General features: G+C 46.0%; 1 protein-coding gene across 2 annotated transcripts; it reads right to left on the bottom strand.

The window, feature by feature from the left end:
* Positions 1-5,713: 5,713 nt before the first annotated feature.
* Positions 5,714-50,153, bottom strand: epha4l (eph receptor A4, like). 2 transcript variants are annotated; one of them, XM_068745192.1, is made up of 17 exons: positions 50,051-50,153; positions 48,601-48,668; positions 45,737-46,400; positions 29,003-29,158; positions 23,028-23,363; positions 17,783-17,907; positions 17,320-17,479; positions 16,680-16,791; positions 14,136-14,194; positions 13,567-13,680; positions 12,823-13,008; positions 9,823-9,884; positions 8,759-8,968; positions 8,503-8,652; positions 7,930-8,126; positions 6,285-6,443; positions 5,714-5,853 (listed from the first exon to the last, which is right to left on the bottom strand). In XM_068745192.1, the coding sequence occupies exons 1-17, from the start codon at positions 50,136-50,138 to the stop codon at positions 5,739-5,741; spliced, it is 2,961 nt and encodes a 986-aa protein (XP_068601293.1). In that variant the 5' UTR covers positions 50,139-50,153; the 3' UTR covers positions 5,714-5,738. The 2 variants fall into 2 exon arrangements, with proteins under 2 accessions (XP_068601293.1, XP_068601292.1); XM_068745191.1 differs by having other exon boundaries at positions 8,503-8,666; positions 8,755-8,968; positions 50,051-50,138.
* Between the last annotated feature and the right edge of the window lie 21,936 nt (positions 50,154-72,089).

A 72,089-nucleotide genomic window follows, 5' to 3' on the forward strand; every position in this document is an offset into this window, starting at 1 on the left:
ACTTCGGTTTTCGGTTTCCAGCTTGTTCTTTTCCCAGGGATTTGTTTTTGTCTTTTTCTGTCCTTTTTTTGTTTTACTTAAACTCGGACCGATGACCTGATAGATGACATGCAGGCGTGGTGACCTCCTGGGTTCCTGGAATCAGGAAGCCCATCATATTATGCTAGCTCTTTTAACACAAAGAAGATGGAACAGCACTGTTAACGAGGATTCTCTTTACTACAAAAACTGTTCATTCATAGTGAGCAAAACAGCAGCAGCGTGTGACTTTAAAGCATGTCGGCATTCTGTAATCAGAGGAGGCGTGGCTTATTACGCAGCAGCAATTACCTTTTTCCATGGCAACATACTTGGCCGCACTAATTTGTTAACTGCTGCAAGCTGCTTTGTAAATCTTGTGGCTGCGGACCGCAGGCACAACACGCCATCAAAACGCCACGCCCTCATCCTGCCCTACCGCCTCAACAGCTCCCACGTTTACACAGATGTGGAATCCACACTGCGCTCTGATGCCGTGTCGGAGGCGGAACTGCAACAGCCCATACAGGTAGATTTGTACAGGACGGTGAGGTGCAATAAAGACACCAATCAAGGTTGCATTTAAAAAAAAGTGATGCGTGGAAAAAGACGGGCGAACACGGGGAGCTACTACCGCCGCCGTAACACAAAGAGGATCACGTTCGTGTCAAAGGAAGTATCTTTACTACTCTGGAATGGATTGTTTCATAATGTGCAGATATTCAAGGTCCACCGGGAATAAATTATGCTCTGATCCTTTGAATTGGCCTCTCACACGTTGAAATGTACAAGCTGCGACTGCATCAGCAAATGAACTTGCATGCTTACTGACAGAAGCCCTTTGACTCAGCATGTCACATGCATTGCTTCTAATTGAAGTTTTTGTATACGTTCAAATTCCACGTCAAGTCATCGTCAATGTCGTACGCGCTGAGTTTGGAGCGTATTTATGAAACTGCTCTAATCTTCTTTCATCACTTCCCTCAAGCCTTGCCAGCAATCTGAGAAGGAGATGCGCTTTCCCCTTTGAGGCTGATAAGCATCTCCCGCTCCCAAACTTCAGAGCTTCAATGCGTTCATGCCTCGCTCTGGTTAATTTCTCAGGAAATGTGCAAAACGCCATTTGGCTCAACGTTCGCCTCGGCTCGATTTCTTAAACTGTCCTTTCTTCCCCCCCCTCCTCTTCCTCTTTCTCCTGGGCCCCTTATCAAAGAATAAAGACAATCAGCAGTTTATCAATGTGGGAAATGAGTCCAGGAAGCAGATGTTGTTCTGATTAAACACACACACACACACACACACACACACACATCATGCCAAGTGGCACTCACTGCTGCTTCAAGGACTGAGAGGAACGAAGAAGCCAAGTCTTTGGCTTTCAGTCGTGGTATCTGCTCAACGTGTGCTGAAGAGGAAAATCACCACCAGGATGCTCATTTCTTCATTGTGTGTGTGTGTGCATGCGTTTATTGCATAGTGAGACTGTTAGAAATACTAAACAGAAGTGATGCCAGGGAAGAGATTGATGTGCTACCTCTTGTTTCTGCTGCTCAGCACTTACATTTTATGCAACTGCACAATGCAGTCATCAATGTCTGCTAATCAGCTCTCCTTTCGAGATGCAATGACATAAATGACTGCTGGCAACGCTGAAGGTCTTTCCATCAGACACTCTGCACGCGTGAATATGAATGAGAGGCAGGGAGATCTTTGTACGGTGTCTACTTTATTAAGAGTGCACTTTGGCACCCCTATATTTTCTTCACTTTAGGCTATTATTTTACAAACTAGATATAAAAGGACATAAATAAATGACATAAGTTACATGTACCTAGAGCTCCTTGAGAGAACGAAACAAAAGCCAATAAAAGATGATCATGTCCAACAACAACAACAAAAAAGCGATTGAGAGACTGTTAGATCTACATGGCTAGATCATATGGCATCAGAAGGCATACAATGACAAACATTAACTCTTGCATTTCTTTTTTTTTTTTGGTTGGTTTTTTTCTTCAGTTTTTTTTCAAATCTTCCAACATTTAAGTAAAAAGAAAAAAAAAAGAAAAATATTTTACAGTACATTCTGGTTTCCGTGTCCTTCCCAACATGTCTTGCATATTTCCAAACAGGTCCTTTTTCGCTAGATAAAACCCAAAAAGAGCGTCGACAAAAAAAAAAAAAAAAAGGAAAGCGCAGCCGAGCTGTATTAAGGACGGAGGTGTTTTTGTATTATATGAAGCATCGCTTTTGAGTTCAGAAACATTCACATAATTACAGTTTAACGAGATAAAGGAAGAAAAACAAGGTAGTCCGTTGGGAGTAAACCTGTAGCAGTGTGATGTGCTCCTGAATGAAGCATAAGAAAGCAACGGGTTTCCCTTCTTAAACATGTTTTCCCTCCTCCTTTCTCGTGATGTACAGGTGTGTCTTTTAAAACCGGTTCCATTTCCAAAGGGACTTAAATGGTTTCAGCTTTTCCTCCTTCTACTGCCGTGAGCTCAGAGAGTCCCGATCCCTCGTGTGTGTCTCAGGAGGCCTTTCGTCACACTTGTCCACGTCTCCGCGTGTCCATTTTGCAAGCCAGTCGTTGCTGCCAAAGCAGGAACGGGCTGCCAGGAATCTGTTTAATAAATGCAGCTGCAAGCAACACGCCTCACTTTGTTTTTGAGATGCCATGAAAGCAAAAAAAAAAAAGTCAAGGGTTCCTCTTTTAATGTCAAAAACTACACATCTCTGTTGTCGCCTTTTCCTCCATAGTGGCATGAAAACACACACAATTACTGATAGTACTTTAAAGACTTCACTCACACACGCCACACTCACACGCACACGCTGCTGCAATCACACGCTCAATTCAGACATTTGTTGTTTTTTTCTTTACATGCAAACAAAACCAAACAATAAAAAAAATATCAACAAAATGAAACTTTCTAAATAAAAGTACATTATCCACTGGAGCAGGGCTTCTGGATTATATTACATTCGTCTTAATGTCTCTTTGTTATGCTGTTAAATCATTCGTAATAATTTCAGTACATTACTGGGGGGGGCCACAAGCCTGTGGTGGCCAGTTTGTCAAGTTGAAGCGTCCAGCTGGCGGACGTCCCAGATGTTTGGGAATGATTGTTTTTGTTTTTTTTAATCTCACAGTCGCAGGACACTCCAAGAAGAGGAGGGGAAGAAGAGGAAGGAAGACATTGGGGGAAGAGGATGAAGAGTTGCCGCTGTGGCCAGGGATCCCGTTTGTGACGGGCAGCAGCAGCAGCTGTGGAGAGGAGGAGAAGAGAGGCTGCTTCAGTCGTGGTGGTTTTTAATATAAACAGTTTCTACTTGGCATCCTCTCCCGATCAACAATACAGTTCTCCAGCTCCGGCCCGATGGAACATTTGAATCATCTGCTAAACAAAATGTCAAATCCCAAACATCCAGAGACTGCAAACGGCCGCCCCGCAGGAGAACAATACGGATGCCGTGGCAACGAGGTATTAACTTGTGTGTAGGATGTGAGATGCATGCTGGTACACATGAAAGGCAAGCAGACACTTAACTGGCCGGTGTGTGATGTGTACGGTATATACATTTGCACCAGTTTTTTTTTTTTGTGACATGCAAACTGAAACTAGTCCCTTGTAAATCTTTCCACATTCCTAGAGCAGAGATATTGATTTATGGTAGCACTTTAAAATCAATTATAGGCATAAATTCGTGCTTTAGAAGCCTGCTGCTGCATATGTGTGACACTGATTGATGACTTTTTGTTTAGTTTTTCAAAGGGGATGTAGATATAAAAATCTATATAGATATAGATTTCACAAAGAGAGAAACAAATTCAACAGAAATTTCAGCTCATGCCATTTTACGAGAGATTGATTTACTTTCTTCAGAATATTCCGTGTGTTTCTTCACAGCATAAATAACATTTAATGGATGCATTTTGGGTTGTGATTAGAAAACAGCACCAAAGCTCAATGAAATCAAGTATTTGTTTCTGTTTTCAGTCATTTTATAAATAAAGACACTACTAAATGAGGCTTAATCGCTAATTAATGAAACCATAAATACGGCTGATTAATTATTTAATTGTTCTTTGCAGGGCTGTTCGATGCCGCCACAAACTATGGTCTCCAAAATGAGAATAAAACTACCCACCCTTGTCTGAGGTAATAAAATTTAAACTTCTCTGAACAGCAAACACTGAAAACTACAGCTACATCAAAAATGAGTTTTATATCATTGAAATAGGTGGTCATGAATATGATTGTATCAATTAGTTTATGTTAATAAATTATAATATTTCACTCAATCAAGAGAAAAATATGGCATTTTCTTACTTTCCTAGAAAGAGCCTCTGCTCTCCGGCGAGCCCTGTGGGGTTGACTCCGAGTCAGTGGCTGATTCATTCTACTCATTAACATTCCAGCAGCATCAGGCCTGCAGACTGATCACAGATCAGTGGTTATTGATCTGCTCTTGCTATCTAAGGTGGCTTGACCCACATGTTAATTAACAGTTTCTTCAGATGAGGGGCCAATGATGGGGGAGCAGAGAGCGCTCTAATTCATCTTCTAAGCACTCGACAGAGTTTATATTCGTCTCTTGCTGCTATAATAAAATGTGTTTATTCCAATATTTGTTTTTTAATTTATAGGCTTTTTTTCTACTGAGTCTCAGGATGAAATAAAACACTATTGATCCTCACCTTGATGACAGATTGAGTAATCCCCTCTGTATTTTCTCATCTGTTTTCTTGGCGCTGAAGATGCTGATTCATTCTGCATCCAATTAGAATTTGTGGAATTCCCTTTTTTCTTCTTCTACAAAATAACTCCAGCCAATAAATCCTTCTTGCTTTTATCCAGTTTGTAAAGCCAGCACAAATGGTGCAGAGGACTGTCCATCAAACACGGTGAGGAATAGTTGATGTGTCCGGCAGTATCAGGAGATTCAGATGAGGACTTGAATGGAAGAATCCATAATGCATGTTTATCTGGGAGACAGGAGGACATTTTGGGAAGACAGGGGAGTGGGAAGACTCCTCTGGAAGATTAAATACATTCTCAGCAACGTCCTGAGGGCAACAGAATACAGCGAGAAAAACAAGTCCAGAATAGAGGGGGAAAAAAAATGGCATAAAAAGCGTGTCTTGATGCAAGCCGAGCCTCAACCTCTGAGAGATTCGCTGCATTTTGTTTGAGACGTATCAAACAGGTCCAGCGGAGACAGAACAACGGTGGCCAGTGCAGACTGCGAGTCCCACAGAAGCAGTTCATGTACAATAAACACAGTCTCAGGAAATAAAATGTAAAAAAAAAATCTGCTCAATGGATTATTCCAGAAACAATACTATGCCCAAAAAGAGGAAGAAAGGTAGGACACCCCCCCCCCCTTGGTTTTCCCTTGCAGACCATTAAAGGCACTCCAGATTGGCCTCTCGGAAGCAGTTTTCCAGCCGTCCCTCCATCTATCCATAAATGCTGCAGACGGGAGCGTTCCATTCTCAAAAAAAAAAAAAAAAACAGGGCAAGGTAAAGGTCTGATTTTGTAAAAAAAAAAAGTGCCATTTTCCACTTTTTTCTTCTTCATCTTCTTTTTTTTTACATCCAATTTAAAGTGCGTGGATGAGGTAAACTATTTCTTCATAGTTTGTCTGTCTGTTTATTTATATTTCATCTTTTTTTTTTTTTTTTATGTGGGTTTTTTTCTCCTTTTGTCTAAATCTCTCAGACGGGAACCATCCTGCCTTGCATCTGTTGCATTTGGGACAGCATTCCCTGGACGCTGGTCAGGATCTTGTTCTGGTGCGTTGCAGACGAGATGCCGATGCGAGCCATGTCCCTGAAGAGGATGGGGGTGAAAGGGGGGCCTTTTAGGAACGTGGACAACAATAACAAACGCACACAGACCTGAGCCTCGTGATTCATTTTACAGCCTTCTAGAGGAAATCGGCTCGTTTAACTGCTGGAGGAGGAATGTCTCATGCCAGCGCAGCTAGCGCTGTAATCCTAATTAGTGAATGTATGACAGAAACTAAGAAAGATTTTATATGTGCAGACCTGCAAAGTATATCACCGAGTGACTCTGGAATGGTTTGCCATCTTGAAGAAAAAAGACGAATGCTTTCTTGCTTAGCTTGTAAAAAAAAGTAATGGCCATTTTTATATTTCAAATGGTTTCTGAATTATGAAATTGAGATCCCTCTCAGTCCTTGAACAGAATTCTTCCCTTCATTTCTCAGATCCCCCCCCCCCCCCCCTCCCTCTACTCACTCTTGCGTCATGTGCACCACAGCCTCTGGAGTGGTGTAGCCGGCGGCAGTGAAGTTATCGCTGTATCTCTCCATGCCGATGGCCTGCAGCCAGTCCTCCACCGTGCCCACAGCCGAGGAGGCCTCCGGGCTCCCCGGCTCCAGCAGGGTGGTGTTCGGCCTGGGGGGGGGCAGGAGGAGGAGAAGGAAACTCGTCACCTTACATTTCTTGGGTTCACACCGATATCCTCCCAACAAATGTCGCCTTGGTTCTACATTTAAAGTCATTTGTTTGAAGCGCCTGAACTTCGGTCCAATGTATGATCCTGAAACTGTCTCTGCATAGACAATGAATTAGATCCCGTTTGAGTGTTTTAATTTGAAAGGTCATGAACTAAAGGAACGACAGGAATGAAGCGCTTCCCTCTCTCCCGACTGTAAAGCTGTACTTATCAGAAAGGCGTGACAGATACTCCCTGTGACAGAGACAGAGAGCTGCCCACAGACTGTGAAACGTTTCACACTACATTTCTCTCCAGCGTTTCCTCCCTGACGGACTCTGCCGGTCTGCAAGGTCCAGTTCTGGTTTGTGTCCAGTTCTGGTTTGTGTCCAGAATTTTATGTCCTTGCAGAAACCGATCCAAGTCAAACAAGACTTCCTCCGACAGTAAGTTAAACCTTATTCTAGAGAAAACACACATCCACACTCTGCTGAGTTTCACTGGCCACTGGAGCTCCCCCTCACATCCAGATATTTGATCGGCAAAATTAACTTTTTCACTTCTTACTCTCCCCCCCCCCCCCCCCCCCTCCCCCTATTCCTTTGTTTATGGACAGCATTGCAGCGGCGCCCTCAGCCATGAAACATTTACACGGGTCCGGTGCGTCGGAGTCAGAGCCGGAGTCAGAGCCGGAAAATCACTTTTCACGCACATGCACGCACCCCCCCACCCCCCCTCCTTCATTCTTGTAACAATTAAAGCTGCATTTATGGGATTCAGCTCTGCTAATTACCCCACCAGGACTTGCTTCTTGCCCATTAGGTAGGTACATGTGCGACCGTCTTGCATGCCCCCCCCCCCATCATTAAACTTAGACAGGCTTCCACCGGCCTGCATCGCGCGTGCGAGCACACGGAGGTCATTCCGAACACATTTAGCCACTCCAGAGTGATGGCGTTGGAGCTGCGGGGTCGTGTTTGTTTTTAACGTGGTGTCGCATCGTAACTCTTCCCTCCTGTTAGTGCGGCCGCATTCCTGAGCGTACAGCGTCATTAAAGCTAGTTTGCACAGAAATCCATTATAGGGGGGGGGGGGGGGGCGTTGCGCCGAAAGGAGCCCCGTGTTGCTGGTAGATAAAGTTTAATGGCAAGCGTTAACACCAGCGAGAGAAAAGGAGATTACGTGGGTGTGTGTTTGTTTGTGCTGAGGCAGGATTGCATTGTGCAGCAAATGGGATGCATGTGTTAGTTCACGCACAACATATTTGTGGGGTACCACAGTGAGCTCAGAGTGAGATTGCACCACTTTGCACTATTTTTTTTATATATATATTGCATATATAAAGCAGTTGGGTAATTCACTAGAATGATTTGCCATGCTATTAAGAGCCGTTACAGCAACTGTGTTGTGTGCGTAACCTTTTTATTCCACTTCCTGCGCTCTCACCTGACAGCAGTCTCTCCTCCAGTCCTCTTCAGGGTGTTTGGGTTGCGGATCAGCTTGTCCAGCATGTTGACGATCTGTCCGAACTTCGGCCGGTCGGCCCGCTCCCTTTGCCAGCAGTCCAGCATGAGCTGGTGGAGCGCCACGGGGCAGTCCATGGGCGGAGGCAGGCGATAGCCCTCATCAATAGCCTTGATCACCTAGACAAAAACAGCATTGCTCTTGTGAGCCACCTTTGAATTTCTTTTTTTTGGGGGGTAGTCGGACAGTCTTGTCCTTTTATTTCTCTCTAATTAAATTCCCACGGCGTATTGTTTAGGTACCCACGTAAAACATGATTGTACTCAAATTACACTTTCTAACCTTTAGTGGAAGCAGAACTGAGACTTTATTATCCAACTAGAAAAGGATAAATACTATGTCGGTTTTAAATCTACTGCAGGGAATATGCAGTATGATAGAGTACATTGAAAAATGTTTGACAGCCTACATGTGATAGGAAATATTCATTTGGCTCTAATATTCCAACCTACTCAAATATAAATCTATGAAATATAATTACATCTGATAACTTACGTCTTGATTGCTCATGTCCCAGTACGGTCTCTCTCCATATGACATCACCTCCCACATGACGATGCCGTAGCTCCACACATCACTGGCCGAGGTGAACTTCCTGTAAGCGATGGCCTCCGGGGCCGTCCAGCGGATTGGGATCTTCCCTCCCTGAAAACGCAATGCTGGTTAATTAAACCTGACAAAAATGACCAGTGACACACACATGCTAAGCTACGCCCTTTTTATTTTTATTTTTTTTTTTTTACACACTTACCCTCGTTGTGTATGCGGCCTCTGGGTCGTCCTCCAGGACTCGGGACATGCCGAAGTCGGACACCTTACAAACCAGGTTGCTGTTGACCAGGATGTTGCGGGCTGCCAGGTCACGGTGAACGTAGCTCATGTCCGACAGATACTTCATACCCGATGCAATACCCCGCAGGATTCCAACCAGCTGGATGACCGTGAAGCGGCCATCATTCTTCTACAGAACAAATGGAGCATTTAGAAACATTTTATATGAGGTTATCATCACGTTTTAAGTCTTGACCTTGAATTTACATCCGCTAACCCCCCCCCCCCAGCACATTGTTCATTATATTTAATGATGTGCTGTAATTTCAATAAATGGTTTGCAAAACACTTTGTTACCCATTTTAACACCTCTTAAGGTCACATCGTTGTTATACTATTAATCAAAGCATGAGTCAAATATTTAACAACACAACATCATCCCAGTGCTAAGACTTCCTTAATGTATGCATCAAAGCATTGACTAAATGTTTATAAATGCAGAGACACTGTTTTCCTTAACATAGGTGTAATAAATGCTTTATAACACAACACAACGCATTATAGTGCAGCTGGAAGTTATGGTATTTGAGACAATATTGGGCTGTAAATGATGCGTCTATAAGTCTGTATAATTCCCAGGAAGGTTTACAGCTATAAATGCAGTGGTGTCACAAAGTGTGTAATTATACACATTTCCTTTCATCTGATTTCCTTTTTATCTTCGATGTGTAACAACACATGACCTTAAGCTTTGTATACAACATTTTACAAATGTATTTCTCTTCATTCTGACTCCATCTGCGTCCGTTCACTGGATAAATGACTGAAAACCCAGTGAACCGTGGAAGCACAGATGTGAAACCTCCTTGTCAGAAACACATTAAGTCGATCGAGGAGAAGATCAAGATTAGGGCGAATGTTTGTGAACAAACGCTTGTGATATCAGGGGATGACTTTACAAAGATAAGATGGAATCAACAAGCTGCAATCGTTACACACACACACACGCACACACACACAGGCAGACAGGAAGGCATGACTGACCCTCAGGAATGCGTCCAGCGATCCGTTTTCCATGTACTCGGTGATAATCATTACTGGCTTACCTAGACAGAGAGAGAGAGAGAGAGCGAATGAGAGGCAGGTGATTATGGAGGTAAACGATGCGCATCACAGCCTGACACAGCAGGGAGGGGGCACACACGTGTGTGAGCGTGCGTTAGGCGATCCATCTCTGTCCTGCAGTGATTTAATTAGCTCAGTGTTACAGTTATCCTGACGCCCCCCCCCCCCCCCCCCCATCTTTCCCTGCACATGTAAAGACATCCCCACTGGAACAACACGTCACGACGCACACGGCGTTCGGTGTTTATGCAAATCCGCACCGACATCAGACGCATGATCCAGAGTGTCATCACGGTCACCCCCCCCCACCCCCCAGAATGCCCCTGATGCTCCATTCATGTCACTCACTGTCCCCTTGCCCTTTTTCTCCTCTGCCAACTTTTGACGCATCTGTCACTCCCCTGCTAGTCCCTCTGTGTTGCTCTTTATTTCTCTCCCTCTGTCATACTTTCTCTCGCTCATCCCTGCCGCTTCTCTCTGGCCTTTCTCGCCCCCCATCCCGCTGTCCTCCCCTCTCTGTCTCTCTTGGGAGAACGTCTGTGTCTTTATCCGAGCCGGGGGCCGGGGACAGGGACGGCGAACATTCGCCCTTTTGGGTCTCTGTCCGGCTTTGTCTCTTAGAAAATAAGGGGAATAGCGGAAGCGAGGAGAGGAAGATAGCGAAGGGGTGGGGGGGTGGGCAAGAAAGGGAGGGAGGGAGGGTGTCTTGTTTTTCTTTCAGAATCGCAAGCTGGCGCGTAAACCAGCCATGCCGACAACACATGCTCAAAAGTGATGCCGCAGATTCTCCCCGGAACGTCGCTGTTCCTTGCATTCCATTTGAAGTGGCACAGCGAAGGTGGACCCGTGTTAAGGGAAAGCGCTGACGTAGACCTAATGCCCTGAGGGGGGAGGTCGTGTAAAATATCTCGTGCACCCCAAAAGAATGCCAAAGGCAGCGAAGCACCAGCCGAGCGGTCGGCGGCTGCAGCCTTGAAGGTCCCTCCGCTCCACAGCAAACCTCTCACCGTGCCAAGCGGCCATCAGTCACCGTCTCACCCATCGCGTGATTGGCACGCCATTAATTACAGGCCGCCCGGGCGATGCCCGAAAAAGACGAAGTGGAGTTTTAGCTGGAGAGAGCTGGGGCTTTCTTTGTCAGCCATCTTTGTTCCCTTTGTTGTCTGCTTCTGCCCCCGGGGCCTTCGGTGATTGACAGCACCCCATTTGAGTCTGAGGAGCGTCTGACCTGCGACCTTAAACTCTCGCCTTCCCAGACCCGCCCTCTTCCTCCCTTCTCATTTGCATGCTAATGCCTTGTTTACTGAATACGCCCTGCTGCCTTTGGCAATGAACTCTGGGCAATGGCCCCACCAATGGGCCGATTATCACCTGCCAACTAAACAGGAACGAGGAAGGGGGGGGGGGGGTAATAACGGGGTAACGTTGGGCAAACGGACAAAGATCTGGCTTTTAAACTAAGATCTTTTTCCAATAATGGCTTTTCAAGAGATTCCACTGACTCGCTTGAGTGCTCAGGACTACTTTGCCCAGACCTCGTGTCAAGCCTTCAGAAGTAAGAGCGGAAGGAGGCGAGTGGGAGTTATCGAACTCGCTCTCTTTGGCTCGCCATCGTGTCACGTCGGCTTCTGCGACTGCAACACGGCTCATCTGCTTCTCCTCCTCGTCCTGTCCCTTCTTTATTTCCGCCTCCCCTACAGCAGATCCACCACCCTCTGCTTTCTCCCAGCATCTCGCCCATTGTTGTCCTCCATCTTTCCTCCAGTCCAATCAGCTCCTAACCGCCTCCCTGTCTCTTTCTCTCTCTGTCTTTTTTGCACCTTTCCCATCTGCCGCTTTTCTTCCCGACTTCGTTCTGTCGTTCTCGCTTCCCCCCTGCCCTCTGAAGTCTGAGAGGTCGTTCCCCTGTGGGGAGAGGTGTAACAGGCGATAAGCAATTCTCCCTGTGCTCCTGTTTGTCCATGTCTTCGATCTGGCTAAGCGTGTCGCGCGTCTATAGCTGTGTTTTGTTCACAGAAACAGCGTTATCTAGCACAGATAAAGCCAGGGCTGGCCACCAGCTACGGTAACACTCACGCGCACATGCATGCAATCAAAGGTGCACACAAACTGACAAAACAGTGGCGCAAGCACATCTAGCCTAATGCATATAGCATCGGGGAGGAAGGTGTAAAAGCTTGGGAGAAAAAGAAAGAGTGGGAGGTGTGAGTGCCAAGGGCAGAGGGGGCGATATTTGACCATGCAGCAGCAGATAGTGAAGGGATAGGGTAACACTCCCTAACCCCAAACACATTTACAGCTGACACCATGATTAATGAGCATGGTGCCACACTACAGAGTCTGCTCCTGGAGCCATTAGCCCCCCCCCCCACCCCTACACCAGCTTCTCCTCCCCACTAATGCTGGACCCCATCCATCTGGACAAAACCCACCTGGGGATAACCCGAATGGGGCATCCTGATAACGCATGTGCACAAACACAAGCAGATACGTGACCAAAAAACAGGTCTGCATGAACGTTGCGGGACACGGATGTCATATCTCTTCAGACACCCTACGTGTAACGTACACAAGTCACGCACATACGATATGCACTTCTGGCTTGTAAAGATTAGTTTGTCCCGATGCTCACCCTTTCCCAAAGTCACCCGTAAACCACAGGATGATTTATTGTTGCAAGGGAGAAAGGGGACACCAGAAATAAATGTCCTTCGTGTCCCTATTTTAATATAATCGTCATTTGCGTGTGTGTGTGTACGTTGAGTATTACTGCAATTTCCTGCAGCAATTATACCTCTAAAATAGTTTAAGCTTTCTCAAACAGATAAATAATCATGTTCAGTCCTTTGGAAATGAGAAGTACTTTTCTCCTCCACCTTTCTGCACACAGGAAGTTAACAAAATGGACGTTTGACCTACATTTGGTGACCACGCCCTCCAGGTGTATGATGTTGGGGTGATCAAACTGGCCCATGATGCTGGCCTCGGACAGGAAGTCCCGCCTCTGTTTGTCAGTGTAGCCGGCCTTCAGCGTCTTGATGGCGACACAGATCTCTCTCTTGCCCGGCATCTTCAGGCGGCCGCTGCAGACCTCGCCGAACTCCCCTGGAAGCGCAGGAGTCAGGTTTAAACGGTGGAACGATGACACTCAAGGGCAGTGGTGCCACACTGGACTATAAATCCAATCAAAGAAGGGAATAGGCTACGGTGTGAGCCGATGTTTGGGTGTGTGCCGGTTAGAAGGGGTGCACTTTAAACATTGATTAGGGTCTTTTTATCCCTTACTCCCCTCCTCCCCTAAGCCACTGGAGAGGCTAAGAGGGGAAATAGCTATTGATTCTTTCTCCTTATTATTTTGTCATTGGATGACTTTTCTCTGGCCAGACAACATATTTAGCCTCCACTGATTTTTTTTATTTTTATTTTTTTCGTCGCCATTGACCTCTACCTGAGGTAACAAACAGCAGTGCACATGAGTCACACACAAACACGGATCACCGAGATGTGCCAGCAGTGGAATATTTGCATGAAAGAAAATACACTTATCCTCGGCAGGTGCTTTTTTTTTACGTAGACGGCGCCCGACATCGCGGCGCTTTGAACATTTGATTTATTAAATGGCAGAATTGAACTTGTAGCTGCTGGAAAAACCCAACACCTCACCAATGCCAATAACTTTCTCAATCTTGATGCAGGAGGCGTCGATCTCTTTGGCAAACTCGCGGACGGCTTGGTTTGGGTCCTCGTAGGTAAAAGGGTCAACATATATCCTCACTCCTGAGAAAGGGAAGGTTGGAAAGAAGAAAGAAAAGTAAAGGGAGTGAACAGTGAAGGTTAATTCATTCCAGCAACTAGACTCCCATCTGTTCTTTGTTTCCATCAAGCTGCAGGCTACGCTGCCTTCCTCTATAGAACCTCTCCTCCTCCTCCTCCTCCTCCTTTCTCTGCCCCGCTCTCTGCCTCCATTGCTTTTCATGTAACTCTGGCGGACTCCAGTGAAGATGGAGCTCATTAGCTTGAGATTTTTTTGGGTCACAAATAACAATGCTGATGACTTGATAATGAGGCGTTTTGGAGCATGTTAGGATGCAAGTACGTTAACTTCCTCACAGTTTCTCCCCTCCCTGTCGATGGGCATCATTTGCGGTTTAGAGCATGCACACACACACACACACACACATGAGCACACCTGACATGTTTTTCAATTACCGAGTGTGTTCATCATGAGTTACCTTGGTGTAAGTGCTTTTCTTCATCAGAGTCCTGCTTGGCTTTGCTGTATTTACTCCTTCTGGGGGGGTAAAAACAGCAGGATGGTCAGCGACAAGTTTAAAAAGAGAAGGAAGAACTTTTCAGAATAAAAAAAAAAGCATAATGGTGATAATAGTGGCAATTTAGTGAACTCTAATGAAAACTAAAAAGCAGACTCTAAGCCTACTTATCATCAAATAGATTATATGAAGTGGCTTCGCAATCACTGATTACTGTTGAAACATTCATATTCTGTTTGAAATAATATTTTAATGGTAAAATAGCTCTTCCGCCACATTTGGCTCATTTTATCACACAAATACATCGGCTACTTTTTATGTCTGTAGAACCAAGAGTTTTAAAGGGAACCAACATAACTGCTCCCTTTCAAGCTGCTGTTGTTGCCCATGCACGTGTTCCAGTAAGATGAGGTGAAATTAAAACACCTGATTCTTCAATCACAGATCGACGTTTTGTTGTATTTAATGACCGTGTTCAAGAAAATAAATATGTAATACACGAGATGCGTATCTGTTGGTAAGGTAATTAGATTTTTATTTCAGACACAGATATGATTAGCAAAAAAAAGACATTTTAATAAGATATGAAAGAACATTTTAATTGAAATACAAGGTTTCACCTTTTCCTATCCCAAAATGCAGGATTGGAATTTTAGGGCTCGAACATTCAAACTCCAAACGGAAGGACTTTAGATTATTCCCTTTTCTATCGTCCGTCGTGTTTCCCTGCACTAATGTCTCCTGTCCCTCCAGATCCCTCTCCGCACCCGGCACGCAATCAGACTCATTCCCATCACCTGCGCTGTAGCAGCCACCTGTTGCTCATCCCTCAATCAACCCTCACTCTACTTATACTCTGTTCAGCGCTCCGCCCGGTTGATGCCATTTAATACTCATTCATACGCATACTTCCTGTTTCAATTTACGTGTATTGATTCTGCCTGTATTTTGGATTTTGTCTATTTGCCTGATTTTGAGTTCTTACCATCTGCAACTTGACAAAGAATCAAACCCATGACCTTGCTGTGCAGGAACAGTGGGATGAGTGGCGACAATGAGCCTCTGTGGGCCTGTTCCCCGTGTTCCACATGCACAGATGATATTCACCATCCAGCATTGATGCTTCATGTTTGCCACGCCTCAAGTTTTCTTCTTGATTTTTCTCCTCATTTTAATTCTGACAGAAATATTCTTAGTTTTAGCTGCTTTTGTTGCACTTTTCATGCAGTTCAGGAGGTTACATTTTTGATTATGTTTGTTGGCAGGATTAAGGAAAAAACAGCTGGATGGCTCTTGGTCTTTTGAGAGCGATTCGGAAACCTGTCTGGATACAGAAAAAGAATTGAGCTGCTTGGCGGAGGTCTGAGTGCTCAAGTATATTTGGCTGATTGCAGTCCGTAATTTAAATTTCTGATATTACGACTTTAAGGCAAACATATCTTTCAGCAGTTGAGGCTTCTGAAGGGCGCCGATAATCCATCAGAAAATCAATGCTAGACGAGATGCACTTAAATCTCCCTGAATCCCTCTGGCAGCCTGACACCTGGGTTTATATTGATGCGTTGGGTCAGTGGTGGAAGTGACCAGATGTGTGAGGCATTGTCCTCCTCTCTGGTTCTATAATGATGGTAAACGGCTGGTGATTACAGTCCCTCCCCACAATCACAGGATCGCTGCAGCAGCACAATGACGGTGGCTGTCATATGCATATATAAAAGACAGAGACAACCACCTGCTAGGCTGAGTGTGTGGGGGGGGGGACACACACACAATCAACAACCGTATTCACCCCCCTGTCATCCTCCACACCTACATACAAATGCAAATCATTGTTTGCATGAGTGGCAATCTCACACGTAAGTATCAACAAACACACAAATCAAGACACGTTAACATTCAACTTCCTCCACACACACACACACACACACACCGAGGTGAAGCAGCCCCATCTGCATGTAATCCCATCTCTGTGACGCGTTGTCCTGCTTGCTGGTTAACACCCTGAGATTGGGTCACCGCGAATCCACCTGATGCCACTCGGCCTCACGCGCTCTCTCTATTCTCTCCCCTGCTTATCTCATTGTACACCATCCTTCCTTTCCCTCTCCCCTTGGTTCCCTTTTCTTTTTTTCGCGCTCTCTCTCATTCTCGTCACGGTGGTCAGCAAGGCATAGCAGGAGAAAATAACCAGCTGCCGGGATTACAGCCACGAGCTGAGCGATAGCAGGAGAGGGATGCAGGGATGCAGGGAGGACAGGGAGCGAGGGGTCGCTGATTGCATCTCTTCAGCTGTCACAGCTGTCAATCACGGCTCCGGTGTGGCGAGTCGTCACTCATTCACCGCGAGCCAGTTGCAGAAGCTGCCAGGCTGAAGATGTGTGTGTCTGTGTGTGTGTTTCTAAGTGACATGCACCTCCTGACAGCCACAGATAAGCAAGGCATTCCTCGTTTGGCAGGTTAGCGGGGAGAGACGGGAAGCAGAAGCGACTGCGGGACGGTGCTAACCTTCGACTGATGACGAAAGCGCTGATGAGGATGAGGAGGAGGACCACGCTTCCCACCACTGAAACCAGTAACACTGTGGAATTGGCACCGTCACCAATAATGGGAGCTGGGACTGAAGAAAATGGAAGTGGGGGGGGGGGGGGGGGGGTGGCATGAAAAAAAGAACGGGTAGGAGAGAGAAAGAAAAATCTATCAATGAAATCAATCGTGTCACTTTACATAAGTCAATTGAACAGCCTCCCTCCTCCGGCGCGTCGCTCTTCCTGTAACACTGAGAGGAAGTGGTCGTCACCATTCACCGATTTCTCTGTCTGGGCTGCTCTTAAACCCTCTAAGCCATAAAGAGACACAATCTCACATCATTAAGTTCATCATTTTACGAGGAGGAATCAGCGAACTAGCTGCTACTCCATGCAACTTGAATAATGGAGGCTGTCCACATCGCCATTCAGGTGCTGTAGCACAATACCCTTAATTTGTTTTGATCCATGACTCCGTGATGAAAGTAAAAGATGCTATCATTGCGGGCTTTTTCCATTCATTGGTGTGGTGATAAAGCGGGTGGGGGAAGCGCTGCTCTCTGATGTGCGCTGAGTCGCTGACGCCGTCGAGGCAAGCTGGATGCAAAAGGAGAACTCACCGGAATTGGTCATGAACTCGAACGGGCCGCTGAATTCCCCGTAGCCGGCCGCCGTGCGAGCGCGCACGTGGAACACGTAGGAAGTGAGCGGGGTGAGACCCTTGATGTCGGTGTTCCTCGATGAGGTCTTTAGGATTCTGTAGCTTCGCTCGTTTTGGTCCTGAGTAGTAAACGTAGCGGTGAGATGATGTTACTCAGTGATAACGGCAGCGGCAACAGGCTCGTGTGGAACTTTAATACTTTCGTGTTTTCAAGAGAAGCCTAAGCTGAGTGTAGCGGGCACCTGATCTAAGTCCAGCAGAAAAGAAATCCGCTGTGGGATTGTTGGGTTTGTTCTGGGATGTAGAAATGTCTGTGATGATTATCTTTACCATAAACAAAAATGAGGCCACTGGAAAATGAAGGGTAAGGTTCAAGAGTTATGTGACTGGGCCTACGCCCCCCACCGATGGGACCCCCTTACCTTCTCATAGTACTTGACCTCATACTCCAGGATGACCCCATTGGCTCGGTCTGGCGGCTGCCAGGCCAGTGAGATGGTGTGTCTTGTGATATCCTTCGCCTGGATGGACGTCACTTGCGAAGGAGCTGCGGTGAGATGAAAAAAAATATATACGAAAAATAAGAAGGAAAACGTGCACAACTTTCACGCACTCCTCCCTGTTGTTGTCAGCCTGACGGGAACCAAATCTCTTTTGTGTTGCTCCCCTTTAGTCCGTCACCCATCGCCTCTGCTGGGAAAGTCAAGCACTGAGCCGGGCCAGAAGGCAATGGCTTCCATGTGTCTTTGAACTTGGCTCACATTCAAGGTTGGAGGTGTTGCAGAGCGGCTTGGCTCCGCAGCCGAACGGTCGACGCATGAGTGTACAACAATACTATTTATGAACTAATGGTTGGCATCAATAAACCTGATCCAATTTCTGTTTGGCTGAAGGCAAAAGTCTCAACTACTTTTCCTTCAAGATGGTAAAACAATGTCTAAATTCATTTCTACAGGTCACCCTGGGAAACCTCATGTTACAAAGCCCCCCCAAGTCACGTTTTCTTTCTTTTTTTGCTTTCAAGAGAGTAAATCAATCAGTTTTCATTAATGCTACAGTGAGCCATCGTATCGCAAACCCGGATAATGAGGCCGTATTTCAAACAGCCGTGCTATCTGCATTTAGCACGTGAAGGTTAAAGCACAGATAATGGCAAACACTCATTCTCTCCCCTCACGTATAACGCTGCTGCACAAATCAAACCCATATCTCCCGGGAGGGTGACGGCCCTAAAATTGGGTCATACATACGCACTAGCCTCGATGCTGCAAAGAGAAAACGTTAGACACGGGACAGATAGCGTTGTAAACAGAGAAACACACAAATGGAGTTTTGAACAGATGAGAAGATAGTTGCAGACCAAACAACAAGGGGGTCATAGAGAGAGAAACACAGCTTAGGTGTTAAAAAGACACCAAGATGTGCACACAGAACTAGCGGGTTCTAAGGAGATCCCTCATTTAGTACCAACCGAGCCGGAACAGAGAGACACGGCATTTCCACGATGCCCATGCAGGTAGCATCCCGTCGTGGCGCCAGCTCCTGCAAGGAGGGAATATTTGACCTTTGCTCCTCGGTGATATTGTAACCTTACTCATTCCAGACCATCTGCCTTTTAAAAAATTACAGTGGGATGATTAATGAGGGGTTCGTGGTCTACCGATTATGATTGGGTTATCTATGACACTATATACATTCTCATCACTTTGACCAGGGGCTCCAGGGAGCCTAGCCTTTAAGCTAACGCTAACAAAAACCCTGCTTTTAGTGGAGGATTGAATTCAAACGGTGCCTGGAACTCAAGCACTAGGCTCAGATTGAGTTTCAACATGGTAAAAAAAAAAGTGACAGGAGGGGAGGGCAGAGGGTTTGTGATTGGTGGGGGTGGAGATGGAGATGGAGAGGGATGGGATTGCAGACATCTCTTGATAAATAGATTAAACCCAAGGTTGTGTAATCTTGTTGGCCTAATGTGTTGCGTCTCCGTTAAACAATTAGATGGCGGCCATTTGTATCCCTCCGATCAATCTTACTCGGCAGGAAGAACCAATTTGAGGGCTCTCGTGGGGCTGGCCGAGGACAGTCTGGCTCAGAGAGAAAATCCCTGAGGGGTCCCAGGCCTTCGTTCACCCAAGGTAATCCACACATCCATCTTTCTTCCAAAGATGACAGATCTGGCAGTTTAATCGCGTTGCCTCCTCTTGTTGCACTTTTAGTTTTCCCTTGACTAATGTCCAGATAAAGATGAGTGATTTTTGGAGTAGTCCCATGTGAGGTTCCCCACATGAGAAGGTGCCGTAAAAACAGGATTTCGGGGTTGGGATTTATATTTTTGATGAAATAAAAACACAAATAGGCAACATAAAACCATGCATGGGCGTGTACAGATGAAACCTGACTAGTCTATACTGAGAAAAGTTTAACCCGAGGCTGCAACTTGTGCAAACTATTGACAAGCTGCCACCCCCGAAGAAGAATTAAAAACGTAGGGCGGGGTTGTTTGTTTTTAAACTGCCTGCTGAACGAGAGAATGATAAGCGTTGGATGTAATGAATATTAATATCTCACCATAATCGTACATCCAACAAATGCAAATGCACAAATAAACATGCACAAAGAATGAAACTACACAAAGAGAATGAGACAGCCAGTCACCTCGTCCCACTATCTCCCACTGAGAGCCAAAGACTCAATCACACCACCTATGCATAATAAATAATACATCAAAACCTGCTACAGGCTACTAATAGCGCTCTGGGTTCAAATTTGTTTAAAAAAAAATCACCCTCCCGGGACAATAGTGGAGGTTGTGTGTTATTTTTGCAGACATTTGTGAGGTTTTTATTTCAGCACGCAACACAGTTTGCAAAGTGTGCAAGTTTGTCTTTGCAAGCATGTTCATCACAAAGTATTTGTGCAGCGTGGAGCAGCTGTGGTCAGCTTTAGCAGTTGTGCAAATACGCGGTCGATTACAGTTTGACATTAAAAGAGACAGCGGCCGCTGTGCACATGTGGTTGCCAGATTGGAGTCACTCATTTCTTTTTTCTTTTTTTCGCTGCCGCCGAGGAAAAATAGCCGAGGAGGGAGCCGTTTTTCAACGTGTCAAAGAAATGGCTCATGCTTACAGCCCCCCCCCCCCCCTCCCAGCTTCACCAATAAATGCGACTCCACATGTACGTACGCCCCGGCCGAGATGGAAACTCGCACACGTGCAATGACAGCATGGCCACACACGCGCTCTCTCATGCACTAATTCACTTTTAGTCACCTAAGCCTGCCAAGTACTTTGTATGGAGACATAAACACCTCTCTCTCTCTGACTCTCTGTGTCTCTCTTTCTCACACATAGACACACACACACAAAGTGCTGTGCTCAAACGCATAAAAGGGGTAAAAAACATCCATTTACAGCCAGGGGTCAGTTCAAAGCATAGACACACCCCCTCTCTCCCCCCCCGCCTGTTCCTCATGCTGCCTGGGTGAAAGGGTTACGTCCTGACTGATTTACGACGGTGAAATTGTTCTTGGTGCGATGCAACCTGACCTCTTTGTGCGCACACAGACGAATGCCTGGTCGCAAAAGCATGCATATGTAATCACCGACACTCATGTCTTAATCTTTCTCTCTCGCTCTTTGTTCCTTCATTCGTTTACCACAAGCGCAAAAACTACATCTGCGCTCCTCCCTTCCAACCTCATGCCTTCCTCACTTTCTTCTCTTGCTGAAATTCTAACTATTATGGAAGGGCTGCCTTTTCCACAGCGCTTATAAATCCCAATAAATCTATCATAATACATGTGTAATCCATGGTGTCTGGATGAGGAGAGGCGATACAGAGAGAAGGACAGCCACAGATGACTGGCTGGATTACCAGCAACTGAAACCAGAGCTTCCAAAGCCCCTACCGAGCATTAGCAGGAAGAAATCCAATCAGTCTGGAGCTATTCTATTTAACACGCGCGCACACACACACACATGCACGCAATTTAGAGGAGACGTGCATGCCTGGGGATACATTGAGGACATTGTTCGTCTCCATCAACAAGTGTACAACCATTCCCCGTAATGCATTTTCTCACTTTCAGCCCAGCATGCAGGTGGCTCTGCACATGTGCAAACCCATATATGCATACCATAATACAGCGTCCAGCTGCAAGCTCCATGGAACTAATCCGGGGAACAGTTGTGAAACATGCATGGGTGACGAGCCAAATGCAACATCGCCTGTATCTTACACCCTAAAGTCAGCAGTTTAGCCTCGGGCAACCTTCGGGCGGCATCAATGTGTGTGTGTGTGTGTGTGTGTGTTCGCTTGTCTCTGTATGAATCTACTTGTGAGAGAGTGCGCTTTGGAGTTCCGGCACAAATGCACGACTGTATGACCGTGCTGACATTGTATTACGGCCTTGACTCCAGGGTGTGCTCCATTACGGTCCCGACATGCCTGTCTGGCAGGGCTCGCCGCTCTCCCACAGGCAGCATCCCCATTCATCTCTATCTTCCTGACCCCAGCTGATAAATCAAGTCACTCTGACCTTAAATTGCTCGACCGAGCCCTATTCAAGATATTCGCCTTTCCCAGGGATGGAAATTACTTGGAGAGAAAAAAAAGACCCACACAAAAAGGCACTTTAGTTTGCCACCCAAGAGCAGGGCAGTAAAGAAGACGCAGTAATGATCATCTGTAAGTGGAGAAGAACAAGGGAGGGATAAAGAGGAAGGGCCAGTGTTGTAAAATCCATTTGCACAGCAACCGGCTACAAAATGACTAAATGACAAAGCAACGGGAGGCTTTGAACGCACCCTCAGGCTGGAGGGCTCTTCTCCTGTGCAGGAGTAGAAGCTGTATCCTACCGAAAATAATTAAACACACTATGCACGCGCCATCCGGCAGCATTTGTAATGAAGCCTCCACAGATCAATACAGCTCATCTAATTCATTAGCTCGAGCGCTAAATATAGCACACCGGCTCCATCTGCAGCCCTCATGCCCAATTATGCAAAACTGAAGAGAAAAAGAGAACCCATCGTCGTGCTGAGGAATCGCCCAGCCTTCCCCGACGTTATCTGCAGCTTTAACAGACATGTTAAGCTAACATGCTAAAAAAAATGTTCAAGCGCTCCATCTAACTTTTGTTTTGAATTAACTCTTTCAGTGCCAACAGCGCCTAAAGACGTTTTTTTTTTTTTTATAACCCAAACATTCACTGCCAACCCTGACATTGAAATCTGCCTCTCTTCAACGGAACACACTTCTTTTTTTCCTGATGAAAGAAGATACTTTGATCTTTTCGTTTGATATGCTTGCTCAGTCATAATAAAGAATATTCTGTGGGGATTGAAAAATGGGGCAACATGGGGTGAAAACTGGGGCACTCAGCAAATAGCTGAGCTGAAAATGGCTGGCACTGAAGGGGTTAAGTATAAGAATCCACACACCACTAAGAGCTGAACTCAGTAAACCAGCCGTGTATTGACGTCATCAGAAGCTCCGAGACAGCATCTGTGTGTGTGTGTGTGTGTGTGTGTGTGTGTGCAACATGCATTAAAATGGTACTTCTTCCTAAATGAACTGCTTCACACATAACCTTTGACCTTTAGCCAGCCTATATGCTGTGAAACTAGGCTCTTTGTATTTCTTAACCTGCTACAACGATCGACCTACCAGCCTGGTTGGTGGTGACGGTCACGGACACGGCCTGCTCGGGCCCAGGGCTCTGAGGCGAAACGCCATTCACCGCCCACACCTCGAAGGTGTAGTTGGTGTGTGCCTGCAGCTCGTTGATGGAAACCCGCGTTCCCTTCAGGCTCAGCTGTTGGGGGCTGAAGTGGATGCCGTTACCGCAGGGCTGGCAGCGCCGGCCGTCGGGCCCGCAGCGCTTACACACCACATTGTACGTCAGGTCCTGACGGCCGCCGGAGCTCCGGGGCGGGCTCCATTCCAGGTTCACAGAGGTCTCGTTCACGTTGGAGATGAGGTGGATGGGTGCCGACGGAGGGCCTGTGGAGGAAGAGGAGGAAAGACTTTCAAAGGAAGTCTCCGATGTAATTAATGTACATGTGGAACTGACATGGCGGTCCCTTTATTGAGAGCTGAGGCTTCTTGAGTTCCCTTTTAATGTCCTGTCCATTACAGCAAGAGGGGATCCAGTTTCACCTCAGTTAATTCCGCACTGAAATCTAATATCCAGGCAGATTTCTTTCCTATTCATATGTCAAATCAGCTGGAGGTGGCAGAGCCCGCTGTGAACAGCGGCGCTTTACGACATCCTCGTCAGTAACTTTTAGCAAAACTTGCTTTTGACCCGAGAGGAGCCGATTCACAGACACGTGAGACAAAACGGCCCCGATCATCAATCCCAATTTCTACTTCGGCTCTATTGTAATTAATGTTTCTTCTGGGTTTTTTTGCATTGCTTTCAAACTGAACTGATGGTAATTGACTTAACTCCGTTTCTCTCTCTCTCGCTGACTAATGAAGCGCACACGAGTAGGCTGGAGGGATCGATGCCGGGTGAAATATGAACGCTAGTCAGTCCGCAGACGAATCATTTCACAACGGAAATTAATTATCAGTGTTATTTTTGGGAGGAGCAGCGTGGCTATGATGAATGGTTTCACCGAGACACGGGGAAGCGGCAGAGGGGACGCCGCGTGCGGTTGCCTGCAGAGAAATAAATGTGCTTTTGTGCACAAGCACCTCCGCAATAATGGAGACGTGGAAGAGCAATTTTACTCCATGATGCGTAGATGTGAAGGTGGTGGAGGATGTGGAGCAAATGTGGAGGATGGCGGGATGAAAGCAGATGGAGGAGAGAAGCGGCGACTGTGCTTTCAGGGAAGAGAGGAATCGGACGGGAAAGGATAGATGGATGAAAACGTCCCGATGGGTCGCCCACAGCACGAGACAAGCATGGAGCTGAGAATGTGTTACCGGCCACAGGCCTCAACGAAAGTCTGTTAATCCATTCAGATTAAACTATGATAACCCTCCGTCCCCCCTTTCCTCCGTCTTTAACCCCAGTCTTTGACTTTTGTCCCCGTAACGGTTCCGCTAACCTCCCGTCTCGCTTGAGACCCGATAATCTGCTGCTTCATGCTCTGACTATAAAGTCATTACCGGGCTGTCGTCTGGACTCATTGCATCATAAACCGAACGGGTCAAAAGCGACACCGATTGATCCGGTCCAGCCTTACGAGTTCTTCACAAGGTTAAACGGATGGAAATGGCCTCCCTTATTTATTTAGATCATCTTTTAATTTGACAGCGAACGCTCCCAAAACAAGATATTTGACGAAGCCCCGTCGGCAGCGTTCGGGAAGATCGTTCTGTTTGATTGTTATCGTGGCTTTACTTGTAATCATATACTATATAACCTTATGACTGTATAAAGTCTTAAACACATTCCAACACATGCCACACACACACACACGAACTACCTCAGGCTGTACCTGTCCTGTCGCTCTCCCAGAATGCACCAGTGGGAGCAAGGGAGCGTGGGAGAGCCGTCGGCTGTGACTGACACCCGGTAATTAATCCTCGGAGAGAGAATGACGGGAAGAGACGGGAGCTCAACGCTCACACAACCTTCGTACAACGTTGGCTCAACATGGCCTTAAAATTCACTTTCCTTACTGGTGGATTCCAGCGGGAGTCTTAGAAAGTATCTCATAAGAAACTTTGTCATTAATTTTCCCCGCCTCTCCGAGCAATTTACTCCGAGCCTTATCCCTTTCTTCCCGGCTGCTTCTTTTTCTCACTCTACTACTTCTTTAATCCATTTTTTCTTTTTCTTTCAGCCCCCCCCCCCCCCCCCCCCCCCCACATGTTCTGCTTTCCTCTTTTCATCCCTTGCTCCTTCTGTATTTTCCTTCCTGTAATTGTTAACCGAGTGGTGCACAGGTCCGAGCTCGAGATGCAGGCTAAATTGACCCCGCTATTCCCACCCGGCTAGGATTCATTCCCCCCCCCCCCCCCCCCCCCTGGAGTCTTCCACTTTCTGCTTTCATTCCCCCACGCCATCCCTCCCTCTTCCTCTCCCACACCACTAAGAAAACTGGAGGAAAATCTGAGAAACACATCAAGAGCCAGCAGAAACCCCAAAATGGAGAACAGCTCCGTCCGTATGGTGAACGGAGCGGAGCAACCAGCTCCCCCCGGGCGCCGTCCCTGTTCCTCATTACTACCCTGAGGTGTGTGGATTTACACTCGCCCACATGTATTCATGTCTATTGCCTACTTTGCTCTATGATTATTACATCATTATTGTTTCCTAAACTGCGTGCTTGTGAGTTTACGATGGTGCACATTGTGGACGTTCGTTATGAAGAGTTGTGATGACTTAACGAATCCATGGCCCACGACGTATATGAACGATGTGCAGAAGTTATGATCTCAAGCCGTTTAATCTCGACAGAAATGGAAAAGGCATGGCGACAAAAGTAGTTTGCAAAAAAAAAAGGCGGGGAACACAAGAGCAAGGCAAGAAATCTAAAAGTAAACCATCAACAAGTCTTCAAAAAAATATTCCTACAGCACAGAAAATCTGTCAGAACAAATCTCTTCTGCCAGGACCCTCGGGCAAGCTGGTCCAGAGTGTGGGAGGCTAACGACCGGATCGTCTCTGATTTCTAATCTGGAAGGCGGGTGTTACAATCAATGGAGCGGACGATATGGTCAAAATGATAAATGCAGCAAAAGATCTAACGGTGCTGGCATATGAATTACAGAAGGAATAACTGGCCTGCCCACAAACACAATGAAGGATTAACAATTTTAATCCTCATCACGGATCGGAAGACAGGAGGACAGCGTTTTCAATCACACACACACACACCAATTACCAGAGGTGCTAGTTCTTTCCCGGCCTGACCTTCAACGAGGCAAACTGGGAAATGATTTTGTTTCTCTTCTCTTCTGTTCGTGACTCTGAGTGCGTTTAGAGAAAGCGTGAAAACAAAATGTGGATGATGATGTGTGATTGACGGCTGTAATTACACGTCGCTAATATGTGGGTGAGAAGTTTAAAAAAAAAAAAGAAAATGCAGGAAGAAGGAAAACGGCAGACGACAGACAGGGTGAGGGTTCAGAGATCAGATGTTGAACGGCTGACGAGGCGGGGGCAGAGGTCGGGGAGAGAGTCCGGCTAATGTTCACTTCCTGACTGCGGATCCAGGAGCGGTGCAGCGACGTCGCAGCCTCTAATAAAATAAGCGCAGTAATAAGCTTGGACAGCTGCTGCTTGAAGCAGCCAGACTCACATAGCTCACCGGCTAACTGGACAATCGGGATGAGCGCAAAGCTCATTCATTTAAAGACTGACTCAATTTATTAGTGACGGGCAAAACGGTACGCAGGCAGACGTGCGACAGGCAGTAAAGGTCAAGTTCTGTCGTGTTGTTCTTAAAAATGTTCTGGGCTTTTATTGAAACTGGACCATTTTGAAGAAACAGGTTTTGGTTTTGTCTGTTTTTGGCCCCAGAGTGTTCATTAAAGTGTTCTTTAATTTTATTAAAGAACACTGAATTAAGTTACGAATTACGAAGGCTGAATGAAGTTACAAATTTAAAAACGGGTATAAATGTCATCAAGAATAAATAATCCAGAAACTATATTTCGCAGCGGAAGTGGAAAAAATTTTCAATCACAACAGGGCATAAAATTAATGTGATATTTTCTTTTCTTTTTTTTTTACAAATCAAGGAATTGGCAGTAAAAATGTTTAGTAATGAAAAATAAGGAGCCTTAATTGTTAAAAAGATCAATGACTGCCCGACTCAGAGGAAATATATTTAAAATGTATTTTCCTCTAAGACAATAAAATAAAATAAAGGCACCACTTGAAGTGGTAAATCTAATTACTGTTAATTAATTTGTCAGACTTAAATCCTTTATGTTTCTGCAGCTTATTTATGGTGTTTAATTTACACAGCACAAATTCAGAGACAACGACAGTGAAAGTCAGGCGTTCGCTTATTCACTGCTCTTTCAGTGTTGAGCAAAATGTGGAAATTGAACGCATCTCAGCAAACCCGTAACCCGTAACCTCATGTACCAAAAATCTAAATGTCGAAGAAGTTTCAGATTACCATTATGTTCAAGTTGGTTTATATTCCCAGTCATGAACAAATTGTACAACAGAACATTCTTCGTGGTCTTGAGGTGATACCGCGCGGCGGGGGAATAATCAGAGGCCGTCCGGCGTTGGTGCTGCTTCGACGGCCGGGGGATTCGGCTGCTCGTCTAATTTAATCAAGAGCTTTGCTGAGTGACGAATCCAGAAGAACTGGACAGATCATGTGGGTCAAACGGCAACCAGCCTATGGGCTGAGGAGCTGAACAGATGTTTTGGTTGTACAGTTGTTATATGACATATTCTCACTCACACACAAACGCATGCCATATGTACGGATGTAATGTGAGACAGCTTTGTGTATTATTTTTCCTCTGTTTGCGTTGATTTGAAACTCAACAGCCGCCCAGTTTTGTGTCTCAGAAAGGGAACGAGCTCTAAAAAAAAAAAGGATTGTTAAATATTTGTTACCACAGTTACGGTGAGTCGGAGGAACCAGATTCAGAACAGAAAGAGAAGGGGGGGGGGGGGTCTGAACTTTCTTCAGCTGGATGCAATATGTTCTCCTGGCAGCTTAGCCCTCTTCTCTATCGCAGCATCTTATTCATTCTCTGCATACATCTCCAGCTTTCCCATCTGTCCTTGTTTTTCCTCTTTCGTCAGCTGTCTGGGTTCCGCTGCAGATATTTTATCCGTATTTGTTGTCTGGCCCCCTTTTTTACTCAGTGATCATGCAACAGCGCATGAACAAAGACCCTTCTCCACGATGGCCTTGTTTGTTTACACTGAACAAAACAACAGCGGAACAATGCTGTTCTGGTGTGTGATTTCAAATAGCAAAGCTCGTATGACGCCCGACGTCTGGAGCCAGCGCTGCGTCGAGGACGGATCAGGCTCGACTTTCCCCGTTGCGTGGCAGTTGCTCTCATCCTCCTCTCTCTGCGGGTCAGGAGCGTCCCCGTCTCCCCGACTTGAAGACCTTTTCGGATGATTTTCTTCGCCTTTATGTTTGCTGCTGCCGGCTACAAGCCGCTTTAGAGTCTCCTGGGTTTGGATAATTGTGAAAATGTCACATCTTCATCCCCCCTTTCTGCCTCACCTTTTTAAAAAGAGCTCTAATTTGCCTCGGAGCTGGAACGCCACATATCCTCCGCTACCGTTTTACTGCTTACACACCGAACGGCGGGGCGGAATAAAGGCTCGCCGGCCCCACCCTGAACAGGCTGTGTAAGTGGGTCTGCTTTGCAGCCTCGCTGTGGAAGACTGAATGTGGGATGCAGCGGTTTATACCCTCATTAGCTCTCTGCCACCATGACTGATCACTAAGTACCACCTGGAATCAAATGACAGCTATTAAACCAACAGCCGCCTGCTTTGTGTGTGCAGAAAGATTGTCTGTGAGTGTGTGTGTGTGTGGGTGGGTAAATCAGTTTGGCCTGTACGAGAGAGAGAGAGTGTGCATTTGCGTGCATGTGAAAGAGCGGCTCAGGAAAAAGCTTTTCTGGGTCATGTCTTTTTTTTTTTATAAATATTCATTATGTATTCCAATGCATCAAAATGTACTTACGGGTGCAGGGCATGGATGCAGGGTCCGTTTCGGAGCGGAAGTATCCCTTGTCGCAAACACACGAGGTGGATCCCTCCCTGACGGAGTAGCTGCGGAGCGGACACTTGGAACAGGAGCTGTCCGTGGCCAGAGCGCGGTAGTAGCCGATCTTACAGGCTGGAAGACAACAAGGAGACGCAGCAGGGTCAGTCGGGTCAGAAGTCGGCATGCGGCATCGACTGGGTTTGGCTTTAACTTCAAATACAAGCGCATCACATAAAGCCCTAACCCTAACCCTTACTGAAATAGTGTGCTTTCTCCACACTGTGTGAAGTCATGTGAACGCAGCTCTAACTTTAGGCACACTGGTGCTGAATTCTAAATACTTAGCAGGCGTAACATTCGCCGTTTTAGCCAGCCGAGTTGAGCGGGAGTCCGAGTTCTCATGCCAACATCTTCCTATTACTGCAAAACAAAAAGTGCAGCTGAGACTGATGCGAGCGTCATTACTTTGGCGCTGAACAAGTCTATAAGTTATCCTTTTGAGGGCGCGAGATGAAAAGGCCAATGTTATGAAGAGATCTTTACGTCCCAGCATTCCATCCCATAATTGATGAGCTACGCGCCGATCAAAACAGCAAAATCCCAACCTCATGTTGATGCTGAAGGAAGTGCTCCTGTCCAAGAACCGTGCACGTCATGCATCCCCTGAGGAGCAGGAATCTACCAGATAGCTTTATTTTGTTTAGGCAACTACAGTCCAAAGATGATGACTGTATAAACCAGCGATGCAAAATCTGATAGAAGTCAGATGGTAAAATCTGTGGCTTTGTCACGTAGCACTTTATCAAATGCTTGTCTTCCAACAGTGGAGAAGAGGAGAACTCTGTGTAAACCCCCCCGTTATAGCTACAAGAAAACAATGTGTTGCCCCCGGAGGCTCTCGCTTCTTCTTCACTGTGGCTTCGTTTTTTATCTGTGGTGCGTCCTCCTCTCTCTCGCACATGCATCCCATAATCAAGAAGGACGGAAGGGCACCGTTCGGTTTGATTCTAAAGAGACGAGCTCAAATGACCAACCTCTTGTCTTTCTCACGGATTTAAGCTACGCTTCGCTGGTGAGGTTTGGAGGCACAATGAAACTGGAGCCGTTGGCACTTCAGACCATTTAACAAACAAACTCGTCACACACACACACACACACACACGCACACACGCACAAGCGGCTACACACACCTCCGTCTGAACTGGCAACCCAAGTGACACTTTCCCCACTTTTGGCAACAGTGCTCACCTTTTCTTGTGAGTGGCAGTTTGATTGGAGGGCTAACGTTTCAAGGAGTTTCTCCCTCATCTATCCGTTGCTATAATGGTTGGGAAATGTAGCGGGGTTATATTTCACCCTCTGAGCGCTGACCCAGAGGAGGAGGACAAAAGGACAGTTCTCCGAGAGGTGCAGCGCAGACAGTCGTCACGCCGATTGGACCAAATAACCCGTCACTCAATGAGGTTGCTGTGTGTTTTTGCAGCGGGGCGGCCAATGGCGTTTGAGCGTATGTACGCGTCTGTCCGTCTACCTCCGATGCAAAAAAGACCTACTGGAAGGCGACGGGTGAAATTCGTAATACCAAATATAAATTAGATAATTACACGCTTATGGTCTGCAGGGGTGAAGCAATCCCCCCCCCCCGTTCGCACATAGAAATAGTCTCAACGACTATCAAACACAAGCCAGATTCAAATGAAAGGCACGGCCTCCAAAGGCTGCTGTCATAAATACATCAAGGGAGCATACTAAAGAATAGGCCGATAAACAAACCCCCATATGTGTTCACCACACTAGAAATCAAATCAGTGCCTGTCCACATGCACCACAGCAAGGGGGGGGGGGGTTGGTCCTCTGACAAAAACACACATTCCACCAACATGCACACACATACACACAAAAGAGGATATACACAAACCCCCTAAAGTACTTGAAAACCTTATCTTGGAGTAATAAAGTCAGGCTCTCTGGCCCAGTCGCTCGTCTCATGCAGCTGGATTAGTGTAACATGATTTAAACTGAGCCAGGCTAGCTGCTACCTGCTGAGCACCCCCCCCCCCCCCATTCCCACTCAGGCAATCAGGGATGAATCCCTGTCACCTCGCTCTCTAACCCTAAACTAAGGGTCCCTTAGATTGTTCCCTGCAGGGGTGCAGAAAGCCCAGGTTTCTTTCTTCTTCTTCTTCTTTTTTTAACCCTCATAAGAGGAGATTAGTCAGAAGGAGCTTTGTGTTATCTCGCCATCTTTAAAACAATCTTTCCGCACTCCTTCTCATCACTTGAGGCAGAAGGATGCTGGGATTTGTTAGTATTGTTTAAAAGGTGGTGACCGATTCAGGTGCTAAAACACAAAGATGCTGTCGTGGTTTGTACGAGTGCGCTGACCAGGAACGCCTCCAGAGGTGAGAGCGGGGTCAAGCAGCTGTATGAGACGATGCCCCCTTAGCCAAAAGCTGGGGAGAGTTAATTGAGTCCTATGCTTCACATCCTTTGAGCCTGAGCCTCTTTAAAGAGGCATAGCCTAAGAGCAGGCTGCCTCAAACTGTGCACGCTTGATGAGTTTCTCACTTGTCAATTATTAAGCCGTCCCGGGCTGACCCCAGAGATCCCAGAGGCCATCCCAGAGGCCATCCCAGAATTATCTGCAAACTCTCAATCCAAGTTTTACCATTAGCCGGGCAAAAGCATCTCATTCTGCGGTTTGAGACTCTGCATTTCATGTTTGAAAAAGTGATGTCAACATATAAGGGATTGTTTATAGCAGCTAGTGCCCTGCAGAAGGGAGCGGTTCAGGGGAATAGAGAAGTTGAAATCCAAGTTAAGCCATAGAATTTGCTTCCTATTAGGTGTGTGTGTGTGTGTGTGTGTGTGTGTGTGTGGAGGAAGAGACCGCAGTAGTGGGTGGTCCCAGGGACCGTGGCTTCAGAGAGGAATCTCCCTTAAGACTTGCTGGATTTATCTCTGTCCGGGCCAGCCGTGGCAAACCCACACACAGATGCAAATACAGATATACATGAGCACACATGTATTTAGTTTTAAAGGGTCTGAGCTGAGAAGCCTTCATCATATCCTCTCGTGGAGCTTTCAAAAGTCTAACACAATTTTTCCACACCATCTTTTTCGCCCCGTCGCTCTCTCTCTCTCTCTCCCACTCTGCTGGGCGTTCTCTCGGCAGGCCTCCTTTCAGACAGAGAAGGGGTTTGTCAGGTGCCAAATCCCTGAGCTGAGAGATCAAAGGCAGACAAAGAGACTGGTGACTTACTGTTCTATTCTGGAACGGCAAAAAAAAGAAAAAAAAATGGAATCCCTCATACACCGGGACATCGCATTCTTCCCCCCTTTTCTCCCCCAGCAGCTCTTTCACTCATTCAATCCTCGTCTCTGGCTTTAGTCTCTTTCCCTTTTGTCAGTCCTTCCCCGCCCTGTCCCTCTTGTCTCTAAGCTAAAGCAGGTTTGTAGGAAAGGGGGGGGGGGACGAGGGTGGAGGGGAGAGGGCTGTGGGAGTTAATGAGTAGTTTTGTCAGTGTGGTGGGGACTCTGATGGGTGAATTGGTCGCACCGCGTGATGGGAGGGGAAATCTGAACTTCTGTTGAAGATTAAAAAAAAAAAAGGTTGATGCAGCCATCTGCAAAAAAGTAGGAGTTCACAAAAGCTTAATGACACAATGATAGCTACCCACACACACACACAAGCAAGCTAAAACCCAGCTAAGTTTTCCTCTAAGTGGCAACAACCTACACACCAGGCTTCGAGCAAGCATGGATGCTCCCTAAACTGCAGCCAAATGAAACCACATCCACCCACGCACCCTCCCACTGGTGCCCACCTTGAGTGATCCAAATGCAAAGCATGATAGGCAAGCTATTCTGCAGCCCACACAACAAAGTGCCCGGTGCACAAGGGACTGAAAGCATGAGACCCAACTTGCGCTACAATGGCCGTCCAAAAAGCCCAAGGAATATAACACCCAGAGCCGAGCTCACAGTAACCAGGCCGGCCCGAGCAGAAGGATTGGCTCTCTTATAATAATTCTCTCTCTCTCTTTTTTTTATTAAGTTCAAACAACAGAATTTTCCATCGTTTTAAGGCTATGCTTTATCGTCTTTGGGAGATGAAAACTCTGTCATTCTCTTAGTCATAACAGACAGCGAGCGCTCTTCAGAGGAGCCCTCAGAGACGACGCCACAAAGCTGGTCTTTGAGGGGGGAAAATGAAACAATCAGCTTTCAGGACCTGAGGGCAAGGAGAGTCTCGCCTTCTCCTGCACCTTGAGGTCTATTTATCCTGCCTTCCCGACAAAGCCCTCTTCCTTTTGTGTCTGCCCCCCCGCGGAAAGCGGCTTGTTGCTCAGATGCGACTACTTCGAGAACAGGATTACTTTTACAAACGAGCTTTGTGTAGCCTCCGGTAGCTGACCTGAGCTGGATTTATTTTATTTTATTTTATATTCAGTCTTGGATGCATATACTTGCTATTTCCACAGAGACACCCACGGATAATAAAAGACTGTCCGTATCGATACACCTGAGGCACCGACGATAACTAGCTGCTGACCGTTAGCATCTGTCACAAGAACAGCAGGAGAGCGGAGCAGATTAACTCATTAATGCCGTCACCAGAGGTTATTAATTACCTCCTGCCCCCCCCCCCCCCCGATGCCGACACGCAACCACACGTCCAACGGAACCCATCAGTGTGATGGATGAGGGACACACGGCCATCGAAGCTGATCACCATGATTGATGACACACACTCATCACACATTTTGACCTTGACCCGAAGAGGAAAGGTGGCATCTTTTGAAAAGTCCGACCCAAAGAAGTCGGCGAGTGACAGCAGGTTTGACATCCTTACTGGTGTTAATGAAGGCTAAGAACAAAAGCCATTAAAGCTAATGATGCTATTGGCATACGAGCCGGCCTTGCTGACAGTCACTGCAGCTTTGCCCAGCGGTGGCCGGTGCCAGCAGCAGTAAGAGTTGCCAGCAGTTTCTCCTGTCAAATGCTGGATGATTTATCACTGAATTTCGGGAACATTGATCCATCATACGAGAATCAGTGACACTGGCCTAATTAAAATGTCTCTGTGTGATTCATCGGAGCACCAACCAGAGAACCTGATGAGCAGAACTCACTGTGAAACTCACTTAGACTCTTCTAAATATGCATGATAATCATCATTACTGAGCATTTGTCAATATACTGAGTGTCTTTTGTTTATTTTATTTTTATTTATTTATTATGTTTGTGGATATTTGTATGGTCTGGTAGACTGCGTAAACTAAATTGCCCCTTGGGATAAATAAAGTTGTCTGAACTGAACTGAACTGAAAACTACAATTAATTAGAGAGTAACTTGGTAAAACTAAATCCTGGAGCAAATATAAATATATATTAAGAAATCTCACCTGCTCCTTTCGACTGATTTAATTTTTTATCCAAATTTGACATCACGTTTACCTGCAATTAAATACATTACAGTATTTTTCCCTGTATTTCATAACAGCCGAGGAACAAGTTTTGATGTTTACATACAAGCCTAAGTAGTAAATACCCATTTCCTCCTCTAATATGTAGCAACAGTGAACCGTGGTGCCACATAAATTGTTCATGTTTGGATTGCATAACTTAAAAACGTGAAATATTGTTCTGAAGACTTCCTGCCGACCGAGGCCTCTGCGCTCTCATTGGCACGTAGACGTCAACGTCCTCATTCCCTGGCCTTAAGGAGGAATATTAGCACAATGGTTAATTATCACAAAAATCTAGAACATTCCACCCGTGCACTTCAGAATGGACACGACCACGCCTTCAAATGAGACCAGGGTACAACATGTGAATGTGAGGAAGAGAGAGCGGCACGAGAAGAAAGGCAAAAAACATGCACAGAATAGGGAGGTGCAGGCAACAAACAGATCCATCTTTGTTTGGTGGAACACTGTTTGCCTTGGCTCGATTGGGTGGGGGGCCACTCAGATTCCACATTTGCAGCCATGCCAGGTCTGCAAAGGTGGCACCACCCAAAACTAGGCTGAGTGCCAACCCACCAAAGACCTTTTGTGACCTAAGGTTTGCACAGCAGATGGGTAATGGACAATAATCCATGGCAAACAGAATAGAGACACAAAGAGAGGCTGGCAGACCTCTGGACACCTGTATACCCGCAGGTATACACACAAAGCCCTTTAAATGTCCTCTGGACTACGCAGACACACTTTGCAATGCCACGCATGCATGACAATTCACAAACACAGCCACCAAATGGACTTTGTGTGCACAAGGTGAGTGCAGGGACATCAACACAGCGGGGACGATGGGAGGTAAACAAACTCAGTCCAGGTATTGTTTTGGTCCATTTTCCCCGAGGATCTGGAAAGGACCGGGTCTCATGTTGGACATGTGTGTGTGCGTCCGAACAGGCAGTGTGTGTCTTGCATACTTTCCTGACATTGTTTACAATGAAAAGAGCTGCATTTCAATTCAATGATGAAAAAAGAGGCCGGGAGGCGGTGGGGGGGGGGGGGGGGAGTATGCTAATGTCGCTGTGCGAGGGGACACTTGCAAAGGCGCACACCGCTAAACAATTGGTAGCCTTAAACTGCTTCGCTCGCAAGGAGTCAAAGAGAATGGGGGGGGGGGGGGGGGGGGATGTGTGAGGAGAACACACACAAACACACACCAAGAATAGGTGAAGAGGAAGAGGAAGTGATAGGGAAGCAGTCTCAGTGGGGCCCCATGTCCAAACCTGTAAACAAGCGTGAACCAAGTGTCACCGACAATCCCCAAAAGAGCTCCATTTAGTTTTCTCACATTGTGTTGAGCTTATTTGAATGTTGTCGCTGAGAAAAATGTAATCATTGTCTTGTAATCGTAGCTTCATCTTAAATATGTGAACTGAAATATAAATAAGGTTATTAGAGGCGCCAAGGAAACGAATCCTGCATCATTTCTCTTACCCGTTAAACACACTCGGTTCGTCAATTTTCATTCATTCAGTGATTAAAGTAGATTCACATTGTCTCTGATTTTTTACAATCTAGCTTTAAAACTATTCAATGTCTCACCATTGCTGACCTGCTTTTCCACAAGGACGGAACTTTCGCACACGATTACATTTTCAAATGGATCCATGACAACAAAAGCCACCTTTACTTTGTTGGGTATCTTCCCAACTCCGGACTCATTAGCAGCAGATGTTTTGTATCTCGTCATCTTTGGGGTGCAGAAAAGGCACTTTAGCTTTCCCAAGCTAAAGGAAATGACTAAACAAGACAAAGCAACTCCTATGTGGCGACCTCACACTCGACATCACCCTTGTCGGTTTCTCAGAAGCAGATTGGTGGGCTAGTAGGAGGGGTCAGGACTGGGGGGTCAACTTATGAGTAAAAAGGAGGGTATTTTTAGGCTGTTTGTTTAGGTAATCTACTTGTTGCTCCCAGACGACAGCCTGTCTGGGGCCACGAAGCCACCTTCCATTGTGTGTGTGTGTGTGTGTGTGTGTGTGTGTGTGTGTGTCCTTGAGAAAACTGAGCGCAACGCCATGTTAATGTATTGTGTGTATGAAGACATGCAGTTATATGCTGTGTGTGTGTGTGTGTGTGCGTGCGCTCTCAGTCAGGGTGAATAAAAACTGTCCTGGGTCACTTGTTCTTCAACAGCTCATGTCAGCCCACTGACGGTCCACCGGTCTGCACTGTGGCTGTCGCTGCTTTACCCTTTGACCTCTCCTGGTGTCACTCAGCCCCCCACCCCCCCACCCCTCTCCAGACCTCTTTCCCTCCTCTCCCTCAAAACAGCATCGGGGGGTCGCTGCTGTAATGGAAGTGATACCCCTCGGCTTGAAACTGTGCCAGGTCCTGTTTGGCATAGTTTGGCTTTGCATGGTGTGTGTGTGTGTGTGTGTGTGTGTATGTGTGTGTGTGTGTCCACAGACGTTGCTGTTGGGTGTAAGTTCTGCCCTCTGTAACCCCGGGCTAGTTGAACCTGGCCTCGCCGGCAGGCTACGGGGCATGTAAGAGGAGCCTGGGGTTAATGACTGCTGCCTGGACAAGGTTACTCTGCTAATGTGTAACATTTTAGCCTTTAGCTTTGATGTGAGGACAGACACGCAGGCGCGGTGATGACGGGACGCTGAAGGGACGAGGCGCGTATAAGCTGTGAAAGCCAAATGCACGGCAAGCTTTGCATGAAGGGTTTGGACCCGACTGTAGTCAGGCTCGTGTGTTTGTTGTTGTTGTCGTTGTTGTTGTTTGTTTTTGGTCTCCTGCTCACTTCCTCCATGTCTGCTATCTGCCCTTCGCGTCACGCTAAGTGGTGAAAGAAACTATAAAGATATCTCTGGCAGATTTATCTGTGATTCTAACAGCACCTCGCACCCCACACAGCTGCCAGAAAGGTCTTCCTTTATCCTCCTGCTTGACACCACTATGAGAATATCTTTACATAAAAAAAAAAACCCACAAGAAATCTTTATGGATCCGACACACACACACACTCGTTCAGCCATCATACCTCAGCTGCCAGAGACTGCGACACGGACACGCGAGGCTTGTTCAAAAAAGCAATCACTGCCTGTACCCATAACCCCCCCACCCACTTCACCTTTCACATCTCAGGTCATTTATCAGGCCCACGAGACAGGAGTCAATTCATCTTTCTCTTTCCTCTACACACACTCATTCTGTCACACACTGACGCCCCACTTAGACATCTAGGTGCCCCCGTTTGATTTTCGGTCACCTCCTTTTCTCTGTCTTCATCCCATCTGTCTCTTCTGTTTTCACTCTCCTCTTATTTCTCATTGCGCTCACATTCCTTCATGGTGTGAACCTTCGAGGGATCACGTCTTTTTTTTTCCCTTCCTCCCCTTCCAGCAGCATTCGACAGCTCACCTCGGATCAGGAGGGGATCAGGTTTTCTAATCCCGGAGACGTGCCGTAGCGTCAGCACACCTCTGCCTTTTATTGGAGAACTACGGCTGCGAGACCTCCACGTCCCCCAAATTGCATTTCAGCTCTCCCGCAGAGAGGTTACACCTCATGGGCAACCCCATAGCGTGTTTCAAACACGTCGTTTGCATGCCCCGCATGCACACGCATGTATTCGCAGCGAGAGGTCGGCCACCTGATCTCAAAGGCTCTGCTCAGACCTGGTCTTAACATCCCAAGTGATCCCATCATCGTTTGACACGTACGGATGTGGATGCACCTCGAGGATGTGTATTCAGATGACGCCTGAGTCATTCGATATTTGACAACTGTCTTTTAGCGACAGAAGAAGACACAACAAACAGCCTTAATGGATTACACACCGCCGGACTTCCATTTCATGCACTGAATTACAAATTAAGAATTAAGTGTTTGGGCTCTATTACCTGCTAAAGCGTGTTTGTTCAAGATGCACAATTTTATAGATGAATTTAACGTATTTCCACAAGGCCTTTGGCATTTTATCGTCGGCACCCTCTTGTAAGCTCAGCTTCGAATCGATTGCATTAACCTCTTAAAACCAGAGCTCTGCTTTCACATGCATTTTTATATCTCTTTTGTTTTTGGATCCTATTGGACACCTGATAAATATAAGAAATAAGGAATCCCAATTTCAATTTTAAACTCTGTTATCAGATGTTATGTAAACAGCAAATCATACACATCCTAAAGCGGTGGTGATTCATCTGGTAGAGTTTAATGGCCATTCAAGCCATGGAAGTGGTCCAAATTCATCTAACATTGTCCATGCAGGCAATAAAAGACGAAAACGCTTCAAGGCGGTCGCAAGGACATCTGTCTGTCTAATAACCTGCCTGCATTCCTAATTCTTATTCGTGCATAAAAAAAATCTCGCATTCAAAGTGCATGTTTGCTTTTCAAGGGAGAATTTCCCCATCGCATCTGAAACAGAGCATCTCAGCTCCTTAAGATGCACACAGTGTCTCGTCTCAGGGCACATCAGATTACAGGGTGGGCTTTTCTTGCGCGTTTTTTTTTTTTTGTCATAACCCCTAACTGATTGCCACCGAGCAATCTTTGATTTTGGCCACCGAACCCCTCGCCCTCTGAGAAAAAAAGGACGATAACGAAAGAGAAGAAAAGACTGCCGACTATCGCCCCCGGTGGGGCGGGGGGAGCTTAAGATAGAAATCAGTAGGAGAAAGAGAGAGGGAGAGATAAAGCATTGTCAAGGTGTTCGCAATCCCCCCCCCCCCCACACACACACACATATTGTCGCATGCTGAGGGAGAGCTGGCCGTCCATCTGAGGAGCTGCAGGCCTGCTTTGTCTCCAGGCGCAGATCGCACAACGCGTTTGGAAAGTTAATGGGAGTTTATGATCCCGAGTGTGATATGCCTGCTGCGACAGATGCACAGAATAAATATAGGACGGATTTTGTCTTGGACACACTTGTACAGTATATTCTGTATGTCCACACACACACACACACACACACACACTCACACTCAGGCCTTGTGATCAGTAACACATTGCTCTTGATCAAACGGATTTCCATACTATGGATGAAGTGCAGAATAAGAATGGTTGCCAGACTGGAACTAAATCTTTCAACTTCACCCCCCCACCCCCCATGTTTTTGGTCTCTTTCTCCCTCTCTCTCCTCCCACCTTCCTCTACTTCCCCTCTTTCTGCTCTCCCACTCTTTTAGAACATCAGCGGAAACGGTCCGACCGTTCCCACTTGATTGCCGTCCACATCTTTCTCTCTCTCCATCTTTCTATGCCTATGCATCTGTCCATCTCTCTTTACAAACGCTGCCCCTCCCTCCTCGCTGTCTGTCAGCGGAGGGGCAACGCAGGGGTTTGGAGGGAGAGGGGGAAAAAAGATTTAAAGTGATTGAAAGAGAAAGAGAAAGAGGGGCAAGAGAGGAAGGGAAACAGGCAGAGGAATGGGAGAACAGCAGGGATGTATAGCGGAAGGGGGGGGGGGGGGGTGAAAGCCCTGCAAGGTTGTGTTGGTAGAGAGCTGGGGTATTGATTCAGAGCCTTTTGACATGCTAATTTGCTTGCTGACTGCTTTAATCGCTCCCTCTTCTCATCGCGGGCTTCAAAGTGAGGATGCTTTTCAAGAAGACGAGGAGAAGAGAGGACAGGAGAAGAGAGAGAGAGAGAGAGCAATTTTATCATCCTAAATCCTTTCTTGACACTTCCAGTGCAGATCTCGACTGACGTCCGTGTTGCAGCGTAGCGTTGATCTCAACCTTCGAAAGGCAGGCAACAAGAAACCGTGGACAACATTCAAATTTGCACAGTATTTGGTCACATTTTAAATGGCAGTTTAAAAGAAAAAGCATCGCCGCATATCCGCTCATATGCAGAAGTGAGATCGTATTCTCCTCGCAGCTGCTGAGAGGATAAATCGACTTATTTCTGATCAAGTTTGGCAAGGCTTTGGTATTTTCTTTAACATAGCTCCGGAGGATTCTTGATTTTCATGGGGGGGGTTGAAGCTTCTTAAGCTTAGCTGTGGATAAATTACTTAAAGATGGAGAGTCATGGCAGCGGTATTCCGACACAGTTTAGCTGGCAATGTGGCAGCAGCTGTCAGCTCCCGGGTCATTCTTGATCGCTGGTCGCTTCCTGCCCCAAACAGAGCGCCGCGAGGAAAAAACCGAGCCGAGTGATGAGTGTCGAGAGCGGCAAAGGGAACAAATACTGAGGCAAGACGGCAGCCCGAGCAGGAAAAACATTTCAGCACCTCAGCTAATGATGGCTGAATCACACACACCCCGCATGCCTCCCTCCTTCATCAAGTCACAAGGGCATTTGTGTGTGTTGAGGGGATTTTTTCCCCCCATCATTTTAGAACCTTAAAGCATTGTTTTAAATTGCATTCCTCTTTAAGCAATTACTCCAGCAAGGAGAGGAGGGTGGCAGGGGATCGCTCATGAGACATTTTGTTTCATTCTTCTGCGTATCTGTTGTTCTATCCTGCCCTCCGTTGGTAATGGATTCCTTGTCTCTGATCTGCAGCACAAAATGTGCGTCTCTGGTGCCGTGGAGAGCGGTAAGTGCGTTCATTCTGCTGCTCTCTGCTCGGCTTCAAGTGTGTGCTAACACAGACTAAACCTTGTGCATGTGTGTGTGCTAGACATATTTATGACTGTTTTATGACTTATTTTGCATGTGTGTACCCGGATGGAGCCATGCATGCAGCGCTGTGTGAGTGCGTGCATCAGGTGAGGCATCCTTACTTACACGTGTCTGATTTCTTTTATTATTGGTGCACAGACTCATAATTGTGCGTGTGCATGCCTTCATGGTGGGTGATGATGATGATGTTCTGCTCTGATATGCCTCCATCCTAACAGCGAAGGTAATCTCATTATTCCGTCCACTTCCTGCTGCTGCCACCAAAGGCAAGTCTGATAAACACGAACCGCCTCAGTGGCCGGAGAAGAACAATGAGGACAAAAAAGACGTGGTGTGAAAGAGTGAAAATTGAAAACAGAAACATGAAGAAGATAAGAGGGAAATGAAAGAGAGAATATGTGAACAGAAAAAAAGGAGAAGAAACTCACAGTAACGTTTTCAGAGGCAGATGACATTGACAGAAAAGGCAAAACGCAATGTCAGGCAGCCAAGAGGAAGATGCAAATACTTAATTTGTGTGTTTGCGCAAGAGAGGAAGGAGGTGGAGAAAGGGAGAGGAAGAGTCTGTGTATTTAACACCAATGGGGACCAGCAGGCTAAACAGAATAACGTGGTGAATTCAGATGCTGCTCCCAAGTGCATATTTAACACTGTCAACAGAGGAAGCAAGAGAATGAAATAAACAGACACACACCGAGCACAGGAGAGAAACTTCAACCCTAGAACCTCTTAATCCAACACGGATGAGGGATTCGGTGAGGCCTCAGGTGAGGAAATAGCCCGATCGCACACTGACATCACAATTAGGCTCTAAATCACAATGACCCACACTAACAGATGCAAACAAGTAAACAGGGAACAGAAATGAAAGGTGACTTGTCGATTAAACTTCTGTTCCCAGAGTTCCTTTAAAAAAGCAGGAACATTTTTTTTGGTGTTTTCGGACTAAATAAATAGAAAATACACATTTCTGTAAGTGTCAGCATATTTGCGTGTTGACTATTGTTGACTATTGCTCATCGTCACCTGTGGGGTGCCGGTTTGGAGCTCATCAACCTCCTCCAAACAACACCTGCACCACCGGCTACAGCCTGAAGTCAAATAAAGACACAACGTCCTGGTTTTCCTGAAAGCATATGTGACTGGTGTGTCGACGCACGACGGCTGCCAAATCACACATTCGAAGCCCTTAAGGCAATTATCATAACCCCATAATAACACTCACTAATCTCTCCTGCCCATTCCTCAAACAGTAGGAGCCCCCTCGCCAGATGAGGAGCGAGGGACTCCCCTGACACCGACTCTTCCCCACTGGGGCATGGGGGGGGGGGGGGGTTGTTAACAGGGAAAGGGATCCCAAATGTAAACAGACAGTCCCCTCTTCTTAGATCAGGGGGGGCCCTTGGACCCGAGTGCCCTTGTTGCCCTTCCTGCCTTGGCCCTTGGCCCACCTCCACCGTAGACACACACGAACACGTCCCCGCCGCAGCTGTCAAAACCCTGACGTCTTAATCAATCCTGGATCCACAACCCTGTCAGACAGGGCTGTAAGATGGATGCAGAAGGGGACGACCCTTGACCTCTACCAGGAGCAGCAAATACAACTCCTATACGTACCCAGTCAGCCCCCCCCCCCCCAAAATAAAATCATCAGCAGCTTTAGTCGGCTCTGCTGCTGCCTCAACAATGATGGAGGAGAGCCTATTCATCCAGAGCTGGGAATGAGGGGCCAAGGTACCCTTGTAACCCTGCACGAACACAAGACAAGCACACACACACACACGCTCAGAAGTACGCAACCACACACAATTGTGCTTGTGTGAACCACAGAATCTTTTCAACAAGAAACATTTTAGATTCAGAAAGTTGTGAACAAAGGCTGAGATGCTCTTCAAAAATGTTTTAACCAGAAATCAGACAAAGAAAGAGAGCACATCTCCTATGGAACTGCGCCGGTCACCATGGTCACAGAGGGGAGCCCCCCCCCCCTATGGAGCCTGTCATACGGAGGAATATTAACCATCTCATCAGTGCACATACAGGAATTTTCAGACTACAAATTTTCCCATTTAAATGAACATGAATCCAGTTAATCCGTCCCAGAAACACTTTTTTCATGGGTTTTTGTGTGGCGAAAACATAGAAAGGAATTAACGATATAACCGTAATTATAGAAAAGCCCAAAACAGTTGTGCATTAATACTAAAGCAAAACATCAACATCACTTTACCTTTGTTGTTGAAAGTGTGTGGCAGAGATGGAGCAGGAGAGGAGAAGGAAGACTGATCCTTTCAACACGCTTAGGCTTCTTAGCCCTAATAAAGTAGCAATTTGAATTTATTTGGGAGCCATAATGAGGGTCAAATTAACCAAAAAAAGCACAAGAAACAAGGGTGGCGTAGTGGGTGGTGCTGTCACTTTCGTTGCCTCTCTTTGTCTATTTCAGTTTTTCACGCTGCCGTCTCCGTCTCACCATCCATTAATCGATGCTCAGCCTACACCAGCTTTATTTCTATATTTGATAGCCAGATCGATCGTCTATGCGTTTCTTCATGTGTTTTCCATCATGACTGTGCGTTTGATGTAATTCGACTAGTTTCATTGGTCCACTGTGACCTGTTTGGTCATTTAATTGGTCTGATGTGAAGAGGGGACATATATTTGTGACATTTTAGCCTGTAAAAATCCCCAAATTAGCCGCATCAGCTTATAGTCTGGAAATTAAGGCACGCACGCACACACACACACACACAGACTGTGGACGGTGCCTTCAAGTCCTTCATCTGGCGCTGATCTAGACCGACACCCCCCCAGCAGGCTTGAAGCATCAAACGTTCTGCACGTTATCCAGTTTCAAATGGAGTAAAATGTTAAACTTTTCAAACATTGTAACCGAAGCTAAAAGTGAATGGATTGGATGGATTGGCGCTGGTAACCCAAACAGAGTCGAGCAGATAAGGTGATATGTGAACTAAATGGATATGTTGGCTTGAAATGAAACGCTGCCAGCTCAAAGGTTGGCAAACACTGCAGAACTATATTAGTCACATAAAACCGAGGTTTCCAAATCCTCCATTGCCTTCTTTGGAGAGTAGCGGCTATTTATCTCAAATGAAATTAAAGCGGGGAGACAAGGGCTCTGTTTCCAATGCAAGTTACAATATGAAATGAGATCAGGGCTCTCCTTGGGTTTAAACTTAGAGCAAACCAAGTCAGGGTGTACTTCTCTCAAGCTTCTGGCCATCCCTTGACCCTCCGCCACAACCAGAATGGACCGAACCATCTGCACCCAGCAGAGAGGGAGGTGGGTCTATACTCCAAGAGAATTCTTACAGTTCAAATGATACGAAAGCAAACGCACATAAAACCCATCTGTGACCGGTTGGGCTCTTTTTCCTCCCCACCCCCTAGTGGCCATTGGTACCCCTAAATCACCAGACCTGCTGGTCCCGCAATTAGTCTTTCAAGATAAATGCTCCCTCGTAAATTAGGAGAGGTGTAGTGGTACGTCCTCCTGTTAATCGTCCGTGCCCGGCCTCTGACCCCTCGTCGCTTTGGCTCACTGCCTTTTTGTGTGAGGGGCTGGTGGGTGGCTGGTTGAGCCACACCGACAAACAATGGCGGTAGAATTGGCGTCCACTTGCCAGGAGACAATCGTTGGCTCCGCTCGACAGAATGCTGCGTGTGATCCACAAAGCAGCTGTTCAATACTGGCTATAGATGCCGTCCGTAAGACGCCGCTGCGTGCCATCAACGGAAATATGATGCGTGAAATGAGCCAAGCAAATGCACGAGGGAAACTCATCGGTGCATCCCGCAAACAGTCTTTATGATGTGCCACTAATCACAAGATCTTTAGCGTGACATGATTTACAAAAAAAAAAAAAAAAATTTGGAAAGATCCACTGCCGTGTTTTTCACTTACAGGATCTCTAGGCAATGTTTAAATTCACAAACATGCTGTGAGCTCTGTAATACTTATTATTTGAGAAAGAGATGTGGAAGGTAGAGCACGCCGTTGACATTAAAACCTCGTCAAACAGCCTGGGATCACGTCAAGCTGAGCTGGGAATAACCCCCCACCCTGCCCCGCCAAAGGAAGGAGTTCAACCTCATCTCAAAGCTGTGTGTTTTCACTCTTCTCATACCTGCTTGGAATGATAAACTCTTTTAGTTTCCTTCCCTCCCTTCCTGTTAAGTCGTCTATCTCCTTTCCCAGTTTTTTTTTTCTCCACTGGGAATAAGAGAGACACTCCCAGTGTCACCATTTCTCCTGGGATGCATCGCAACGTGTAACACCTCCCAGTGGGCTTGCTAATTAGGCCATTTACAGTCATCATTGCTTTTATCACCCAAACCAGACAGCGGAAGGATGACTGGGGAGAGTGGAGAGCTACAGCGTAAAAAAAATATAGAATCGAGGGAGGGAAAAAGACAAAAAAAAACCCACAGAGGATGGGGAGAAAAGAACGGCTTTGAGAACTGTGACGAACTGAGGAGGAAGAATACACGAGAGGCTGGCAGAGTTTCACACCAGAGAATGATGGATAAATAGAGAGCGTCACTCCTCCCCCCCCAAAAAAACAAGACCAATGTAGTTCCTTTACCTTGACATTCTGTGTTGCGCTCCTCGTATCCTGGGTTACACAGGCAATTCCCAATTGGCACCAACCACTCTCCGTCAGCGCCGCAGTACATCTTAGGAACCTCTTTCTCCTCCGAATTATCCACGCATGAGCCACGAACCTCCACGAGTGAGGAGGTGTCGGCTCCGGTGATGGTATCGGGAAACTGGGCCAAGTTCCGCACCGCCAGAGGGCATTTCTTGTAGAAGACCCTGACGGACACCAGCGCGATGCAAGCCCCAACATCCTGGAAGGCCAAGTAGAAGCCCTTCCGCGTCAAAGCGCCCACGTCCCGGACTTCTGTGTTCAGCTTCATGATGCGGTCGCCAATGTCCACCTGAGTGAAGCTCTCGTCCGCGGCGATGGTGTCAATCTTGCCAAACTGGTTCTCCCGGATGTAGCGCTCCTTGTCGTTATTGGACTCGTAGTAGTAGAGATTGAAGGTCTCCTTGCAGGTTCCCATGACCCCGGGAAGGCTGTTGCAGTCTCGGAGGGTGAACTTGATCTCAATGTAGACGCGCTGGGCGCCACCTCGCGGAATCCAGTCGGTGCGGAGCCAGTTGTTCTGGTTTGGTTCCATGACGTTACACACCTGGTACGTCCGGATGGGAATGTTCTTTTCATCCATAATACTCACTTCCTCCCACTGCGGGGGAAAAAGACATGACAAAAATGTCACAAGGGTATTCTTATCCGTCTGAGGTCACGTCTGTACATAAGCTGGGATGTAATAAAGGCCATTTAAGAATAGTCATGAAAACGCTGCACGGTAATACGGCAGACGAGCGAAAGGTTAGGAATAATATCGTATCGCACTTGACTGGCTAAGAATGAGAGCTACTGAGGAAAAGAGCACGCCGGACAGATGAGTCAATATTTGAGTCTGAGCAGAGCAATTAATTGATGGCTAAAGTTCATGCATATTTTATGAATGCCGACTAATAGATTTGTTTGGTCCTAATACGATATTGGAAAAGGATTAATATGCATGGATTCCCTTCAATTGTGTGTGTGTGTGTGTGTGTGTGTGTGTGTGTGTGTGTGTGTGTGGGAAAGGGAGAAGAATGGAGGTGGCGTAACGTGAATATAAAAAGGGAAGAGCTCTGAATTAATGCTCATGATCTAACGTCTGCCTGCTTTACATCAGCGTACATGATGGAGGCTGAGAGACGGGCGCACATGTTCCCTGCGCGTGAACTCGCAGGAGTGAGGGGGGGGGACGGGACGCAGGGCGCACGGATTAAGTTTTCCAGCGCTGTCTGCTGGCGTCTTTTTCTCCGGCGGAGGTAGAATGTTTGTTTTACTTATGATAAAGTTCCCCCCCCCCCCCCCCCTTCTCTCCAGATCACCATAGAGCAAACACAAGCCTGTCTTGAGGTTTCTCCGACGTTTTTCCACCACGTTTGACCGAGCCAGGCTGTAAACACGCGCAGACAGGCCTCTGCATGGCTGCCGAAAAAAGACTAAAGAAAGCAGCGCAGGGAATAAAGAGAAACAAAAGTAGCGGGAGATATGAATCACGCTGCCAGATTTCATGTGACGCCTTATCTTACAAATCTACTTTTACAGCCTTACATCCCAAGAGGAATACTAATAATACTAAACATAGCTGCGGCTGTGTGATTTGGGGGGGGGCATCATTATGGCTGCTCCATTCCACACTGTGCCCTTCCTACCCCCCCCACAGACATTTTTTTTTGTTTTTGTGGAAATCACGCGGCGCTGAGATAAGGCCGTAGCTTTCCCTTGATGGAAGGAAAAAGGGGGGAGATAATAAGGGCAATTGGCTGTAATGAGTGGGTGAACGCGGGGCTTGCGGGGACTTGCGGGGGGGCTTGGGGGGGGGGGGGGGGGGCTGTCGGGACCCTCAATTGTTTGGCGATAAAATGGATCGAGGGGCGGATCTGAGATCAGCACTGGTGGTCAAGTTCATTTTAGAGGATCTGACGGGCAGAGCCAGCGGCAGCTGAAGGAGGGGGGGCGCGGGGGGGGGACGAAATGTGATGGCGCTGGTAATTATGTGCGTTTATTAATTCTGATCGCTTTCAAAGACTCATTCAATCTGAGTCAGTTCTATCAAATTCAGATTTGCCCGTTTTGTGGCCCTCCGAGCCGGCCTGTGGCCTCGAGTCTGCCCGCTATCAGACTCAGGTGAGATACCCCAATTAAAGCATCCGTCCGACCCCACTCCCGATTGTTTTACGCCTTTACGGTGAGATCCAATCATCCTGCGGCAAGAGCTGAAACCCCCCCCCCCCTATTCATCCACTCTGGAGGACCCCCTCTCAGCTGCCAAGTTCCCCTCTTCCCCTTTCTTCGACTCAATGGTGGAAAGGGATATAAAGTTTCTCCACAAAGGCCGATTCAATGCACCGTCTATTCAGGAAACCTGACGCCTCACGCTGCAGTATCGGCCCCTGCATCTGACCATTACGGGGTAGGTAGAGGGAAGGGAAGGGAAGGGAAGGGAAGGGAAGTGGGGGGCAGGGGGGGTGACGGGCTTGCCTTTAGGCGCAGGACAGATCCGCCAGACTGTTTCTGGATACAACCAATAGCGACATCGCCAGTATTTTACTGCAAGACACTGGGAATAATGTTTTAGAGGCGTAACCCCTATACTTTAAAATCTTTATATTGCACACAGCTGCTCAATAAATCACCAAGACATATATTTCCATAAAGGACTCACCAGGACAGAATCTTACCAAAGAAAAGCTGTGTTTATTTGGCTTTCCAGTCAGAGCTCCTGATGTTATATCTCCATTTTGTTTGTTTTTTTACACCACAGTATATAATAGTCCATGAACCCAAACAAGGGGGGGCGCTTCTTCTTCTGCTGTACTTACCCCTCCTTCCGTGGGGTTGGCGACCCATCCCAGCTCCCCCTGCACGGATCTGGAGTCCAATAACGTGACTGGAAAACAAGATTGGGCGAAGTGAGCATGCGGCCTCATGCAGTCCGTGCGTGGAACTCTCAGCGCCGGCGCGTAAAGACGGTTCCGACTTACGAGTGAATGGACACAAAAACAATTAATTAAGAATCGATATATCTTCGTGATGAATGTCAGAACACAGATCAATCAATCAAAATCTTTATTGCAGACACAATGGTCCAATTAAAAAGCACACATAACATTTACGTCAAAACAGAAGGTCAAAAGGTCCACGAAGAGGAATCTCTTAATGTTTGTTTTTTTTGTGCGTATTTTTCTTCTGTCGATCTGGACGCGCGTCTTTATGATTGAGGCTCGTCGCTGAAGAACAACACGCATTTAAATGCCTCGAACACACACACGCACACACACACGCACACAGACGGGCGTCTCTAATTCAATCATATTATTTTTTTAAGGAAAAACGGAACCATTTACGGAAGGGAAGCAGCGATTCGTTAAATGTGTTAAATTAAATTAAAGGGAATGTCTGGAATACAGCATAGTCTCTGTTTCTATCGGACTCGTTTGAATTTGGTGTGACCGGACCGTTACGCCAGTCCCGGTTAAACATCAGTCGGTAGAACGGGAGACAGATCGGTATAGACTGAAGTCAGTCCGTGACGCGCCGCCGTGGACTTCTGTCAAACAACCTTTCCCTGCGGAGCAGGACAGAAATAGAAACATCGCGTTCCAAGGAACATTGCATTCACCAGATTCGGTATTCTTTCAATTAAATTAAACCGTTTTAATGTATTCCCGTTGCTTGTGAGACTTTAACCTGATTTGGGCCTGTAACATTTTGAAACGGAATAAACGGAGCCCCGTGGGAAGCCGAACGAGCGACTCGGTTCACGGAACCCCTCCGAGCTGCAGTTTTGTACTCGTTAATCTTCCTCTTTCGTGTCACTGCGTGGGTTTTCACTTTCACTGTCATTCCCGTGATCATCTTCCACTAAAACACATTCTGGCAGCAGAATAGATCGCTTTAAATGAAAACCCACTCGGGCAATCGGATCTCTCGATGTGTCCGTTGAGATATTTTTTTACACGGACTTCCTTGACCTTCTACTTGTCCTGCAGATAACTCAACGCGCCTGTCCCGCTGGATTCCTAATCCTGCGCTTCGGGCATGTCGGCGCGATCCATGCCCCGACCCGCGTCCGAATGAGCCGACGCGCATTCGGACTCCGCTTCTCATTCAAGTTTCGCTGTCATAAAAGTAAACAGCAGTCGCTGCGTAAAAGGTGGCCGTCATTGAACTAAGCGGCTCCACGCACTCGCCACGCAGTGCGCGACACGCGCGGAGACGGACGCGGACGCGGAGACGGAGCGGCGCTGCGCTGGAGCCAGAAGTCCTTACCTTCGTTTGGGGGGTATATCCGTGCTTGCGAAACAAATTCTGAAATCCCCAAAATAAGAAATGTGGTCGTGAAAAAAATCCCTGCCATGAGTGCTGCTTGTCTCGCTGCTGCGTTTTACTGTCCTCTTTCTCTTTCCTTGCTCTTCACCTAGGTCCTGCTCTCTCTCTCTCTCTCTCTCTCTCTCGTCCGCTTCAAATCCATATTCCAGAGAGAGAGAGAGACTACAGGAGCGCACCACCGGCAGGAGGCGGGTCTTGTCTTAGAGGCAACTCTGACTCGCAGCTCGTCAATTCATAAAGGAAAAGTAGCGGAGGGGGGGTAATAATCATTATCAACCCCATGCACCCCCCCCCCCCCCCAATAAGTCGCTCTTATTTGTCAGAGGACGCAGAGACACTTATCAGGTGGTTTGTGTCCAGATATGAGACTGACACCGACTCTGACACACAGACGTGGAAACTTTCTTATTAGTCAACACCAAACATGATGGTGAGAGTGCGTGCGCGCGTGCGCGCTGCCTCGAATTCACAAAGTGATTTTTTTTTTAAAGGGGGGAAGATGCTTCAGTCACCGTTTCCTGAATTTTAGCACCCAAATAGAATCTGCTGCATCTTTCTGTCCTCGGTGCTGATCCTGCATGTCTTCCGTCCCCAGCGCAGCGCAGCGCAGCCCAAGGTGAGCCGCCCCGGACCAAGGTCGCCACCTAGCGGGGATATTTACGCCTGTTCTGCCTCCAATATTGGATTAAAGAACAAGGATGAGCGTGACCTCCGCGTCATTACGCGCCATCGCACTTTGTGAAATTGACAATGCCCGTTTTGTCATCGGTGGTGAGTTTGTATTGGATTACTGTCACTTGCTTTTATTCCTACATTATCAAGGCTTTAATGGCATTTATGGAGGAACGTGCGCAGATCCAAAAATCTAGATTTATTTATCTGAATTATAAGAAGGAATTGACATTACCTCTGGAGCCAGGAAACAATGGCTGCATTGTTCTCGTCACAGAAAAAGCCATCTGTGCCCAGGTTTGTGGTTTGAGCCTGGCTGGGCGCTCTCCCTCTTTTATCTCCTCCCACACAGGTCTTCTATTGCTCCCATGAGATGTGCCCATTGCAGCCTTCCACTGATCTGCGGAGGAGATTGTCACCACGTGGGCAGGTTAGGGCGTTCCGCGTCGCCACACACTGCAGCCCGTGACTACAGATGGGTTTCCACAAGCAGAGCCCTTTGGATTATTGTGTGCTACTTGGAATGGAATGTAGCCTTTCACAGATTAGAGCAAGAGATGCAGCTCATGGAAATCATGCACCCAGGTTAGGAGTCAACCGCGGACAGCTCATTAGAGCCCGTAGAGCCTTTCTGGATCTAAACAGAATCCCATCACAAGGATCAAAATTAGTCCTGTTTTGTTTTAAATGAAGCTGAGTGGGTTTTGAGTTTGCTAACCTATCACACTCTGCAGGTGTCTGAATGTCTCTATCCCCCCCCTCAACTCATTTTGGCATCACACATGCATGAATGTGTCTTAGTTTGGAAGTATTTTCTGCCGGCTCCAGCGTTCACGGTTGGCGGAACCCAAGCACTCTTGTTCCCAGACCTTTTTTTTTGCAGTTGTCACACCAACCTCAGGCTTCCAAGATGCCACAACAATATGTTCATGTTTGCCCATACAAGGAGTTTTCTTGCAGGGGATGCTCTCTCTGCAGATAGACTTGCCTTTTGTCTCCGGTGCCTCTGCAGACGTAGCGTGGCGTTGTTGCTCGGATGAGGAGAGTTTTTTATGTGTCACAGAAGCCAACCCTGGAGTCCTCATGGTGCTGCACTGCTAAAGGGCATCATGTTAGGTGAAAATAATGAAGCTTGATGACCAAAAGTGGCCAATTTAAGCCCAAACATTAATTGTCTAAAACCCAGATCTGCAGATTTAGAGCAGATGAAAATCATCTCGCCTGACGACACCAACGCCGCTGGTGGTCTGGACAGCCTGCGTGTGGGAGGCTCGCGTCTTCTTTTATTTGTGTCAGTGTTTTTGATTGATTACACTCCCTTCGTTTCCTTTATGTTCTTGTCAAACAACCGTCTCTTTCCTTTTTTATGGAAGGGGTGGGGGGGGAGCAGGGGGGGTGGACCCCACCCCATTTCTTTCCTCCACCAACCCACTCTGCTTTCTCCAGATGGCATCTGCTGCCCACACATCTGCATTGTGTGCCAATCACACGATGTGATGCGGTCCCAATCCTTTGTCAGAGCGCACATGGGCTCACAGACTCACGCAAATGTATTGTAACGACTTGATCTACTGATATTTTGGATTCTTACGTCATTTGAATACATTGTCAGTCAGTCGTGTCGTGTTCTGACCTTGTAGATCTGATGTTATTCTAGTTAAGTCATCAGTGAAAACACTTTTCACTGATAACTGAGACATTGTGGCCTTTGAGATATACATGTGTTTTTAATGTATTATAAATCTCTTTCCAATCGCTTTAGGATGGATCTGTTTATTTAGCCCGTCGTTAAATATTTAAGATGTTTCCCCCCCTCTGGTTGGACTGGAACCACATCGGTATTTGGTCTACATGGGGGTGGTCATTTTGTGGTTGTCCCTCTCTTCGCTCTTGCTGACGTGTGAAATGTTTTAATTTCTTATAGCAAATATTATCACACTCTCGTTGACCTGTTTTCACTACTTTATGGAAACATATAGCACGATGTGGGAACCAATCGAAGTCGAGAGACAAAATATAGTTGGAAATCAGCAAATCTAAAATTCACCAGAGAGTTCATCCTACCCGTTTATTCAGAACGTTTGCAACACCTTTTTGGTAAACTAAGCAAAAAACCTCCTGCCCCCCCCCCCCCCCCTCATCTCTTCCCATCTCCCTCCATACAGTTTGGTTCATTGTTTCAGCTAAAGCCTCCCAAAGCCCCCTCCCGCTGGTCCGTGACCCCCTCAGGCTGCGGGACCAGCCCACCGCCTTCGGATCCCCCCCCAGCTTCACATGGTGTTCCTTGGTTCCGCAGTCGGGAACACGGTTCCTGGAGGTCAGCGCGAGTGGGAGTCGGAGGAGACCGGTGCAAAAAAGGGAAGGAGATCAAAGGAGCAGCAGGACAGCAGCGTTGCACCAGAATGTCACAGTGGATTGGAAGAGTTCTTCTCACCAACATCTATTTTATTTACACCTATTCTGCGTACGATAAGCTGATGCCACTTGTTTTTACCTCTGCGTCTGGTCGTCTGAGAGTTGGCACATTTAAAGAGAGATTTATATGACTTGGACACATCCTTCTAAGTCCATTAATTTTACATGAACCACTCAGGGTCCATTTAAAAGTATGAATCATGATGTTATTTCATTTTTTTTTCTCACTTTTGTTAGAACTCTATTAATGGCACATTCTTCTGCAGCATGTATCAGTCTGCCCCCCCCCCCCCCCCCCCCCCCCCCAGCAAAGCCCTCAGACTCACATCCTGTCTGTGTTTATCATGCGAGACGCAGCTTGACCACTCGCTTGTCTTTTCTATTTACATGTATATTTAAATGTGAAGCTGCTGTCATCTGGACTCTCCTGCTATATTTGGACTTAAAGAGATAAAATTCCAGCGCGAAGTCTCTTCCTGTGGCATTTCTAAACACACTGATGTAGACACACGGCTGTCAGAGCAGAAGGTGACCTCTTGCACCTCCTTATTTTTTATTAGTCGAGCATGTTAGGATCCAGTAATAACAGCAGCAAATTCCCCTCTCAAAAGGATCAAGATAAAAAAAAAAGAAAGCCACAACTGTATTTGAATTTCTGCTTAAACGTCCTAATATGCATTGAATAAGTGTGCTGGCAGGGTTGCTCTTTTTCGAATGAAATAGCTTTTCAGTAACGTAGCTGTTAGGGAAGTTGTGTCCACACAAGCATGACTAAAGCTCAGGTGCACCGATAAAAGGGACGCCGGAGCTTTTATCCATGCATGATGTCCTTCAATATGAGGACATTTAGAACGCTTCCTCGGGCTGATGGTGATGACGATGCTTTTGTTGCAGGGGAACGCAAACACTCGTGGTTTTGTTAACGTGATTGACGTAATGCAGGTGAATCTACGCTTGTGTATGAATCTACGCTTGTGTATTTCACCCCCTTCTTGCCTCTTCAGAAGTTAGAAAGCTTGTCAAACATTTCGATCAGTGATTGGTCAACTGACGCTATGAACTATTTATGCCATTTTCTGCAAGTGTGATGCAATTAAAAATAACATAAAAGCATTATTTGAGGTACCGGTAATCATGTTAACTCTTGCTACCTTTCATCATCCATCCCTGCACCTGCTGCCATGTCAGTTTGAGCCCCTGCCACCCATTTGCACCCCCTGATCACAGCATGTCCATCAATAAGCATCAATCCCAGCAGGGGGTTGCACTCTCTGTAGCTCTGGAAAAGCAACCGAAGCAGCAAGAGACCCTTTGTGTCATTTCAGAATCGCCTGATGTTCTACAGTGTTGTTCATCGCCCTTCATTTTACAAGCCTGGGCTGCTTTTTCTGGGAAATGCCACTGCTAGAGAATAGAAAGCAGGATGTACTGCGGGCTCACGCTGAGAGGTTATCTTCTCCTGCGCTGCAATATATCTTCCCTGATCAAGATGCATCGAGGCTGCGGGCCTTTCTTTTGCAAGCTAAATGAACAGAAAGTGCAATTGCAATATGCATAATGGAAACTTCGACTGTGGCTAAGGTGCGTGATTTACAAGTTGGAAAAGCTCTATCAGAGTTTAACGGCTCTTTTTTAACCACATGATAACTGACTTGTTCTACTGTTTTGAGGTGAGAGCAGCATTTTGGGGTTTGCTGGGGTTCGGCAATGATCCATTAAACCCTCTCCTGCCTGCCAGATTAAGCTGCCCGATGTTTGACGCATTTATGACCGTGACAGCACAGTCGCTCAACTCCTGAAGCATCAACACAAGCTGCAAATCAGCTCCAACTTCAGGCAGCTTTCGAGTTTTTATGTAAAAGATTACACGCAAAAAGACATTTGGCAGCCGTGAAGGAAATAAGCGCTTCGGGTGAGATGATTTAAGGTGTCTCAAAGTTCTTTTCTGGCGCGGTGTCAGGCTCTTCGGAGAGCCTCCTAATCAACACACTTAGGGATGGAGGAGTCGCTGGTACATTGAGAGCGAGCATATGGAGAATATATAGAACATGTGCGGCTTCACGAGAACCATAAGCCTAAGCTTTCGTGTAACCGCGTCTGTGTATGTGTGGAAATGCATGGATTTCAGTCACAACGCATTAATAAAAGTCAAGCACAGACCTTTTCTGTGTGAGATTGTTCTAATTGTGTGTGAGTCAGAGCACAGATGTCACAGTCACACACAGACTGACATTTGGCTGAACTATCGGACGTGAGCAGCGTGAGTCGGCGATAGAGTTTGTGTTCCAGCTGAAGTCATCTCTTAGCTTAGCGAGAATCAAGAGGACGCGCAGACGCTTGTGGGAGTTTAAAAGCACACAATGAACATTTCGGACCTTCAGCAGTTAATTTCAGGCATATTTGGCAAAACTGAAAGGTGTTATAGGAAGAGCTGTGGCTCTGTTAGAATGATTGTTGCAACCAGACCAAACTAAATCACCAGCAGCCAGCAGATTAATGTCATTCAAGTGGCGTTTTTCATATTGAAAGAAGAATTTCAGCCAAAACTGAAAAGTCAGCCCAAATGTTTTTTTATTTGCATCATCTGGAAATTCACAGGAAACCAGGATCATGATTTAACTAAAATTCATTGACAACTTTGTGACACAAAGAGGCCAAACAGATGATTCAAATGTTTTTTTATTTATTTATTATTGTTCTGTAAGATAATTATTCTCCATCTCCTTCAGTTGTTGGAGAAAACCTAACTTTCTCTTGGGCCGAGGGTGGGTTGACGCTAACTGAATCCAGAAGCATCCATTCAGAGATTGTTGCCGAACAAAAAGCTTCGGCTCCCTTTCCGAACGGCCCGTCTTCCTGCCTCCAGCTGTAAAGCAATCAAACTTTACTGCCGAATACAAGACGGTGTCGCAAAACTGGCGACAGGCCAGCAAATGAATGCTATGATGATTTATTTGATGTTAAATGACTACACATACCAGACCGTCTTTAACTGACTGATTCATTAATCTACTTTGCTAGATAGATTGATGACAAAGACGATAAAAATGAAAAGGGATGACAAAAATGCAGGGAGTGGCCGGTCGCACCTCCATCCAAAACTTGAAAGGATGCAACAGGAAGGTTACAGGAAATGCATAAATGTTATGCATCAGTCAGGATGAGGTTGTGATGGCTGTACGCCGCTTTATGGCATTCACATCTTGTGTGTCTTTGTGTAACGCTGGTATTTTTTTATTCCACATAAATTAATAAAACACACATTTATCCATTTATTGATTGAATTTTGTCCTTCAAGTATAAACCGATAAAATGAGCAACAGTTGCCTTACTATGCGTATTTGTTGTTCATGTATACAATGTGGTGGTAATGTTGATTCATAAACTAAAATGAATTAGACATTGTGTCATGTAGTTGAACTGGACTTGAATCGGGGGAAGCAGAACTACTGATGATCATCATGCATGAATGGACAAAGTGGCTATAGAACTCACTTAGTGTTTAATTTTACATGTTTCATTTATGGAAGAAAACAGCATTATAAAATCAGATTATTTTACTGTCAGTGAATGAATCATCCGCTGGAAATAATGCACATAATGGCATTTATGGTTCCCCCATTTTCCAAATCCTCCTCTTATCCCGGTTTCCACCATGCCTGTATTGTAACACAGACACGAAATCAATCTGCAATAAATTACATGGAAGAGTGTCTGTTTACACGCATCATTTTGTTCCTGCTGTAAAGTGGAAAGCATCGGATTGAAGGTATATTTGCATTTACAAAAGCTGCACCCGAGCTGCTTATGAACAACCAGTGGGGAGACACAAATTCACTCCACTAGATACGACTTAATGGAATAGATTGATGGGCCTCATCCATGTCAAATACAGTTTTTCATTAATGTAACAAACAGTTCTAGTCATCTGTTGAAATCAGTCAGTCATGGTCGGGCGCCAGCTTCACGTACCTTACGTCAAAATAATTCCAACAAATTCCAAGAGGTACATCGGTTCAACATTGGGAAATGGGAATGCTCTGGTATGGCATTAAAAGAGGAAAATATTGCCCTCAGAAAAACTGTTGGAGTTTTAATACAGACTGTTTTTCTCCATCATAAGGCCCATCATGCCTCCAGCCAGGTCGTCTGTGGTTTGCGTTTCTGTCGGCAACTCTTTCTATGCTGAGGTCAAAGCCAGCGTGGGAAGTCACCGTGATGAGTAGTTCAGACAAAATGATAATATAAGAAGAGGAGGCAACACGGACAGCAAACAAATGACTCAAACAAAAGGCTCCTTTTTTCATCAATATTTTCAGAATATGAATATTTTAGCATTAGCATAAAACCCATAAAACTCTCAACATTTGGAAAACAGCTTCAGCCTACAGTAGAATCTCTGTTATTCTCCGAGGTGAGCTACATTTACTTCATGTATGGCTTCAGACCAATTCACATGCTGCAGGAACAGACACCCAGCCCAGCATCAGTCGCACCAGCTATTCCCCAGCAAAAGCAGAAAATCACTAAATGTGACGATCAGAAAACAAATCGAGGGTGCAGGAGCTTATCTAATGTACCAGAGATGCCAGGCTAGCTAAAATATTTGTTTTAGACCAAATGCTTTTTTTACACTCCTTTTCTCTACCCTCCTCCTCCCGGGGAGGTTGACTGTATTTGCACCACGGGTGGAAGAGGTGGGAGAGGTAGGGCTGAGCATAGTAATCACCTAAAGGTGGGCTGGTTGCTATGGCGTTGCACCGCTGCATAGTGACAGCAGTGAGGCCTTATTGAGTTGCACGTTGGAGGTAGAGAGCTGTCGAGCTGTCGGGAGCACTGACGGTTACACACACACACACACACACACAATAAAGTTTTACTTATTTTGTGAAGCTCCTCTATTAACTACACGGCTTCCAAACTCATCCTAAGCCTTACTACATATTAATGACTTTCAATATGCATTTTTCTAATGACTATGAAAATAAATGTCATTCTCATTTGAATAGAACCATGAAACATAATCTTCCACATACTGTAAGTAAGAGAGATTAATAGATGCACAAATGCCGCAGACATAAACTGCATGCAAAATAAACAGAAAAACAGAGTCATGCAGAGCAACTGACAGCTGCCCACATATTTGCCTGAAATAAGCATATTCAAACACACACACACACACACACACACAGATGGGGAGAGAGCGAACAACCGAGGGAGGGAGTCAGATCCAGTCACACCAACCATCTAAAACACACAGCAGCACTCTTACAGCGTGGGACAATGTGTGCTGATAACAAATCAGCCCGGCACCAAATACCAAGCGGAGGAGCTGTGAGCTACGCATGAGGCATGCTCTCTCCTGCCGGACCACGCTAACAAACAGTCATCAAGATGTTAGCCACAAATACAAAGAGAAGAAGAAGAAGAAAAGGTTTATTCCAACTGAATCCAAACATGTATATTCAAAATCCCGACTGAATTCACCAATCTCATCTTCTTAATCCGACGATGCACACAAGCGTACACACTAAGGCACACACACACACACACACACAGAGGTAACAACCCAATACCAAAATGACAATTACCCAAGCTGTGCTGTGAGATAGGAGCGACTGGCCCCAGGAGCAGCCGTCTTTTATTACTTATGTAAATATTGCATGGTAGTGTCTCTATCCAATTCGGAAAAGAATGGCAGCATGTATATGCATGTGTGTGTGAGCCGAGGAGATTTATTTGCATGAGGATGAAGGGTAAGAGTAGAGTGTGTGTGCTTGTGGATTTGTGTGGCGATCCATGCATTTAGAATAGAAATGGGTTATGGAGAGAAAAAACACTTTGATTCCAGCTATCAGGTAGACAATAGCAAAGCCTTAAGGACACCTTAAGGTCGCCTTAAGAGAATACGAGGTTTTCAAGATGATCTTAGGTACTTCTGCTTATTTCATTCATAATTTGGCACTATGATATGACAATATGTACATATGTGTGGAGCCCAACTTCTGTGGTTCTGATCTTTTATTTTGAAGATGATGTGGTCCTATTTGGTTTCATCGCTCCATGATCCTCAGCATCCATTAATGCATTTCCAATGGTATGAATGACAATGTGCACCATAAAGCAGCACAAACCCACACATATTTCAGTCACATTAAATCACGGCGCTAATGTTACACGAACAACAACAGCGGCAGAGCCAATCTGATTTCCAGCACCGTTCACACTTTCTAATGGATTTAAAGTCAACAGCAGCTGCTAATGATTGACAGAGTCCCGATTGTCTCGGCCCAGACCTAAAACACCTCAAACATGACCTCTATCATGTGACCGAAGTCGCGAGGCGCTGCGTTAGCAAATGGTTTGGCTGATATCAGTACAAACACACACAAAAGAAACACACGTTTACAACATTTCATGTTTAATCTCCTTTTACTTTTTTTTAACCACAAACCTCACTGTGTCATTGTGAAGGCGTATTAGTGTGAAGATTACCATGCCGTTTAAATCTTACTCGCATTCAATAATTTAACACCAATCCAGAAAGGTCACATAAACGGTTTTAGATTTTGCTGGCCTCTAGACTCGTGTGTAGCGTTCAAATAATCCATCCATCCATTTCCTTCCGCTTTGCGAGGTCACGCGAGTTGCTGGAGCCTGTCCCAGCTTGCTACAGGCGAGAGGCGTACACCCCGAATGCATCACCAGCGCATTGCGGGGCCACACACTCGTGCACACACTACGGACAATTGTGAGTCATCAATTAACCTAAATTGCATGTTTTTGGAGGCGGGAGGAAACCCTTGCGGACACGGGGAGAACATACAAACGCAACACAGGTAGGATTCGAACCTGGTACCTCCTTGCTGTGAGGCGGCAGTGCTAAGCACTACGCCGCCGTGCCGCCAAATTCAAATAAATCAACCACAAATTACAAAAGTGGACTAAAGACTCTGCCTACTGAACCTGCAAATGTGACCGATCGTAGTTACCCAAAAGTTTCACATAAAATATCAGACCGCCCCATTGAGCCCGTCGCGTCCTTAGCGTCCTTAGCGTCCTTAGCGCCGTGCAACAGTGAGTGCATTAAGCCACTTGAGCCACACTGAATCCATTTACAGCTAAAAGCAGGTGGGCTTCCATCCATACCACCGCCATATGCATGGATATACCTTTGGAGTGGAGTCCCCTGTGCCCACCTCGCAACCTAACCTCTGCAATAAAAAACCCTGCCCCCCCTCTCCAGTTCCCTCTCAACCGTTGCAGGTAAATGGGGTAATCTCCTGGCCCATCAACCCCTTCTCCTTCGATGCATGAAACTCAAGCCCACTGCCCACTGCAACATTTAGCTCTGCATCCTGGCCTTCCCGGATCGGGCCCACCTATTTCTCTCTTTCTCCTCCTCTCGCCCCCCTTTCCTCCTATCTAATCACAGTCCATTAGCCGCCCCATTAAAATTCTTTTGTCCAATTTGGAAGGAATGCTACCCTCGTGGAAAAACAGAACCAGGCCCACAATAGGGCCTTTTCAAATCACACTCGACTTTTATTACTGAAAGTCACCGAGGAGTGCCACCCACCTCCGAGACCCGCTGTGTCCCAAACCTCTCCTGTTCACGTTAGATGTTTGTGTGTGTGTATTTGTGTGTGTGTGGCGGTGGCAGGCTCGGGGTGAGGTTTGAGTTTCAGAGAGATCTGTTCTATGCAAGCCAATAAGGTACTGTAAACCAATGACATTATATGGTGTACTTTTTTTTTTAATGTTCTGCTGGGTTTGGACACACCTGTTTTCTTTAACTTGCACACATTGGTTAGACATAAGGCAAGTACTCATCTCAACAACATTGTGTAAGAGGGGTTTCAATATACAGTTTCGGGGCATTGTGTTCAGCTGCTCACATGAAAAGGTGAATTGCTGTGCAGTGAGCTGAGATTGAAGTTTAATCCCTTCATATTTTTTACCTGCACAGAGCAGGCCAACCAACCATTGATATGACAGAAAGCCAACAAGGTCACCAGAGAGAACATTGTGGCGCTAATTCCGCCCCAATCACTCTAACCTCAGAGAAAAGGGACATTGTTTTGGATCCATTTCAACGGTTTAAACACAGGTAGGGTTCCCGGGGTTCTGAAGTGCTTCTTGAACTCATGGACCCGGCTGATTGGTGACTGTGTCCTTTTCCGAAAGCAGGACTGTTATTTCAGGAACCCGTGTCCAGCCGTGGTTCCTGATCCCTGAGGAGTTCTCTGAATTCCTAACATTAACACTAACAATGGGCTACCTACCAGTGATAAATAGTAAGAAGGTGGTTTTGGTTGGGTGGCTCGGGCATCGGGCAGTTCCACAGGACTCTCCCACTTCTCTGCACCGTTAATCACAAATGCACCGTTTGCTGAAAGTATCACATTGCAATCATCTGCAGTTATTGTGGCTCTGAAACACGGCCAGAGACTAATCTAGCACTCAATTCTTTAAAGTGGAGGGATATGGGAGCAAAAAAAAAAACCCACAACACACTGAGTCTTGAATGGCATAAAGACTCACCCGAGCTTTTTCTATCAGCATTCTGCGACTCCGGGCGGACAGGATGAGACACGCTGATAACAGATGAGACCGGCCGGTCAACTGATGGCGCGTGAATGTGCGACAGACAGAACAGCTAAAGAAGGATTCTGTGTCGTCGTGAAGAGGAACAGAGGGCACAAGACACTCGGAAGTGTCACTGTCTGTCGCTCAAGGGGGTTGGCTTCCATTACACCGTTCACATTTAATTACTAAAATGAGGCCCCCGCATCATAGCTGCTTTTAATGATGTGCTTTATATCACCACGCTCAGTGCTGTAGGGGCTTTTCTGTTTGTCTGTTAACACAACAGATTATAAAAGAGCACATTTGGTTAGGAAACATCTCTTATGTCATGACATGTGCGTGTGTGTGCGTGTGTGTGAATAAATGCAATGCAGCAGTTTGAATAACCCCAATGAGAAAGTGAGTGGGAGTGAAACCTGGCGAAGAAGCGATGAATGGAGCACCGAGGGAAAGTCTTAGCATTAGTGTGTGTGTGTGTGTGTGTGTGTCTATTTACCACTTGTGTGTCCTCTCCTGTGCCGTTTGCTGTAAGCCCAGATGTAATCCAGAGCAGGAAGCAGGGCAGGGTGTTGCAGTAGGTGTTAAAGCTCCCATGCTTCCCTGAAACACTGCCGATGACTGTTTCACTCAGTGCCGGCCAATATGGAGGCCCTATTGGGTTTCAGCACCGCAGCCCACCGAGCACCTTCAACCGTCATCACCAGGCCAGAAACCAACCAACCACACATTCAAGGTCACCTTGCACCGAGACACAGCAAATAAATGAGTCAGTTCACCTTCTTTTTTTCTTTTCTTTCATTAATTGAAATTGTGTGCAGTAGTGCGGAAATATCTCAGTGATAAGAAATGTTCCTGCAGAGTTGGAGCCCCGGAGAAGGAATTATAGCCTCAGAAAGCACGTTAAGACACGGGCGCTGGGGTTTAGCGCAGGCTCGTCCTACCTGTCTGTTCCCCGTCTTTAATTATTACGGTAAAGGTGTCATGCCGGATGTTGTGAGCTCTCGTCAGAGAGGAGAAGACCATATGTTCATTTTTTTTTCCCTTAGACATTTGACAATCAGGAAATTGCATGTCATGTCATCCCCTTGCTCTGAGCGCTGTATTGCTGAATCGCACAAAAAAAAGACAATAAGTACATCCCGACATGCCGAGAACTTCCTGTAAGACAGCTGCGGCATTTTAAGAAATGCTTATTTAGTCCCTGCACCGATGACCACAATGTGGGAACCTGCCTGCCTCTTCAAAGAAGAGCGCTTTATCACTCTCTCCTGCCATTCCCAGACCTTCCATCCCCTCTTTGTTAACGATGGCCACAGAGCTGAGCGTACTGGTAAGTGCTGGCTGTAAGACTCATGAACACTTAATGATTCTGAATCGGACCCACGAACATTTTACAACCGGTAACTTGCACTGTTCTGTGTGCACTGCGTGATTACACTAGTTTTACTGCTGCTAATACACATCTGTGTATCCACTCCTGATGCTGCTGTTTTTTGTGATGTGTTCTGTACTCATATGTTTTTTGTAACTTAGTCTATGCTAGGGCGTACGCTACAGCATAGCGCTGTAGCTAACATTTATTATTGTCATTACTGTTACATGTTGCAGGAATTCTCTGGGAAAAATTCCTAGTATGTGAACTGTCATTGGCAATAAAGTACTTCTGATTTTTTTTTTTTTCTTTACAATGACGGGAACAAAACAGCAAAATGCTCCATTATTAGAAATAATGGATTGAAATTTATCGTTGTGCAATTTTCAGTGTTACAAAATGGATTTTTAATTGTGTTTTTTTGGTGTTATTTTGTTTAGAATACTCCACTCGTCACCCCTTGAGGCGGGCCTGTGTTCTTCCCCACTAACTCTCCCTATCTTCCCCTCTCCTCTGCTCCCGCAATCAGTTCATTCCCATCACCTGTGCTCCTGCGATCACCTGCATCACATCAGTCGTCAGCCCGGACTCTACATATTCCCTACTCAGACACCACACCCCTGCCAGGTTGTTAGCGATGATCACTACCTTCCAGCGCTTGTGAGGTGAGGGGAGTGGAATCACAGGAGAACCCGCTGAAGTGAGACTGTTGCCAGGGTAATGCGAGCCTGCTGTAACTGCCCTGCCCCCCAACATCCTCATTGAGAAGATGCACCAAAAAAGCACAACTCTCCCACTGAATTTACATTATTGACACTATTTTCCCTACAGTGCTATTGTAATATCACAATGTTAGAGACTTTATCCCTAACAGCTTGGTCATCCCACCAAAGTGTTGCAGCCATAATGGATGGATGTATTTTAGTTCATATTTTTGGACAGCATCGGCTTTCCTTTTCACTGTAATGACTCCCCCCCCCCCCCCGAGGAGTCATTAAGATTTTCTCTTATCTAAACTGTTGGAAAAGTTGCTTTGAAAGCAGAATTTATAGCGTATTAATCTTAAAAGGAAATACATGAGACGCCCCTGCATCCTCTGTGGAGATTAATGTGTGAAATCAGCTCCATCTACTGAGTTACACTCAGCAAGTGATGTTACACAATAGTGTTGGTCATTTGTATTTCTGCACACACTGTAAAATTATTATCAGCTTGACATCCCATCCTTCTTTCCTTTGCAGTGCGAAATAAAACCAATTTAACAGTTTGAGTTTGAGTTTATTTAAAACAGGGACAATACATATTGATGAATGTTTCACACGTAAATATGTAAGATTATAGCCAATGGCTAATTTCCAAACGAGTCAAGGGTTGATTGACTCGTAACGGTCCCAAAAATACTCCAGTAGCAAAGATTGTAAATGAATTGTTTGCCAAAGATAACCTTTATTTCAAAGTTTGTTGAATTTGTTATAGTTTCTTTACTCAACACCGCATTTCCTTCATTTCTAATTATTTCATGCATTTGAGGATGGTCTCGTCACTCTGGTGTCGATACACAGATGCTGGCTGCAGTTTGGGGGTGGAACACACACACAACAACAACAACAACATATGCAAATGTAAAAGATATGCATGAAAGTTGATCTTGTCCGAGAGACACACCACTTTAAATATGTGGAAATCCTCTCCGTACGCAAACCGGCAAAGAAAACACCTTTATCATAATAGTCTGATTTTGTTTTTAAAGACTTTATCAGGCAGAAATAATGGGAGAGACGGAGGTTACGACAGTAAATGAAAGGACTATTGATCGAGACTAAACGCTTGGTTTACAGTTTTATCCTTTCCTTCCAGGCCGTCTAGCTGTAAATTGCTGCTCGCTATACTTGTGCCCTCGCCAGCCACATTCACACAGACCTGATCAAGCCTGTTACCGCCAACAAAATCCATTTGTATGCTGCAGTATTTAAATCTGGATGCTGTAGAGACTCTCCCCACATAAATGATGCATCTTACCTCAAACAGCAAAGAGCGGTTTGCTCGGTTTGAAGGGCAAAGTCGATGTACTCAAGTATTCAGCTGCAGAAAACGGCAAGTATTGCAGATTTGTTGTGTAATAAGCACGTGACGGCTTCTTTTTTTAAATGACTCCCACTGCCAGAAGTAGAGGCAAATGTTCAGATGACCTATTTCACACTTATTCATAATCAGTTTGGTATTGTGTGTTTATCGTCCACGAGTTTCTCTTTACAAAAATACAGCCAAACAAAAAATTATTCCACAGTATCAAACTGCGTTTTAAAGATCGCTCGAGTATTTGTAGCCCTGGAAGCAGGAGTTTTCACAATGATTTTCCCTCCAGGTCCATTCGGTGCCTGTTGTGTAACCTTCAATATTCGGATGAGAAGCCTTCAAGAAGAACACAGAAAAAAAAGGACATTTCTACATTCACATAACATCTTAAAGGGTTAATTGCATTGATTAAGACCTTATCACTTGACAGCAACAACATTAAGCTTTCGGTAACATTAATGGGTCAGCATCAACTTAAAAAGGAGCTGGGTTGAGGGATGTTCATCCGCAATGTGGGATATAACACATTCAGCATCCTAACATGTATCATTGATGTGTCGAGGTCTCCCGCCCGGCGCTGGGAGCTTGAACATGGTGTTAGGGCTCCGGCACATTGAGGTACATATGAAGCATGAACCAGTTGCCTCAGGCAGCGGATTCTCAAATCAGTCTTTGTTATTGCAGGAGGCCAGGAAGGAGAGTAGATGCTTCGCTCATTCAATCATGCGTGTCACGACCCAGACTGCCTTCTGGCTGCCGGGCTCAGCCTCACTACAGCCGCCTCTTTCCTCCTGTAGCATGCACTCCAGCTGTGAGTGTCGGTCCTTGCTTGGCGTGTGTGTGTGTGTGTGTGTGTTGCAGAAAAGGTACATCTGGCATTGTGTGCTAAACTAAACTAGGTGGTGTGAGGATCTATCGGTGTTGTCACAAATGTTACACCAAACTTCCAGGCGCCTCACACCCCACAATGAGGAGGAAATGCCTCCTGGGTTGGACTGCTGGTGTGTGTTATATGTGTGTTTAGTAAAGGGAAATTACATTTCTCCTTGCTTGCTTTCTCCTGGATCTGTGTGTGAGACAGAATGAAAGTAGTACAAAGACAGTTGTTGACATTGGTTTCCTTCTCATGCACAGAAGCCCACCCATCCTTTTGGCACATAGAGGCGATCAGGGTCCTGGTGGAGGGTCAGCTGGTGACACAGGGCAGCTTAGTTACCATGATGGATGGGAGTGGGGTCATCAGAGAGACGAGCACCAACACCCAGTCTCCATCGCTCTGAATCCATCTGCTTTGTCTTGTTTCCGCCGCACCGTCTCGCTTGAGTCCAATCTCAACGTGGATCCGGCTGTTTTCTGGATTTCATTTCCCAATGCCGATAAAGCGAATCCTCCATCAAGGCGGGATTCTCCCATTTCTCTCTCGACGTAAAACAGCTCAGTTTCAGGGTCTTAAATTAAAGTGAGAAAAAGTTTGGCGAGTAACAGCAAAAGTGAATCGTTTTGCTGTCGCGTTAATCGATTCTTCACAAAGCGCTGCTTGACGCACGCGTTAGAAATTTATACCAGACTCTGACGCTGCTGGGATATACATCACGCTACCTTTGCTCACAGCACGCTGTTTAAAATTACACGCTAGAGCGGCGTGGTTCTGCCCTTGAATTGCTCAAAAGGCATTGTAGAGAAGAGACTGTTGCACAATCTGTGTAAAAGATGGCTATTAATTCAGCCCACAGTTACTGCAGCGACAGGCTGCAACTCAAAGACATGCAAAAGTCTGCTGCTGGTTCCAACTGCTAGAAAAGACAAGTGGTAACAACCAACTTTTAATAGTACTCTGTGTTCTTATATCTTAAAAACAATATGTTTTTACATATAGGGGCTGCACGGTGTCTTCGTGGGTAGCGTTTTCGCCTCACAACAAGAAGGTACTGGGTTCGAATCCCATCTGGGCGGAGTTCGTATGCTCTCTCCGTGTCCGTGGGTTTTCTCCGGGTTCTCCGCTTTTCTCCCACCTCCAATAATATACAATTTAGGTGAACTGGTTACTCCAACATTAACACACATACAGGGAGATTCGTTGGGTTCAGTGTTCTCCTGTTCTCCCTCCCAGCTGGGTCCAGATGAGGTAAAGCTGAGAGGTGAAAGGCACTCTGGGAAACACAGAGGATGTTAAAGAAAAGAGTCCCGAAAACTTACACACACACACAGGCGCATATCTGACACCACAACAGTCACTTCTGGCTCTGATTACCACAGAACCAGAAGTGGTTTTAGTGGGTGGTAGGTTTGTGCATACAAGGAATGAAACGATGCCACATCAAACTGGCTAAAGAGATGCCAGATCTGTCAGAAACTCTTTGACCTCCTTGTCCCATAAAAACAAAGTATAGAAGCATTTTTTATTTTTTTTTGGCAGAAATAATGGAACTATATTTTAAGACAAAGAAAAAAGGGGATGAAATGTTTTAAATGTGACCTCAGGCTCGTGGCTATTAAAGGAACGTTTTTTAGGTAATTATGGCGCTGTCTCAAAATGTAGCCTAAAATACATTAACAGCGCAACCATTTTAAGGGAATGAGTATGTTCTGAAATATTGTCCACAGATTCTGTTCTACTTCTGAAACAGAAACAGATGAAAATCAAGGCTGCAAACATGCAAAGCTAAAAGACGTGCATTCCGTTTCGCAAGCGGTTCTAAAACTCTTGTGTTGGAACAAAAGAAACCGGATCGAGAAGAAGGACAATCATTCGTGGTCTCGTGTAAAAAGAAGAGTTCTTGCAGAATACTGTCAGCTTCTACTTCTTATGCCAGCAATGATGGGAAAGTCACATGTCACAAAATCACTGTAGCAGCATCCTGCTAAACTACTGGAAAAAAACGTGTTGAAAAACATGAACTGCAACCCAAGTCGCCTGAATCCCCAGGATCCTTAATTGAAACGACATAATTTATACCCTTTTAAAATTTGAAATCTTCACAGGAGACTTTAAGTTTGCAAGTTAAAGCCACCCCGTCGATCTGCTGTGAACAAAAAGGAAATGAAATGCTGGGAAAAGATGACAGGAAAGATCCAAATATGTCAACATTAAAGAGAATTTCCTGGCTTGTGTTCGTCATACAGAATTCATCCCTTCGTTTGCAGCGTAACTGTCAAATCGCTCGTGCGATAATAGAAGCTCTGAGGATTGCTAAACGGAGATGACAGCCTCTTTGTGTCTCCAAACAAATCCCACCGACTCTCCGTGAAATCCGGAGCTGTTGATGTAATTGTGTCGAATGACGTGTATTAAATCAACAACAATGCTGCTCTGTTTTAGCCTCTTCGGAAAGTGATGGACTGACAAACGGATCTGGGGAAGGGGATAGTGAGACGGGAATGGGAGTGCTGCGTAACGACGGCAGGTAAGTTAATGCTAGGATGCGATGGCAGAAATCAATGATTATTCAGGAATAGAAAGAGTCTATAATATAAATATGAATGCCTCTAAGGCAGTCTAACACACAAAGCCCAGCCACCATGATGATGATGGCTGGACAGATCGGTTCTCATCAATATCACGTGTGGAAAATGTCCTAGAAATCTCAGGCATAAATATTTAGTTGTATTTAATCGTTGGGTAAAGCATGTTGATCAATTTGATCCTCTTTCCAGGCTGGACCAATGTGATCCAATTATCTGACTTCACATGTCATAGAAATAAACTGTTCAAACATTCTACTCATAGTGGATATAAGGAATATTGCAGGGATGATTATTATATTATATTATTACTAATTATTTGAGCATCTGTATCTTCTTCGGTGCTCAGTTCCAACTTATTTCAAACATGCTGCCAAATTTTAAAAAAAAGCACATTTTTCTACAAAATAGGAAAAAAAGAATTAAAGATAAAGTTGCTGAGACAATTTAATTCTTATGTCTTTGTACAATTTTCAGTTGAATGTGTTTAAAATGAATGTTTTACACAGCATAACTCACTCACGCAGGGTAATATAAATTCTAAAAGAAATAAAAAATAAGAAAAGCAAACAGTTCAGCTGCTGAATATACGACCCGTCGAAAACGACCTGAGGTCAAAACTGCAGGGCAACATCTCATGTCCGTGTCGTGGGTTTGTGCTCTGGCGGCAGGGTGACGGCGTTCTGCCTCCGTTAACGATAACCTGAGTCTCTCCCAGGGTTAAAGTCATTTGCCAGCCCGGCTCTCCCGCCTCATTCCTCTGGAACAAAATACAGCCGCTATCCCTCAATGGTTCGCGTCCCAGAGCAGCAGGGACAGCTCGTATTTATCACACTAAGCCAATGGTAAATGACTCGGAGCAGAACTCCCTTTCACTCTCACTCACACACACACGCACACACACACACACTTCTCCCACATGTCAGGAATGCACGTCCTTCGGTGCAGTTTGTGCTTTATTAATAAGAGCTTGTGGAAAGTCATAAATCCTTTGAGTTTTCACATCAAATCACAGGATCTCGTTCGGATCTTCACACAAACGTATTTCCTTTTAGTTTGCAATGCCAATCCCGATAACGTTTGACGCAGGAACACTTTGTCCATTGTCTTTCATTTTCAAAATGGTGCCTAATTAAGAACAAATAAAAACCTCCCAAACTTCCACGGACGTTGCGCTCCTTTGCAGCAGCATTACAGACACACTCCACTTCCACACATTCAAAGCCTACATGAAGCTAAAAACCCACCGGGTCGTTGATTTCCCAGTGTTTCCTCCGCTCTCCCCACCCAGAGCGCACAGCGACCTTCTTTGAAGGCCAATCTGTTCCTGAGTTTCCTCTCGCCGCTCTTCACGCACGTGACGGTGTATCCTCAAACGCTTTCTCTTCCCAGACGGCAGCGCGAAGCTCCTGTAAACCGCAGCCATATGGCGCTTCTTAGAAAAGTAGCTGTGTGCTTGTCAGTCACAAACGGACCCACGGGACCCGGACAGATGACAATTACCCGTTACTTAAAAGCCGGAGAGCGATCGAGGAGGTGGAGAGAAAGTCGTTTAATAAGTGGTACGATCAATAGTGTAAGTCACAGCTGACGGTCCAACAGAGAAACAAAAGTCGACTCATCTTCCTCATCAGAAGCCAGGCATTCCTTATCGACATCTCCTGCGTCTTCCGCCCGCCCTACTGCTGCCCCCCCCCCCCCCCCCCTCACTGAGCTGCATCTCCCAGCCTTATTTTACATCAGAAAGGACCCAACGTCTTCAGTGCGTTGCCGCGAGTCTCACGAGTCCTCCTCCTCAGTCACTTCATTGCGCTTTGGGACGTCGGCCCTCTCCACCAATATCGCTAATCCTCTTCAAGCCACCGAGCTTTTGTCTCCTGTTAAGGCTGATGCCTTAAAGAGGCTTAGAACCTTCCTGAGTCGGAGAGGCCAGGCTTCAAAATCTTCAGGAGACTTTAAATAGCTGCAGCTTTCTGAACCGAAGCAGGGAAATCATGTGTGTGTGTGTGTGAGAGAGAATGGGTTCACATAACAGAACAAACCTGCAGGAACAAAGTCATGTGTAGCACCCAGCATCACGCAGAGGGTAATCAGTCTTAATAGGCTGGGCCTGATTATTATTTATTATTATTTCCTCTAAAGCCTTTATTCAGCGAGCCTCTGGATATACACTCAGGAAGCAGCTCCTAATTACTAATGGATGATGACAAAACAATGAGGTCGGCCAGGGTGTGTGTGTGTGAGAGAGAGACACACAGAGAGAGAGAGAGAGAGAGAGAGAGAGACCAAGGGGAAAGTGTCTCTTTTCCCATTTGTCATCTAATTTATTACAAATAAGTCCACGTTCAAATGTAAATCCTCAACGCGAGCGAAGGCGCCCCGTTGAGGCGAGCCCAAGCCTGTCTGTCTGCATCTCTATTCCACTCCATGGCATCATATAAATGTCCAGCTGAGCTATTTCTTTATTAAAAACATATTAAATATGAAATAATATGAAGCATCCATACAACAAGAAAAGGCGTAAAAATCAGGAGTCGATTCTATCAACAGATTGAAAAGGTGCCAGTTGGACTGGATCGCCACTCCGGCTTCATTATCCCGGGAGTTTTATAGGGAATCAATCTCAGCATGGATGGTGCCATTACTCTATAATATTGATATCCTATTTTATAATGATTTGTTAACGCAAAAAAAAGAGGTTAATCATAGGTAATGCATCTGGTAGCACATGATTTAAGGCCCTCGTTGAGATGGACACTTTAATTGAATGTAGTTTTGAGGCTAAAGGGATGTTTAAAGTGGCTAAAAAACAGACACGTAAAAAAAACCGTAAATGTGATCTAACGCCACGCTTAATGAATAACTGAGTCACATTTACAACCGGCAGAAATGCAAAGCCTGTTTCCGCTGTTTCAGGTGAAGCACGCCGCTACCGGCGCGCCACAAGTGTACCGTCGCCGCAGGCCACAGATCATGTGTGATAGATCTAAATTAGATGACGTCGCTCAGCCTCGCCTCTAATTTTGCCCAGCGGACCCCTCGCAATATCGCAGCAAACGATTCCGCTGTGGCCCAAAAGCCATTTTCCCCGTAAGCAGGAGGCCTGTAAAGTTGCTGAGGGGATACCTCAATTTGCAAACAAGGTCAATTATGACTCCTTCTATGATGAATTGTTGATCCGTGGAGGATTTATATATTTTCTTTATGAGATTGGCTTGTAAAAAATAATTAAAAATGTCTGCAGTCATCACAATGGGGTCGAGCGGGATCTTGCAGGCGGTGCCAGCAGGAAAACTACTGCGTGTGTTCAAACGCAGGAAGAAAGGCCAGCAGCTGTGAGGCTTTGAGGCGCATCTTTAAATCCAGTATCCCATTCTAAAGCCTGTCCTGCGT

This window comes from Brachionichthys hirsutus, chromosome 11 (assembly GCF_040956055.1).
Source record: "Brachionichthys hirsutus isolate HB-005 chromosome 11, CSIRO-AGI_Bhir_v1, whole genome shotgun sequence".
NCBI lineage: Eukaryota > Metazoa > Chordata > Actinopteri > Lophiiformes > Brachionichthyidae > Brachionichthys > Brachionichthys hirsutus.

Coding starts and splice junctions, on each gene's coding strand:
- epha4l (XM_068745191.1), bottom strand. CDS start 50,138: ATGGCAGGGATTTTTTTCACGACCACATTTCTTATTTTGGGGATTTCA. Junction 17,480..17,782: donor AGGTCAAGTACTATGAGAAG/GTAAGGGGGTCC, acceptor TTTACTACTCAG/GACCAAAACGAGCGAAGCTA. Junction 8,127..8,502: donor GGGACATGAGCAATCAAGAC/GTAAGTTATCAG, acceptor GTTTTTGTCTAG/GTGATCAAGGCTATTGATGA.